At 37.3% G+C, this 72,089-nt stretch overlaps 2 protein-coding genes across 2 annotated transcripts; both read right to left on the reverse strand.

Moving 5' to 3' along the window:
* Positions 1-43,416: 43,416 nt before the first annotated feature.
* LOC124722654 lies at positions 43,417-44,689 on the reverse strand. The gene is made up of 4 exons (XM_047247799.1): positions 44,577-44,689; positions 44,218-44,306; positions 43,553-44,103; positions 43,417-43,446 (listed from the first exon to the last, which is right to left on the reverse strand). Exons 1-4 carry the CDS (start codon positions 44,687-44,689, stop codon positions 43,417-43,419), a joined length of 783 nt encoding a protein of 260 aa, XP_047103755.1.
* An 88-nt stretch (positions 44,690-44,777) lies between these two features.
* Positions 44,778-45,727, reverse strand: LOC124722655 (zinc finger MYM-type protein 1-like). The gene is made up of 2 exons (XM_047247800.1): positions 45,487-45,727; positions 44,778-45,406 (listed from the first exon to the last, which is right to left on the reverse strand). The coding sequence occupies exons 1-2, from the start codon at positions 45,725-45,727 to the stop codon at positions 44,778-44,780; spliced, it is 870 nt and encodes a 289-aa protein (XP_047103756.1).
* Between the last annotated feature and the right edge of the window lie 26,362 nt (positions 45,728-72,089).

The raw sequence follows: 72,089 nt of genomic DNA on the forward strand, positions 1-72,089 counted from the left end.
CAGAATTTTACAACTACAAAAGGGGTTACAGCATAATACTGTTGGCTTTTGTTGACGCTGATTGTAAATTCATTTATGTAGATGTGGGAACAAATGGAGGGGCTAATGATGGAAGTCTGTTTAGGCTGTCTACTCTGAAAACAGCCATTGACAAAAATAGCCTGAATTTGCCTCAGGAATACATTATTGTAGCAGATGACGCATTTCCCCTGTATACAAATTTGATGAAACCATTCTCAAGAAGAAACTTGTCCTTAGAAGAACACATATTCAACTACTGGTTATCAAGAGCACAAAGAGTTGTTGAGAATGCTTTCGGCATACTAGCAGCTAGATTTAGAATATTTCGTAAAGACAGTTGATGCAATTGTGCAAGCTGCATGTACGATTCACAAATGGTTACGTACAGTATTGCCAGGTTTGTACTTTGAAATGGGATGGGCTCATTATGAAGACACAGAAACAGGAGTGCTGCATCCAGGACTATGGCTCACACCTGGAATGGAGCTACCAACCATAAGCAGTGTTCGTACAGCAAATGCCTACTCAAAGCAAGCATCAGAAAAGAGGAATAAGATGGCTGCTTACTTCAACAAAGAAGGTCAAGCCCCTTGGCAAATGAAGGCCATCGGAATGTAAATATGGTGGAAGATGTTAAGTAACTAAAACTTCTGATTTTACCTACTTTTGTACAATGACTTAGCTCTTTTACTCTTACAAAATTAGAATTTTAATTATTTCTAATAAACAGTTCAATCTCAAGGTATAGAAGCTTGTAAATACCTTTTAGTAAATAATCAATAAAAAAATAGTTATCAAATTATTTAAAAAATTGTTTCATTTTACCGTTGAAAGTTTTTGCTTACATTGTAAAATACAATTAAACATTTCCATGTATTAACAATTCTAAAATTCTAAAAAGCCGATTTTTAGCTATTTTTATATGTAGTAATTTTCAAGCCATGTACTTAGAATAGAAGATGTTAACTTACCAAATTTGATTGAGAGTCTTGAGTTACAACGACGCTGTTTAGAAACATGTCAGCCATTTTGAACCAAGATAGCTTCAGTGTATAAACATCATTAGCCCCAGCTCCGCTTCTTTTTGACAAGGTAACTTTTAGTAACTTACTTCTATATGTTGTGTTGATAGTCTTTATTCTAGCTCTCAAAAACGCAACATCGGGAACAACTACATCCTGACTTTCAAGGTCTTCTTTCAGTTTCAAAATACTACTTTCCCTTTTTGGTTTGTTGGAGTAATCTTCATGGTAAATATTCCACAATAGTTCATAGTTTTGGAATGTTTCTAAAAATGTTTCAATATTATCAGGCCCCCACTTCACGTTCTTCTTAGTATCTCTCTTTGCTTTTGAACAAGACATATCAAGTCACTACACGACAGCACAGCACAACTGCTTGATCTAGGCTCAAAAACAACGGCACAGTTCCTCTCACGACGGCTGAATCAGCTCTACTGGCGGCCGCTACATTTAAGAACTGTCCAATAATAGTTGCCGGTAGATCACGTGACCTGCTACTGGCCGCCTCATTGGCCACTAAAATCAAACGTGTTTGACTTTACTGGCCACCACTCGCTAATGGCCGTGGAAGGCGCCAGTACCCCAATACACAAGGCCAGTAGCACCATAATTGATGGCGGCCAGTACTGGCCAGTTATAGCGGACGCCACTACTGGCCCTGTGTACAGCAGCCTTTAGAATAACATTTTATTGTGAAAGGCAGTGGTGTGAGATAGGTTCAAGCTACTGAAAATGGATTACTTGCTAGTATCATCTATTTATCAGAGGGTTGATTTACAGTGTGAAAAGCTTTCATGTATTTATAACTATTGAATTAGTACATTGTCTCTCAGTATGAATCACCACCATACGTCTAGCTTATTGTATAATTACGCAGTAATATAGATGTGCAATAACAGTCATTTTTCTTCTTGTTTTTAGTGGAGTTATTATTCCAGTTGACGAATTTTACAGGTATTTCAATGCACTGAGACCAATGTACTCCAGAACACAAGGTGGTATGCAGATAGTATATTGTGGCAGTTGGCTGCAGCCATAAAAAGATGAGAAATTAGACTGTTTGATGAGAGAGGAATGGTGTGGGGGAATAAGCCCGTCCTCCCTTCCAAAGGGCTTCCATCGTACATCTGCATTCTATGCTTCCACTAAAGCAGAACCGACATAATTATCATAGGGGTCGCTGATTACTTTTCTTGTGAGAGTCTCATTTGAATCACTTTATGCACCAGGATTAGTCCCTCCATTCATTGAAAAATAAGTAAAGAAAGCAAACAACCCACAACATGGAACACACAAAGCATTTGATAGTGGCTACAGCATAGTCGTTTCCTGCAGCTGACAGTCGTAGTTCAGGCCTGACCTCTACCAGTATCTTAAGCAACGATAGTTCAAAACGCTCCCCACCTAAAACTTCCATGATATAGTGTGAGCATAATACATATTTAACAGTGCAGGCATTAAATGGGGTTGCTGTGCACACACTGAACCAGATTTAGATGTTGTTCTCAGTTTTCCCAACAGTCCAGCCATGTTGCATTGGTATTTGTGATTTTAACATTTAGGTTATTACAATATTCTAAGCATGATACATATTCAATCCTCTGTTGGGTGTTTCGCAGCATATACAGCACTAATTTTAGTTTTGTGTGTGTCCACTGTCTGGTGATAGTAGGAGTTTTCTATGGTACCTAGTATGCTATTGTCATCATAGATGAGGAGTGTGTGACCTCATTTGAAACCACAGGTATCTATTGTTTAGTTACAACATCTTTATTAACTTCAGTTCAGTCTTTGTGGTGCGTTTGCTACTAAATGACTAATCATGTAAGTATTTTTGAACTTTATGTGCTTATTATTTGTTACACGTATTTTCTGTATTTATTCTTATTTATGGTTATGATTGGTTGTCATATAGGTACATTTATTTTGAGATACAGTGATATTTTAAGAGATCATGAAGACACCCTATGAATACTAGTGGAAATTTCAGAAGATGAGTTGATGTGTGATGATTGTGGTGATGATCTTGATATGGAAGAGGGTATTGAATCTGATAAGCATGATAGTGAATATGAACAGCCACAGGTGCCAGATGAGAGTCAGAAAACTGCCACACATGAAGTTACAGCAGGTAACTACAAATTTTATATTGCAAGAGTCAATGAAACTCTTTGGATTAGTCAGCTCCTATCTGCAGGAAAGTAAGTGCTAAAAACATTATTAGAATTTTACCAAGGCCAAAAAGGACTGTCAAAAATGCACTTAAACATTTAGATGTGATTTACTTGTCCATCAATTTGTATCTCATACTAACAGATGGATTTGAAAAAAAATATAGCAATACCAACTATTTTTCAGCTTGCAATTGTAAATAAACTACAGTAGGAGAAATTCATGCACTTTGTGTTGTGTTGTTTTTAATTGGCATAAAGAAACGATATCATGCAAATTGCTCTAAACTGTGAGCATCCAATGGCACTGGTATGACTATCTTATTATCACTTTTCAGTTACAAATGTTTCCATTTTCTTCTTGAAGCAATTAGGTTTCGCAATATAGAAACTAGGACTGAACAAAAATCTCTTCATCAGTTTCATCAAACATTTGTAAGTAACTGTATTAACGTCAGCATGTTTGATGAAATGTTGCAGGCTTTTAGAGGCCATTGTACTTAGATACACTACATTCCAAATAATGTATAAAATGCATGTTTGACCATCAGCTGTTTTTATTTTAAACCCAAATATCGACTGGTTTCAGTCATGAGCCATGGTCACAGATAAGAGTTAAAATGGCTTAAGCCACAATATTACATTTGTCATTACTTAAATAAAGTGTGCAGCATTTCCTGAATATCAATATACAACACAGGACTTTTAGATGCAAACATACTAATACCAAGTGTACACAAAGTGGTTTATTAATGTGCTGTGAACAATCTACACTGTATGTTATGCTATCAATTATGAAATATTTCCTGTGCTCCTTTATATTTTCATGAGAGATCTTATCGTTCCTCAGTTGAAGGAATCATGATGCTCAATACCGTTTTGTCTTGTTGTATACACAGAAATGCTATGCAATAAGGTTAAAAACACAGAAAAGTGACAGAGAGACAAAAAATTGTCATTCCAATTTGTATAACTTGTATTGAGGTGCACTGATATAGTAAAAGCCATGTACTGTGGTGTATAAAAGCAAAACTCCATTCAAACAGGCCTTGGAGGCCCACTGGTACCAACTGACTGCTGTGTCATCCTCAGTCTATAAATGTTACTAAAGATGAAAATGTAGGTGTAAGTGGTCAGCACGATGCTTCCCCATCAGTTATCAGGTTATGAGACTGGAGCCTGTTGGTCTCAATCAGAGCTCGACAGACTCGAGCAATCACCTATCCATCCGGTGGCCAAGGTACACGACATTAAACATTGGTGATCTGACAGGACCAGGTGTTCCCACTGTAGCAGGGCCACTGGCACACTGTGGTATGCAGTTGACTTCTTTAATGGATCTAGCCAGGAGTCTATAGCTTGGGTTTGCAAGTTAGTAGACTCTTTTGTAATCCAGTTTGGTTGTGCAATCAAGTTTTGACTACCTTTTATTTTGTTATGTTAGGACTGTAGGATAACACACCTTGTAAGGAAAATATTATTGATGCTGTGTTCAATGACAACAAGTATTTTTGTTTGTTTTCTACACTGATAAAACAAATCTTATTGCCTCAAAGACAGCAACTGAATAATTGATGTAGCTACAAGTACAATGTTAGTTGCGAATATCATGTACATGATAAGCTTGCACTGCGGAAAAGCAAGGCATAAGTTACATTTGAAAATAGTGCATTAGATGTTGTGCACTTCTCAAATACTTCACCAGGAACATTACACGAGTAATCCCAAAAGCCAGTTGTTGCCAGCTGACATGGAGCATATTACCTGATTAATTTTGAATACAAAACAATAAAAATATTATCATTATATGTTCGCATCCTGCAGAGCTTGAAAACCCTTACAGTGCATTTCTTTTTCATGGAGCAGACAACTGTGAGATTTGCAAATCACTTTAAAATACATTGGCTGTTGCAATCTGAATTATTGTTTGAGAATTGTGGAAAATGATTAGCAGTAAAACAAAGTGACTTTTTTCATCCGTTGTAAGATCTGAGTGTATAACATCCTCCTGCTACAGTAATGTTTAATATTGCATGACAGGTACTAAAAGGCTTACCGTTGCTAAGTTAAGTTTGATACACAGTTGTTATGATATGAGATTTATCTAACAAGAAGGAATAGTATGAGAATTAAATAAGTTGACTATTAAAATATAGTCTTTAAGATGCTAATTTTAATGAAGGGGAAATTTGAGAGCCACACTCACTGTGTCCTTTCTGTGTATGGTTCTGTATTTGCATAGTAATTTGTGCTTTTTGGTCATAAGACTACAGCATAATGTTAACAAGTGCATCAGTAAAGGGGTGCTGCTTATGGGATAGTACATGTACTAGGGAACATCTCTTATGTTTCCCTGATGGCACATTGATATGTGTTTACAGGTAATGACATCATTCCCAATAAATCCTACAAGTTGTAGAACAATGTGCATGCCAGGGCCTTTGTCAGAACTACCCTTTAACACAGAAGTTAATTGTTTGAAGTATGTAACCTGAGTCATGCCCAAAGGTTATATGTTTTTGCCTTATAATATGATACACAATATTTAGCAGCTGTATATAAACATTTGACGAAACAGCTGAACAATACCTCTAAGAAGTGTTTCCCAAATGTGGAAAATGACATCATACGAAAGAAGCAGGTTAACTGCAAGATCATTTTAGGAGTCCATATGTGTACATTACTTCCATAGGGAATGAATTCACTTTCATATCAGCTGAAAGTTCAAATAGTTTCTTATAGCATCCACACAAAATCATAGTGTCTTTATTCTTTGGATATGGATCTGCAAGGTTATGCCTCTGGTTGAAATTGCTGACTACCACATAATATGCTTTTAATTAACACAAATACCACAAAATTGTCTGCAATGTCTCTCTTACCTCATGCCTATGATTTCAGTTTCGTTGTTGGCAGTTACCCAAAAGGAACTCATAGTGCAACATTATTGTGGGGTTTTAACTGTTAACTTTTTAGAATAAAATTTGGATGTGAAAGTCAGTGGGGTGAGGTAGTTTCAAGCTGCTGGACATAGATTATTTGTTGGTGTCATGTTGTTGTTGTTGAGGTCTTCAGTCCTGAGACTGGTTTGATGCAGCTCTCCATGCTACTCTATCCTGTGCAAGATTCTTCATCTCCCAGTACCTACTGCAACCTACATCCTTCTGAATCTGCTTAGTGTATTCTTCTCTTGGTCTCCCTCTACGATTTTTACCCTCCACGCTGCCCTCCAATACTAAATTGGTGATCCCTTGATGCCTCAGACCATGTCCTACCAACCGATCCCTTCTTCTAGTCAGGTTCTGCCCCAAACTTCCCTTCTCCCCAATCCTATTCAGTACTTCCCCATTACTTATGTGATCTACCCATCTAATCTTCAGCATTCTTCTGTAGCACCACATTTCAAAAGCTTCTATTCTCATCTTGTCCAAACTATTTATCATCCATGTTTCACTTCCATACATGGGTACACTCCATACAAATACTTTCAAAAATGACTTCCTGACACTTAAATCTACACTCGATGTTAACAAATTTCTCTTCTACAGAAACGCATTCCTTGCCATTACCAGTCTACATTTTATATCCTCTCTACTTCGACCATCATCAGTTATTTTGCTCCCCAAATAGCAAAACTCCTTTACTACTTTAAGTGTCTCATTTCCTAATCTAATTCCCTCAGCATCACCCATCTTAATTCGACTACATTCCATTATCCTCGTTTTGCTTCTGTTAATGTTCATCTTATATCCTCCTTTCAAGACACTATCCATTCCGTTCAACTGCTCTTCCAAGTCCTTTGCTGTCTCTGACGGAATTACAATGTCATCTACCAACCTCAAAGTTTTTATTTCTTCTCCACGGATTTTAATACCTAATCCGAATTTTTCTATTGTTTCCGTCGCTGCTTGCTCAATATACAGATTGAATAACATCAGGGACAGGCTACAACCCTGTCTCACTCCCTTCCCAACCACTGCTTCTCTTTCATGCCCCTCGACTCTTATAACTGCCATCTGGTTTCTGTACAAATTGTAAATAGACTTTCACTCCCTGTATTTTACCCCTGCCACCATCAGAATTTGAAAGAGAGTATTCCAGTCAACATTGTCAAAAGCTTTCTCTAAGTCTACAAATGCTAGAAACGTAGGTTTGCCCTTCCTTAATCTAGCTTCCAAGATAAGTCGTAGGGTCAGTATTGCCTCATGTGTTCCAACATTTCTACGGAATCCAAACTGATCTCCCCCGAGGTCGGCTTCTACTGGTTTTTCCATTCGTCTGTAAAGAATTCGCATTAGTATTTTGCAGCTGTGACTTATTAAACTGATAGTTCGGTAATTTTCACATCTGTCGACACCTGCTTTCTTTGGGATTGGAATTATTATATTCTTCTTGAAGTGTGAGGGTATTTCGCCTGTCTCATACATCTTGCTCACCAGATGGTAGAGTTTTGTCAGGACTGGCTCTCCCAAGGCTGTCAGTAGTTCTAATGGAATGTTGTCTACACTCGGGGCCTTGTTTTGACTCAGGTCTTTCAGTGCTCTGTCATACTCTTCATGCAGTATTATGTCTCCCATTTCATCTTCATCTACGTCTTCCTCCATTTCCATAATATTGTCCTCAAGTACATCGCCCTTGTATAGACCCTCTATATGCTCCTTCCACCTTTCTGTTTTCCTTTCTTTGCTTGGAACTGAGTTTCCATCAAAGCTCTTGATATTCATGCAAGTGGTTTTCCTTTCTCCAAAGGTGTCTCTAATTTTCTTGTAGGCAGTATCTATCTTACCCCTCATGACATAAGCCTCTACATACTTACATTTGTCCTGTAGCCATCCCTGCTTAGCTACATTGCACTTCCGGTCGATATCATTCTTGAGACGTTTGTACTCCTTTTTGCCTGCTTCATTTACTGCATTTTTTTATTTTCTCCTTTCATCAATGAAATTCAATATTTCTTCTGTTACCCAAGGATTTCTACTAGCCCTCATCTTTTTACCTATTTGATCCTCTGCTGCCTTCACTAATTCATCCCTCAAAGCTACCCATTCATCTTCTACTGTATTTCTTTCCCCATTCCTGTCAATTGTTCCCTTATGCTCTCCCAGAAACTCTGTACAACCTCTGGTTCTTTCAGTTTATCCAGGTCCCATCTCCTTAAATTCCCACCTTTTTGCGGTTTCTTCAGTTTTAATCTACAATTCATAACCAATAGATTGTGGTCAGAGTCCACATCTGCCCCTGGAAATGTCTCACAATTTAAAACCTGGTTCCTAAATCTGTGTCTTACCATTATATAATCTATCTGATACCTTTTAGTATCTCCAGGGTTCTTCCATATATACAACCTTCTTTCATGATTCTTGAACCAAGTGTTAGCTATGATTAAGTTATGCTCTGGGCAAAATTCTACCAGGAGGCTTCCGCTTTCATTTCTTATCCCCAATCCATATTCATCTACTATGTTTCCTTCTCTCCCCTTTCCTACTCTCGAATTCCAGTCACCCATGACTATTATATTTTCATCTCCCTTCACTACCTGAATAATATCTTTTATCTCCTCATACATTTCATCAATTTCTTCGTCATCTGCAGAGGCAGTTGGCATATAAACTTGCACTACTGTAGTACGTATGGGCTTCATGTCTATCTTGGCCACAATAATGCATTCACTATGCTGTTTGTAGTAGCTTACCCATACTCCTATTTTTTTATTCATTATTAAACCTACTCCTGCATTACCCCTATTTGATTTTGTATTTATAACCCTGTATTCACCTGACCAAAAGTCTTGTGCCTCCTTCCACCGAACTTCACTAATTCCTACTATATCTAACTTTAACCTATCCATTTCCCTTTTTAAATTTTCTAACCTACCTGCCCGATTAAGGGATCTGACATTCCACGCTCTGATCCGTAGAACACCAGTTTTCTTTCTCCTGATAATGACGTCCTCTTGAGTAGTCCCCGCTCGGAGATCCGAGTGGGGGACTATTTTACCTCCGGAATATTTTACCCAAGAAGACACCATCATCATTTAATCATACAGTAAAGCTGCATGCCCTCGGGAAAAATTATGGCTGAAGTTTCCCCTTGCTTTCAGCAGTTCGCAGTACCAGAACAGCAAGGCCATTTTGGTTAGTGTTACAAGGCCAAATCAGTAAATCATCCAGACTGTTCACACTGCAACTACTGAAAAGGCTGCTGCCCCTCTTCAGGAACCACACGTTCATCTGGCCTCTCAACAGATACCCCGCTGTTGTGGTTGCACTTACAGTACGGCTATCTGTATCGTTGTGGCACGCAGGACTCCCCACAAAAGGCGAGGTCCGTAGTTCATGGGGGGATATATTTCCTGTGAATGTAATTATACATACAAACTCGTATAATATTCCCATACTCTGTAACAGTAGGACATAAAATCAATGACAAATAAAACTAGTCCATTTACAACAGACCATGTGACACTTGTACTTGCAAAAGTTCTTTTATAGCTACGCAGTGTTCTCTACAAGATTACACAGTAAATGGTGTTATTCTTGGATATGCACTACACATCTAACTAATGAATGACACCTCACTTCAGCTACACAAAGATATTTTAAAACCTATGCAAAACTTCCATCTCTTCACATCTACATTTCAAGGTATTGATTGTAACTGATCAGAAACATACAGATATATTTCTTGTAAGTGCAGTATTTTTCATCTCAAAAACTGCAATGCACTTCACAACTAACGGAAACTACTAATGTCACATGACTCTAATGACATACCTACCTCAAACAGTTGCCTTCTATAGGAACAGGTACTTTCGACGAATGACCTGGTGTGTACCTTATACTACAGATATGATGATCTATTGGGAATGACATCATTAGCTGTAAACAGAAATCAGTTTACAATTACCAAATCATATGAGAAAGTTCTTACTGCATGTCCTATCCTACAAGAAGCTCTCTTCACTCACACGCTAAATAAATTATCTTTTACTGTTATGACAGGAAAACAGAATTTACTATAGAAACAGAGATACTTACACAGCATGGACACTATAGGAATGGAACTAAAATTGCCATTTACATTAAAATGACCATCTACTGAAAGAAATCATCTTCTTTAATGGCTATTTTTTAATAAAGAACATATTTAATTCTCAATCACATCGTTTTTGCAGAAGATGCAGTCATTTATTATCTAGTAAACTGATCACATGATCTAAACAAATCCCAAAACAATATAGAAAAGATGTAATTTACACATATGAATGCCTAAAATACTGCTGCACATCATGATAGTAGGCTCATCACAGCAAATGATTGTATAAAATTAGTTCATTAGCAACAATGTGAAACTCTGGATTGATGTACAGCATACTGTGGGACACTTCTTGTTGCAAATCTTCTTTTATAGTTAGTCAGTGTTGTACATAAGAGTACAAAGCACAAGGATTAATTCCTGGAAATGTGTGAGAAATCTTACTCACATCTGACACCACATTTCAACTACAGAAAATAATTTTAAAAGCTATGGAACATACCTATCTTTTCAGCTCTACATTGCTCCAACAATGCCTCATTCTGATCGTTGGGGCTGTTGAGCACTTTTGGCAAATGGGGTGCACCTGGCCCTTGAATGTCATGTTGGTCATCTACTACACTGAAAACCATAGGCGCCAGTCTCATAACCTGAGAGAGGCTGTGAGAGCTGTGTACTGAACACATGCTCCCACATTTTCACACTTTGTGTTGCTTATGGGCTGAAGGTGATAAATAAGTCAGTACGTACCACTCGGTCCCCAAGACTCAATTGAATGTTGTTTAGCCTTTACACACAACAGGACATCACATTTATCATACAACTATGCTTCAATCCAAGCTATACATGTTAGATTGACAATTTTTTCTCTCCATGTCACTTTTTGTGTTTGTAACGTTATTGCACATCATCTCAGTGTACATGACTTTTCACTGCAAAAAGACAAATCAGTAATGAGCAACATGACTCCTCCAACTGAGCAAACATCATTTAAGATCTCTTATGAAAGGATAAGGAAGCACAAGTGACATTTTGGAATTGATAGCATAATATACACTGTGGATTGTTTACCACATTTTAATAAACCAAAAATTAACATCACAAAATTCAGGACATTGAGGCTGGACTGTTGGGAATACTGAGAACGTCTTCAAAATAACTGCACTAAAAAACAAGAATGAAAAGGCCTCCTACTCCACTTATGTAGAAGCGCATAACCTAGCACAAACTATATGTCTGCAAAAACAACTGAGTAAGCCACAAAGTATTATCTCAGTAGCTATAACAATATGAAAGCTTTACTCAATACAAATCACAGCTTTTGATAACATTTATGATACCAACAAATAATCTATATCTGGCAGCTTAAAACAACCTCACACCAATTCTAACATATCCCCAGATACAGCCCCCTGAAAATTTTTTATGTTAGTCTCTATGCACAACTACCAACAGCAAAACTTAAATCATGGACATAAGGTAACAGATACTTTCCAAACCATTTGATGGTATTTGTGTTAACTGGAAGTTTATCATGTATCAGTCACGAAGTTTAGCTAGAGGTAATACTTCACAGATCAATATATACAGAATAAAAACACCAAGATTCTGTGTGGACACTGTAAGAAACTATTTCAACTTTCAGATGAAATGAAAGTGCATTTTATTACCTATGGGAATAAAGTATAGATATGGACTCATAAAATGATCTTGCCCTTAGTAAAATTAGGCATTAAAATTTAGTTGAGCCTATGAAACTTCATTAGCAAAGATAATCCGATTGACATACATCTAGATACGTGCCGAGTAAAACTGTGAGGGACGGGAAAAACCCACCGTGGTACAACAACAAAGTTAGGAAACTACTGCAAAAGCAAAGAGAGCTCCACTCCAAGTTTAAACGCAGCCAAAACCTCTCAGACAAACAGAAGCTAAACGATGTCAAAATTAGCGTAAGGAGGGCTATGCGTGAAGCGTTCATTGAATTTGAAAGTAAAATTCTATGTACCGACTTGACAGAAAATCCTAGGAAGTTCTGGTCTTATGTTAAATCAGTAAGTGGCTCGAAACAGCATATCCAGGCACTACGGGATGATGATGGCATTGAAACAGAGGATGACACGCGTAAAGCTGAAATACTAAACACCTTTTTCCAAAGCTATTTCACAGAGGAAGACCGCACTGCAGTTCCTTCTCTAAATCCTCGCACAAACGAAAAAATGGCTGACATCGAAATAAGTGTCGAAGGAATAGAAAAGCAACTGGAATCACTCAATAGAGGAAAGTCCACTGGACCTGATGGGATACCAATTCGATTCTACACAGAGTACGCGAAAGAACTTGCCGCCCTTCTAACAGCCGTGTACCGCAAGTCTCTAGAGGAACGGAGGGTTCCAAATGATTGGAAAAGAGCACAGGTCCCAGTCTTCAAGAAGGGTCATCAAGCAGATGCGCAAAACTATAGACCTATATCTCTGACGTCGATCTCTTGTAGAATTTTAGAACATGTTTTTTGCTCGCGTATCATGTCATTTCTGGAAACCCAGAATCTACTATGTAGGAATCAACATGGATTCCGGAAACGGCGATCGTGTGAGACCCAACTCGCTTTATTTGTTCATGAGACCCAGAAAATATTAGATACAGGCTCCCAGGTAGATGCTATTTTTCTTGACTCCCGGAAGGCGTTTGATACAGTTCCGCACTGTCGCCTGATAAACAAAGTAAGAGCCTACGGAATATCAGACCAGCTGTGAGGCTGGATTGAAGACTTTTTAGCAAACAGAACACAGCATGTTGTTATCAATGGAGAGAGGTCTACAGACGTTAAAGTAACCTCTGGCGTGCCACAGGGGAGTGTTATGGGACCATTGCTTTTCACAATATATATAAATGACCTAGTAGATAGTGTCGGAAGTTCCATGCGGCTTTTCGCGGATGATGCTGTAGTATACAGAGAAGTTGCAGCATTAGAAAATTGTAGCGAAATGCAGGAAGATCTGCAGCGGATAGGCACTTGGTGCAGGGAGTGGCAACTGACCCTTAACATAGACAAATGTAATGTAATGCGAATACATAGAAAGACGGATCCTTTATTGTATGATTATATGATAGCGGAACAAACACTGGTAGCAGTTACTTCTGTAAAATATCTGGGAGTATGCGTGCGGAACGATTTGAAGTGGAATGATCATATAAAATTAATTGTTGGTAAGGCGGGTACCAGGTTGAGATTCATTGGGAGAGTGCTTAGAAAATCTAGTCCATCAACAAAGGAGGTGGCTTACAAAACACTCGTTCGACCTATACTTGAGTATTGCTCATCAGTGTGGGATCCGTACCAGATCTGTCTGACGGAGGAGATAGAGAAGATCCAAAGAAGAGCGGCGCGTTTCGTCACAGGGTTATTTGGTAACCGTGATAGCGTTACGGAGATGTTTAATAAACTCAAGTGGCAGACTCTGCAAGAGAGGCGCTCTGCATCGCGGTGTAGCTTGCTCGCCAGGTTTCGAGAGGCTGCGTTTCTGGATGAGGTATCGAATATATTGCTTCCCCCTACTTATACCTCCCGAGGAGATCACGAATGTAAAATTAGAGAGATTAGAGCGCGCACGGAGGCGTTCAGACAGTCGTTCTTCCCGCGAACCATACGCGACTGGAACAGGAAAGGGAGGTAATGGCAGTGGCACGTAAAGTGCCCTCCGCCACACACCGTTGGGTGGCTTGCGGAGTATCAATGTAGATGTAGATGTAGATGTAGATTTTAACGTGCCACACTTAATGTTACAGTGATTGAAATGATACACTTAACCTGCTTCTTTCAAATAATATCGTTTCCCACACTTCTTTGAGGTACCGTTTCACTATTTTGTCATATTTCCATATACAGCTACTAAATATTCTGTGTCACTGTTTTGTCATATTTTCATATACGGTTACTAAATTTTCTGTGTCAGATTATACTCCTGTCACATAAGCACACAACTAATCATGCAGTGTTAAGAAAAATGCCTCAACAATGTTGGTGACATTGTTGAGAAGTAGCCAGTGATGTATGTAAATTTTCCAATAAATATTTCTAGTTATGTTTTTGTTTCTTTATCTGTCATTCAAACATGCTTTCTGGATGCAACTTGTATTTACACCTTCAGGTAAAATGAATGTGAATTATATTTCATGTGAATGTAATTCACAATAATGGACACCTAAAATATTCTTGCACTCAATAACAGTAACCTCATAAAATCAAATATAAAACTAGTCCACTAGAAACCATGTGCTTGCCAGGATACGCCTACAACATATTATGTGGCACTTCTTGTTGCAAAATGTTCTTCTATAGCTTCTCACTGTTCTCTATAAGATTACAAGGCAAAAGAATTGATTCTTGGATATGCACAACACATCTTCCTAACAAATGAGACCTCATTTCAACTACACAAAGGTATTTTAAAGGATGTGGGAAATTCCTATCGTTTCAGATCTGCATTGTTCCAACACTGCTAAATTCTCAAGAGCAGTAAACAAGGTGACAATTTTAACTGTCCAAAAACCTACAGATACAACTCAAGTACTCTTCATCTCAGAAACTCCAACACACTTCACAAGTTACATAAACTACTAATACCACATGACTTGCATAAAATACCTACCTCAAACAATTGCCTGCTATGGAAAAAGCTACTTTTGACGAAGGCCCTGGTGTGTACATAGTACTACAACTATGAGGATCTATTGGGAATGACATCATTACATGAAACAGAAATGAATGTGCAATTAGCTAAACATTTGAGAAAGTTCTTACTGTATGCCCTGTCCTACAAGAAGTCTCTTCACTCACACACTTATTAAAATTATCTATTACACTCACCCCCCCCCCCCTCCCCAAGAACCATGGATCTTGCCGTTGGTGGGGTGGCTTGCGTGCCTCAGCGATCTCAGCGATACAGACAGCCGTACCGTAGGTGCAACCACAATGGAGGGGTATCTGTTTAGAGGCCAGACAAACGTGTGGTGCCTGAAGAGGGGCAGCAGCCTTTTCAGTAGTTGCAGGGCCAACAGTCTGGATGATTGACTGATTTGGCCTTGTAACACTAACCAAAATGGCCTTGCTGTTCTGGTACTGCGAACTGCTGAAAGCAAGGGGAAACTTCAGCCATAATTTTCCCCAAGGGCATGCAGCTTTACTGTATGATTAAATGATGATGGCGTCCTCTCGGGTAAAAAATTCCGGAGGTAAAATAGTCCCCCATTCGGATCTCCGGGTGGGGACTACTCAAGAGGACATAGTTATCAGGAGAAAGAAAACTAGAGTTCTACGGATCAGAGCGTGGAATGTCAGGGCTAGTAGAAATCCTTGGGTAACAGAATAAATATTGAATTTAATTGATGAAAGGAGAAAATATGAAAATGCAGTAAATGAAGCAGGCAAATAGGAGTACAAACGTCTCAAAAATGATATCGACCGGAAGTGCAATGTAGCTAAGCAGGGATGGCTACAGGACAAATGTAAGTATGTAGAGGCTTATGTCATGAGGGGTAAGATAGATACTGCCTACAAGAAAATTAGAGAGACCTTTGGAGAAAGGAAAACCACTTGCATGAATATCAAGAGCTTCGATGGAAACCCAGTTCCAAGCAAAGAAAGGAAAACAGAAAGGTGGAAGGAGCATATAGAGGGTCTATACAAGGGCGATGTACTTGAGGACAATATTATGGAAATGGAGGAAGACGTAGATGAAGATGAAATGGGAGACATAATACTGCATGAAGAGTATGACAGAGCACTGAAAGACCTGAGTCAAAACAAGGCCCCGAGTGTAGACAACATTCCATTAGAACTACTGACAGCCTTGGGAGAGCCAGTCCTGACAAAACTCTACCATCTGGTGAGCAAGATGTATGAGACAGGCGAAATACCCTCACACTTCAAGAAGAATATAATAATTCCAATCCCAAAGAAGGCAGGTGTCGACAGATGTGAAAATTACCGAACTATCAGTTTAATAAGTCACAGCTGCAAAATACTAACGCGAATTCTTTACAGACGAATGGAAAAACTAGTAGAAGCCGACCTCAGGGGAGATCAGTTTGGATTCCGTAGAAATGTTGGAACACGTGAGGCAATACTGACCCTACGACTTATCTTGGAAGCTAGATTAAGGAAGGGCAAACCTACGTTTCTAGCATTTGTAGACTTAGAGAAAGCTTTTGACATTGTTGACTGGAATACACTCTTTCAAATTCTGAAGGTGGCAGGGGTAAAATACAGGGAGTATAATGCTATTTACAATTTGTACAAAAAGCAGATGGTAGTTATAAGAGTCGAGGGACAAGAAAGGGAAGCAGTGGTTGGGAAGGGAGTGAGCCAGGTTGTAGCCTCTCCCCAATGCTATTCAATCTGTATATTGAGCAAGCAGTGACTGAAACAATAGAAAAATTCGGAGTAGGTGTTAAAATCCATGGAGAAGACATAAAAACTTTGAGGTTTGTCGATAACATTGTAATTCTGTCAGAGACAGCAAAGGCCTTGGAAGAGCAGTTGAACGGAATGGACACTGTCTTGAAAGGAGGGTATAAGATGAACATCAACAAAAGCAAAACGAGTATAATGGAATGTAGTTGAATTAAATCATTTGATGCCGAGGGAATTAGATTACGAAATAAGACACTTAAAGTAGTAAAGGAGTTTTGCTATTTGGGGAGCAAAATAATTGATGATGGTCGAAGTAGAGAGGATATAAAATGTAGACTGGCAACGGCAAGGAAAGCTTTTCTGAAGAAGTGAAATTTGTTAACATCGAGTATTGATTTAAGTATCAGGAAGTCGTTTCTGAAAGTAGAGGGAGACCAAGAGATCAATACACTAAGCAGATTCAGAAGGATGTAGGCTGCAGTAGGTACTGGGAGACAAAGATGGTTGCACAGGTTAGAGTAGCATGGAGAGCTGCATCAAACCAGTCTTAGGACTGAAGACCACAACAACAACAACAACAACGACAACGGGAATGTAATTGACATTCATTTTAGCTGATAGTGAAAATACAGTCTATTTTCGAAGATTGTCACAAACATTGATGAGGCTTTTTTCATAACACTACACAATTAGTTGTTTGGCTCATCACATAGAATTGATCTGCTAACATCCAATGCCACAAAGTGGCTTCATTTGGCAACTCAACTTCATTGTGGAAACAGTTCATGAAAAGGAAGAGATGACAGTCAGATGCACCAGGTTCGGAACCGTACGGCAGGTGGTTGAAGATATCAGATCCAAACAGATTAACTAAATTTCTTGTGGTGTTACCTGTATGGTGTCTTGCATTTTGCAACCCATGGTTGCTTCATCAGGAAAGAGGGACGGAGAGGGAAAGACGAAAGGATGTGGGTGAAAGAAACATTCAACATGGGAAAAATGTATTTAAAAAAGAGAGGCTGTGACGTACCAAATGGGAAAGCACTGGTAGATAGACACAATAAAAAACACACAAACAAACCTACAAATATCAAGGTTTTGCAACCCATGGTTGCTTCATCAGGAAAAGAAGGAAGGAGAGGGAAAGATGATAGGATGTGGGTTTTAAGGGAGAGGGTAGGGAGTCATTCCAGTCCCAGGAGCGAAAAGACTTACCTTAAGGGGAAAAAGGGACAGGTATACACTCGTGCACACACACACATATCCATCCGCACATATACAGACACAAGCATCATATGTCTGCTTGTGTCTGTATATGTGCAGATGATATATATAATAGAGAGAAACATTTCACATGGGAAAAATATATCTAAAAACAAAGATGCTGTAACTTACCAAACGAAAGCGTTGGTATGTTGACAGAGACAACAGCAAACACAAACACACACACAAATTTCAAGCTTTTGCAACCCATGGTTCCTTCATCAGGAAAGAGGGAAGGAGAGGGAAACACAAAAGGATGTGGGTTTTAAGGGAGAGGGTAAGGATTCATTCCAGTCCCGGGAGCGGAAAGTCTTTCTGCTCCCGGGACTGGAATGACTCCTTACCCTCTCCCTTAAAACCCACATCCTTTCACCTTTCCCTCTCCTTCCCTCTTTCCTGTTTTTGCTGTACAATATGGCACAGAATAATTAGTAGCTGTATATGAGCAGTTGCAAAATCAGCCAAAGAACACCTCAAGGATGTGTGAAAAACAACATTATCTGAAAGAAGCAGTTTAACTTCATCATTGCAATCACTATAAAAAAAGTGTGAGTTGTTAAGATGTAGATGTATGCTGAGTTCATTATTCTTGCTAGTGAAGATGTTTCATAAGATCGTTTGTCCTTCAGTGCATAATGTTAGAAACAACAAGATAGTTTTAAAGGTCCATATGTATATAATACTTCCATAGGGAATGAAATTCACTTTCATTTCAGCTGGAAGTTGAAATAGTTTCCAACATTGTCCCCACAGTTCTTAGTGTTCCTATTTTGTTGGTGTGGATCTGTGAAGTTTCACTTCTAATTAAAGTCCCTGACTACCACTTGATTAATTTTCGAATAACACAAATACGATCAAATTGTTTGCTAAGTCTCTTTTGCCTTATGTCCATGTTTTGAGATTCACTGTTATGTTATGAACAGTTGTGATCTGTAGTGTTAATGCTTTCATCTTGTTATACCTATTGAGTTAAAACTTTGTCTCTTACTCAGATTTATTGCCAAACATCTAGCTTGTGGTACAGTTATGCACTACTGTCTATGTGGGGTAGGAGGTTTTGTCGTTGTTGGTTTTTTGTGTAGTTATTTTCTCAGTGGCACATGATAGAAGTGTGATAATGTGCTGAGAGCAATGTACTCCAGAAGATAAGAACGTATGTATTTCACAGTGCAGACATTAAAAGGGGCAGCTGAGTACATTTTGAACCTGATTTCAAAGATGTTCTCAGTATTCCCAACAGTCCAGCCTCAATGCACTGGTTTTTGTGAAGCTAATTTTTGGTTTGATAACGTGCGATAAACAATCTACATTGTATATTATGCTATCAATTCCAAAATGTTTCCTGTGCTTCTTTACACTTTTATAAGAGATCTTAGATGATGATTGCTCAGTTGGAGGGGTCATGACGTTCAATACTGTTTTCTCATATTGCAGTGAAAAATCATACACTCTGAGCAGCGGTGCTGCAAGTTTACAATCGCAGAAAAGTGACTGGGAGACAAATATTTGTCATTCCAACTTGTATAGATTGGATTGAATAGCAATCGTATGTTAAAACAGATGTCCTATTGTGTATAAAAGCTAAACTCCATGGAAATGGTCTTTTAGGCCTGACTGATCTCTTCAGCGAATAAGCATCACAAGGTGCAAAAATGTGGCTACATGTGTTCAGCACACTGCTCTCCAAGCCGCTCTGAGGTTACAAGACTGGATCGTATATTTCACAATCTACGTGCATTTGATGGTTTGGGCATACCTGATTTTCCAAAAGGGCTCAGCTGACCACAGCGATCAGAATTCAGCATTGTTGGTGCAATGTAGTTCTGAAAAGATAGGTACGTTCCATAGTTATTAAAATACTTTTCAGTAGTTGAAATGTGGACTCATTTGTCAGTAAGGTTTGTTGTAATTATCCACGAATTAAACCTTTTCCTTTGTAATCTTGTAGAGATCACAGTGTAGCTAGAAAATAGAATTTGCATTGAGAAAAGTAGCACAGAATGCTGTGTAGATCCACCCCGAGTTGCACATTGTTGTTATTGGATTGTTTTATACAATCATTTCCTGTGATGAGCCTTCCTTTTGCAGAGTGCGGCAGTATTTTTGGAGCTGCGTGGGATTAGCTGAGCGGTCTAAGGCGCTGCAGTCATGGCCTGTGCGGCTGGTCCCAGCGGAGGTTCGAGTCCTCCCTCGGGCATGGGTGTGTGTGATTGTCCTTAGCATAATTTAGGTTAAGTAGTGTGTAAGCTTAGGGACTGATGGCCTTAGCAGTTATGTCCCATAAGATTTCTCACACATCTGAACAGTATTTTTGGCATTCACACGTATAAATTACATATTTTCGAAACTGATTTGTGATTTGTTTAGGTATTATCTGTTTAGTAGATGATAAGTAACAGCATCTTTTGCAAAAGTGATGTGATTGAAAATTTATTATGTTGACTATTATAATGTAGTCTTTAATAAAGGTCATTTTTTGGGCAGATGGTCATTGTAATGGAAGTGGGAATTTGGGGGTCATTCCTATAATGTTTGAGCAATGTATGTTTCTCTGTTTGCATAGTAAATAGTTCATTTGTTTCATGAGAGTAATATATATTTTATTAAGTGTGTGAGAGCTTCTTGTAGTATAGGAAATGGAGTAAGAACTTTCTCATATGGTTTGGTAATTGTACATTGATTTCTGTTTACTGGTTATGATGCCATTCCCAACAGATCCTCATGTTTGTACTATAATGTAGACACCAGGGCCTTTTTTCAAAAGTACCTCTTGCTATAGAAGGCAGTTATTCGAGGTAGGTATGTTATAAGAGTTGTGTGATATTAGTATTGTCTGCTACTTGTGAAGTGCACTGCAGTTTTTGTGATGATGAATACTGCACTTTCAAGAAATATATGTGCAGTTTTCTGGTCAGTTACAATTGATGTCTTGAAATGTAGATGTGAAGAGATTTTGCATAGGTTTTAAAATTTTTTTGTGTAGCTGAAATGAGGTGTCATTTGTAGTTAGAATTGCATTGCATATCCAAGAATAACACCATTTGCTGTGTAATCTTGTGGAGAACACTACATAGCTATAAAAAAACTTTTGCCAGTAGAAGTGTCACATGGTATGTTGTAAAAGGACTAGTTTTGTGTAGTCATTAATTTTATGTACCTACTGCTACAGAGTGAGGGAATATTTTAGGTGTTTGTCCATTCACAGGGAATGTAATGCACATTCATTTTAGCTGATAGTGGAAATGGAACTTGTATCAAGAAAGGTTTTTTGCATGACTGATAAAGAGGGAAAAATATAAGAGGCGTGTTTTTTAAGAAAGTAATGTTTTGAAATTAAAAAGAAAGATGTGCTAAGATATCTCAATAACTTTATTTTTGCATGAAAGCTTGTACTTTGATCTACTGTTCTACATAATTTCCATCAATATTGAGGCACTTGTCATAACTTTGTACCAGGTTTTGAATACCCTCCTCATAGAAGTCTGCCACCTAACTTGTTAACCACTGCATCACCACTGTTTTGACTTCGTCATTGTCTTGAAGACGCTGACCGCCAAGGTGTTTCTACAAGTGCAGGAACAGATGGAAGTCACAGGGTGCAATGTCGGCGTGTACAGAGAATGATCTAGAGTTTCCGATTGAAAAGATGTGATGTGATCTTTGGTCTGATTTGCCACATGCGGACGGACATTGTCTTGCAACAAAACGATGCCATTGCTCAACTTCCATGGACTGTTGCTTTGATTCTGGTGGGAGGTAGGCCACCCATGTTTCATCACCCATAACAATTTGGCTTAAGAAATCATCACTGTTGTTGTGGTACCACTCAAGGAAAGCCAATGCACTGTCTAAACCTTTTGTTTCGTGGACGTCCGTCAACAATTTCAGTACCCAACGTGCACACAATTTTCGGTAATTCAAGTGCTCGGTCACAATGCCATACAAAACACTACAAGAACATTAGGAAGCTCATCCTGCAAGGAGGAAATTGTAAAGCGTCTGTTGTCTCTCACCTTATTGCCCACTTCCTGCACCAAACTGTCATTAACTACTGAAGGACACCCACCCCGTTATTCATCATGCAGATTTGTGTGGCTATCTTTAAATGCTGTCACCCACTTTCTTACCATTCCATCAACTGCACAGATCTTACGATGAAGATCGGTCACTTTTAGGACTTTTGCACTAAGAAATCTTATAACAGCCTGTAGTTCACAGTCGGCAGGACCCACGATTATCGGAGGCATCTTAAACACTTATTACACAATGTAAACAAGGAAGAATCCATCTGTAATGTCGTCAGTGCATAGATTAATGTACAGGCTTTCATGTAAAAATAAAATTATTGAGATATCTTAGCACGTCTTTTTTAATTTCAAAATGGTACTTATTTAAAAAAAAAAATACACGCCTGATATTTAGAAATGTTTATTGGAAAATTTACATAGATTCACTGTCTATTTCCCAACATTGTCACCTACGTTGTTGAGGCTTTTTTCATAACTCTACACAATTAGTTGTCTGGCTCATGACATAGAAGTGATCTGCTAACATCCAATGCCACTAAGTGTCTTCAGCCGGCACCTCAACTTCGTTGTGGAAATGGATTGCTGCCAAAACCAGTTTATGAAATGGAAGAGATGACAGTCCGATGCACCATGTTGGGAGCTGTAGGGCCGGTGGTTAAAGATATCGGATCCAAACAGATTAAGTAAAATTTGTGTGGTGATTTTGCTTTACAATACGGCACAGAATATTTAGTAGCTGTATATGAACAATTGTAAAATCAGCTAAAGAACACCTTGAGGAAGTGTGAAAAACAACATTATCTGAAATAAGCAGTTTAACTTCATTATTGCAGTCACTATAACAAAAAGTGTGACATGTTAAGATCTAGATGTATGCTGTGTTCCTTATTGTTGCTAATACTTCAGTGCGTAATGTTAGAAAGGGCAAGATCGTTTTTAGGGTCTATATGTATACATTACTTCCATAGGGAAAGAAATTCACTTTCATTTCAGCTGTAAGTTGGAATTGTTTCCAACAGTATCCCCACAATTCTTAGTGTTCCTATTTTTTTGGTGTGAATCTGTGAAGTTTCACCTCCAATTAAAATTCCTGTCTACCACTTGATTAATTTTCGATTAACGCAAATACGATCACATTGTTTGGAAAGTCTCTCTTGCCTTATGTCCATGTTTTGAGATTCACTGTTGGAGGTTAAGCATGAAAAACTCACAGCACAAAATTTTTAGTGGGTTGTAAGTTTTGACATGTTAGAATGAAATTTAATTGTGAAAGTCTTTGGCGTGCTGCACACTAATAAAGTCACACAATCTTTGAACATTTTAAAACCAGGATCATGGTCTTCTGCTTTTGATGCCTGGCTTTTTGTTAGCAATGACCTAAAATTAAGGCCAGTCTTCTCAGTGTTATAAATTTGTTGGGGGTAATACTTTCCCTGTCTTATCATTGTTTCAAACTCGCCCAAGTATTCCTTTGTTGTGTCACTATCAGAAGAAAGTTTCTCTCCAGTAATTGTTAGCTGACGGATTCCATGACATGTTTTGAATCTGTCCAACCAACCCGTATTCGCACTAAAAGAGTCATCACCATTCATTAACATGTTCAGGTAAACAGCCTTCTCCTGAACCAGTGCTCTACTCAAAGGAATTCCCCTTTCTCTTTCCTGCATAAATGAAGGAAAAGAGCTTCATCCTCTTTACCGAACTGGGACTGTTTCAAAGTCTGCGAAATCTCTACTGTTTTTGCCGAAGACATTGCACAGGACTGTTCAAGCTTACTCGGTTCTTCTTGCAATCACAAATGGTTGCTTTACCAACATCCATTTCTGTTGCCAGTTTAGATACATTCACACCATTGTCTATCTGCATAAAACCATTCATTTTTTCTTTGAGAGTTAACGTTGTGTGTTTCCATTTACTCATGACGAAAATACTGTACACAACTACACCTGAACAAATACAATACAACTGTTAAACATGCCAGCGATTGATAACTAATGTAACCAAGCACTTTGTGAGCCAACTGGCAGTGCACTGACCTCAGGCACTACAAAGGTCTCAACAATGCACAACAACAAGGGCATGGAGTGAGAGTGAGCCATTGCTCCCACACTTGTTCCACTTTGTTACCAAGGTGTACCCACTTACTTCTTTGGTATACTTCGATCAACTTCCGGTCCCAGTTACTTTGGGTTAACGGGACTCTACTGTAATATGTATTAGGAAGATATTTCATTTTCTTATATATATTGCGTTATTACTTTGTCTCTTACTCAAATACATCTAGCTTATGATATAATTATCCACTTATGTGTGCAGTAGGGGACTTCTTTAGTCTTGGTTTTAGTGGTGTTATTTTGTCAGTTGGACATTGATACAACTGTGGGAGGCTCTGAGATCTGTGTATGCCAGAAGATCAGGAAGTACATATTCCACAGGGCAGAGATTAAATGGAGCAGCTGAGTACATTCTGAAACAGATTTTAAAGATATTCTCAGTATTCCCAATGCTGCAACCTCATTGTACTGGTTTATTGAATGTAATTTTTTTGTTTTTGAATGTCCTGAAAATCATCTCCAATGTAGTTTGTGTTACCAATTATGAAATGATTCATGTGCTTCTTTTGTATTCCCAAGAGATGTAATAATATGATTGCTCAGTTGAAGGAGTCTTGATGCTCAATACTGATTTGTCTTATTGCAGTGGGATGTCATTTTAGAACAAATACCTTCAAACTGTTAACAAATCTCTCTTACTTTATACTCACAGCTACAGTTTTGTTGTTGGTATGTACCTATAAGAAACTTACAGTTCTAAATTGAAGGGTAGTTATAAATGTTGATATGTTAGTATAAAATTTTATTGTGGTGTGAGGCACTTTCAGACAACATTTTGACATCATATATATTATCAAAAGGTGTGATTTGTATTGTGAAAAGCTTTCATGCTCTTATAACTATTGACTTAATACTTTGTGTCTTACTCAATTTAATTGTCAGACATCTAGCTTATGGTATAATTATGCATTTCTGCATATGAGCAGTAGCAAGTTTTTTTTATTCTTGTTATTTAGTGGAGCTACTTTGTCAGTTGGCAAGTTATGCAACCCTGTGAATACACTGAGGGCAATGTAATTTTCTTCAAATGCTTAGCTTCTCCATTTAATGTCTGTGCAGTGAAGTATGTACTGCCTTAAAATTTGGATGGGGTAATGTGCTCCGAATTTTAAGGAAGTACATACTTCACAGTGCAGACATTAAATGGAGAAGCTAAGCATATTTTGAAGGAAATATCAAAGACGTTTTCAGCATTGGTGTATATATGATGATTGCTCAGTTGGAGGAGTCATGGTACTCATACTGATTTGTCTTGTTGTCTTATAGAGTCACATACAATTAGTTGCTATGCAGTAAGGTTAAAAACAAATTTATGAGGCTGTGAGAAAAAATTATCAATCCAATTTCGATAGCTTTTAATGGCGTGCAATGTTGAAACAAAAATGATATGTGGTAATGTATGAAAATCTAAGTCCATTGAAACAGGCCTTGGAGGACCACTGGTACCAACTGACTGCTGTATCATCCTCAGATTACAAGCTTCACTAAAGGTGAAGTAAATGTGGAAGTGGTGAGCAAACTGTTCCCCCAACAGCTATCACGTTATGAGACCAGAGCCTATAGTTCTCAATGATGCAACTCCCTTCTTGCATCTCAATGTCTGGGTGCACCCAATCTGCCAACAGTGCTGAAGGGATGTGGGCAGTCACCCATCCAGCTAGTGGCCAAGGTCTGCAATGCTACACATTGGTGACCTGGCAAAAACTGGTGCACCCAATGTGGGAAAGCCATTGGTATGCAGTTGAAACCCTTAACACATCTAGCCAGGAGTGAATTACTTGGTTTTCCAAGTTAGTGGACTGTTGTGTAATCCGGTACGTACCTGAAATCAGGAATCAGTACCTTTTATTTTATTATGTTTGGACTGCAGGATAATACACCATGTAAAGGAAATACTATTGATTGTTATTTCAGTAGCAGCAAGTACTTTTATTAGTTTTTATATTGATAAAAGAAATTTTACTTCCTTAAAGACTGCAACTGAATAAATGGCATACCTACAAGTACAACGTTACTTCTGAATCTCGTGTATATGTTGCGCTTGCATTATGGAAAAGCAAGGCATAAGTTACATTTGAAAATAGTGCATTAGATCTTGTGCACTCCTCAGGTACTTCATCAACAAATTTGTCACCTCAAAGGCTAATTGTTGGCAGCAGATGTGGATCATTTTACACGATGAATTTTAAATACAGAGCTTGAAAACCCTAACATTGGACAACTTTCTCAGGGAATAGAAAACTGTGAGATTCACAAATCCCTTATGATCATTTTAAAATGTATTTCCAGCTTCAATCGGAGTTATTGTTTGAGATTGTGGAGAATAAGCAGCACTAAAAGAAAGTGACGTTGTTATCCCTTTGTAAGTCCTGAGATCATAACATTCTTCACTTATACTAATACTGAACAAAGCATGGTAGGTGTATGAGACTTACTGTTCTTAAGTTATGCTTAATACCTGGTTATTATTTGAGATTGATGTATTAAAAATGAATGAGATGTGAATTAAATAAGTTAACTATTTAAACCTAGTAATGAGGATGCTAATCTTTTGGGTGGATTGTCATTTTGGTGGAGCGCAATTTCAGAGGCACTCTTATATAGTCTGTTTTTGTATTTGCATAATAATGTGAGCTTTTTTGTCATGAAAGTAATGCAAATGTTAATGAGTGTGTGGGTGAAGGGTTCTGCTTATGGGATAGTACATGTACTAAGAAACGTCTCATATGTTTCACTAAAGGCGCATTGGCTTGTATTTACAGGTAATGACATCATTCCCAATAGATCGTCTGAGTTGTAGTAGTAGGTGCAAACATGGTATTTGTCAGAGGTACCTTTTCCCACAGACAACAGTTGTTTGAGGTAGGTCTGTTGTATGATATTAGTATTAGTAATTCCTGTAACTTGTGCAATGCATTGCATTTTATGGACATGAGGGGTATTTGCACTCATCAGTGCTATATCTGTCTATTTCTGGTTAGGCACAACTGTTGCATCTGATACTCCTCTTGAGAAGTTGACTCTGTTTGAGCAATGTAGATCTGAAAAGATAGTAATTCTCCATAGCTTTTAAAATTCTTATGTGTAGTCAAAAATAGATCTCAATTGTCAGGAAGATGTGTTGCGCATATCCAAGAATAAATTCTTTTGGTTTGTAATCTTATAGAGAACAGTGAGTATCTATATAAGAACATTTCTTGACAAGAAGTGTCACATGATATTTTGTGTATGTAGCATGGCTTGCACATTGTTGCTAATTGACTATATTTATACTGTCATTTAATTTTCTGAACCTACTGTACTGAGTACAGGAATATTTTAGGTGTTCATACGGATAAATTACATCCACAAGGAACGTAATACACTTTCAATTCAGCTGATAGTGTAAATATAAGTTGCAACAAGAAAGCTAGTTTTGCTGACCAAAAAAGAAAGGAAAAATGTATTTAGAAATATTTATTGCAATATTTATATTGATTGACTGGCTATTTCATAACGTAGTCTCCAACATTGTTGAGGCATTTTTGAAACAGTGCACCTTCAGTTGCATGCGTATCTCATAGGAGTCAGCAGCCAACATCCAGCACCACAAAGTCCCTTCGGTTGGCACTTCAGCTTCACTGTCGAAATGCACTGATACCAAAAAAAGAATTAATGAGATGAAAAAGATGACGGTCACTTGGGCCAAGATTGCAGCTGTAGGGCTGGTGGCTGAAGATCTCCCATTGAAACTGATTCAGAAAATTTTGTGTGGCGTTGGCTGTATTATGGTGTCTTGCAGTGCCCTGTGTGCAAGATAAGAATTTTCATAGCTTTTAAACTGGCTTTGCACAGTTAAGTAGTGGAATCATTAACTGCTTCATTTCAACCACTACAATATGAAGTGTGACATGTTAACAAGGTAGATGCACCCTGAGTTGCATATTGCTGGTAATGAGCTAGTTTTAAACCATTATTTGTGTTTAGTGCCTAAAGTTATTGAGTACAAGGTTAGTATATGATTCAATGTGTATAAATTACTTCCATAGTGGATGAAATTCACTTACACTTCAGTTGAAATTAGAAATACATTTTTACAATATCTACACAGGGTCTGGGCCTTCTTATTCTTTGTGTATGTATCTGTGAAGTTTTGCCTGTAGTTAACCTTTCTGACTATGACATGATACACTTTCTATCATTACAAACTGTTTGCAAAGTCTCTCTTACTTTATACTCACAGGTTCATTTTTTTGTTGGCAGTTGCCTATAAGAAACTGACAGTTCTAAATAGGAAGGAGGTTATAACTGTTGATATGTTAGAATAATATTTTATTGTGAAAGTCTGTGGAGTGAGGTACTTTCAAGCTACTGTAAATAGATTACTTGTTGGTATGATATATGTTACCACAAGGTGTGCGTTGTATTGTGGAAAGCTTTCATGTTGTTATAGCTATTGTGTTAACACTTTGTGTCTTACTCAACACTATTGCCAGACATCTAGCTTATGGTATAATTATGCACTACTGCTTATATGCACTAGGAGGTTTCTTTGTTATATAGTGGATTAATTTTGTCCGTTGTTCAGTTATACAACTATGTGAAAGCACTGAGGGTAATGTACTCTGAATTTTGAGGAAGTACATACTACACAGTGCAGACATTAAATGGGGCAGCTGAGTACATTTTGAAACAGATTTCAAATATGTTTTCAGTGTTCCCAACAGTTCTGCCACATTTCACGGTTTTTTGTGACTTTAGTTGTTGGTTTATAAACATACTGTAGACAACATCGTATGTTGTATTAGTTGAGATATTATATGATGATTGCTTAGTTGATACTCAGTACTAATTTGTATTGTTTTGGTGTAGAGTTGTATACATTTAGTTGCTAAGCAATAGTGTTAAAAACACAGAAATGTGACTGTGATAAAGAAATGATCATTCCAGTTTCTATAATGTTTATTGATGTGCACTGTTGTAAAAAAAATGATATGTGGTAATGCATAAAAACAAACTCCACTGAAACAGGCATTGGAGAACCACTGGTAGTAACTAACTGCTGTATGATTCTTCATTTGTAAGAGTCACTAGACGTTAAATATAGGTGTAAGTAGTGAGGAAACTGCTCCCATAGAGCTACCAAGTTATGAGACCAGAGCCAGTAGTTCTAGGTGAAATATCTCCCTTCTTGTATCTAAGCGCTAGGTGCACCCCATTTGCCAACAGCGCTGAACAGACATGTTCGATCATCCATCCAGCTAGTAGCCAAGGACTACAATGCTAAACATTGGTGACCTGGCATGAACTAGTGTTGCCAATGTGGGAAGGCGATTGGCCCACTGTGGTATGCAGTTGAATTCTTTAATGCATCTAGTTAGGAGTGAATTCCTTGGTTTTGCAAGTTAGTGGACTGTTGTGTAATCTAGTTTGGCTCTTCAATCACGAATGAGTACCTTTCATTTTATTATGTTAGGACTGCAGGATAATACACCATGTAAAGAAAATACTATTGATGGTGATTTCAATGGCAGGAAGTATTTTTGCTTTTTTTTATATTGATGAAAGAGATGTTATTACCTTAAGGATTGCAAGTGAATAATTTTCAATCCTACAAGTGCAATGTGAGTACTGAATCTCATGTACACTCCCTGCTTGCACTGCGGAAAAGCAAGTCGTAAGTTACATATTAAACTATTGCATCATATCTTGTGCATATCTCAGTGGATCTATTTACCCCATGAATTTTAAACACAGAGCGTTAAAGCACTAACAATGACCAACACTTTCAAGAAATAGAAAACTGTGATATTCGTAAATCGCTTATGATCATTTTAAAATGTATTGCTTGTTTCAATCAAAATTATTGTTTGAGAGTTTTGGAAAATCAGTAGCACTAATGGACATTGTCTTTGTTATCCCTTTGTAAGTCCTGAGAACGTAACATTCTTCTCTCACACTAATGTTGAATAAGGCATGTTAGGTATGTGACTTACTGTTCTTAAGTTAAGTTTAATACATGGTGTTATTTGTGATTGATGTAGCAAGAAGAAATTATATGAGAATTAAATGAGTTTACTATTGAAATTTAGTAATGAGGATGCTTACCTTTTGGGGTATATTGTCATTTTGATGTAGGGTAATTTCAGTGCCACTCTTATATAGTCCGTTGTGTTTATGTTTCATATTTGCAAAGTAATTTGTGCTTTTCTGTCATAAAAGTGATGCAGATGCTAACGAGTGTGTGAGTGAATTGTGCTGCTTTTGGTATATTGCATGTACTAAGAAAAATCTCACATGTTTCGCTAATGACACATTGATTAGTATTTACAGGTACTGACTTCATTCCCAGTGGATCGTCAGAGTTGTAGCACTAGATGTACACCATGTCCTTTGTCAGAAGTACCTTTTCCCACAGATGTCAATTGCTTGAGGGGGTATGCTGTGTGATATTAGTATTTGTAGTTCCTATAACTTGTGCAATGCATTGCAATTTATGATGTGTGGGCTATTTGCACTCATCAGTGTTATATTGGTATAATTCTGGTTAGGCACAATTGTTGCATTTGATACTCCTGTTAACAAGTTGGCATTGTTGGAGTAATGTAGATGTGAAATGATAGGAATGTTCCATGACTTTTAAAATTCCTATGTACAGTCAAAAAGAGGTCTCATTTGTCAGTAAATATTGTGGTTTGTAATCTTATAGAGGACGTTGAGTATCTATATAAGAACATTTCTCAGCAAGAGGTATAACATGGTATGTTGTGGATGTATCGTGGGTTGCACATTGCTGCTAATTGACTATATTTATATTGTCATTCGATTTCCTGAGCCTACTATTACAGAGTGCAGGAATATTTTAGGTGTTCATATGTGTAATTTAAATCCACAGGGAATGTAATTCACTTTCATTTCAGGTGATAATGTAAATACAAGTTGCAACCAGATGATCAATAATGAAAGGAAAAATGTATTTAGAAATATTTATTGGAATATTTACATTGATTCACTGGCTACTTCACAACATAGTCACCGACATAGTTGAGGCATTTTTGAAACAGTGCAGCTTCAGTTGCATGCACATCTCATAGGAGTCAACTACCAACATCTAGCACCACAAAGTCCCTTCAGATGGCAACTCATGTTCATTTTTGAAATGTATTGCTGCTTTGGTGTGGAGATCTATTGCAGCAAAAAAGAATTCAAGAGATGGAACAGATGGCACTCACTTGGGCCAAGTTCGCATCTGTAGGGCTGATGGTCTGAGATTTCTGATCCAAACTGATTCAGTAAATTTTGAGTGGTGTTTTCTGTATGGCGTCTTACATTATAGTGTGTGTACAATAGGAAATTTCATAGCTTTTAATTGAGGCTTTGCTCCCATAAGTCCAACCCCTCGTCCAAGTCGTGGGAGATGGGCAACGGCACAAAGTAGGGGACTGCCTATAGGGGCGATGTACAGCGGGGACTTCGTGTGCCCCAGGACCGCTACGGTAGCTGGGAAGGCCTTATGGGAACCCTGAAACGTGACGGGTAACGGGGCTCTGGTGAAGCTGTGATAGGCCTAGCAAGCCAGTAGTGGATAAATCAACAGCTTTCAAAAAGGGAACATGCCTCGGATCACGGAACGGATTTAAAGGAAACCGACCTTGCAATGGAAAAGGATTACGAGATGATTTACGACTGGGCACCTTAAACGTAAGGACTCTAACTGGGAAGTTAGAAGAAATTGTAGAAATGATGGAAAGGAGGAAATTGAACATCTTGGGACTTGCTGAGACTAGGTGGAGAGGAGTTGGTGAAAAACCACTAAGTAAAGGATGTAAACTGTACTGGATAGGGAATGAGAGGGGAAGAAATGGAGTGGCAATAGTGGTCAGAGATGGTCTGCAGGAGGAGGTGGAAGGTATCAATGATCGAATGATAAAAGCCAGAGTACGAGTGAAAGGAAAAAGCATTGAAATCATCCAAGCATATGCCCCACAGGTGGGGTGTACAAAAAAGGAGAAGGAGGAATTTGAAGATGACATGCAAAAGCAGCTAAATGGAGGTAATCAGATTATAATAGGGGACCTCAATGCACATGTTGGCACAGACAGGAAAGGATTCGAGGAGATAATGGGACCAGAGGGCTGGGGGAACCGAAATAGAGAAGGAAAATTGTTGCTGGAATTCTGCAAGAGGAATGGGCTGGCGATCGCAAATTCCTGGTACAAGAAGAGAAGTAGCCACAAAATAACTTGGTACAGTGGAGACTGGTCCCAAACTTCAGTAGTAGACTATGTACTAGTGGATAGGCAGATGATGAGCAGCCTCACAGATGTTAAGGTCATTCCATCTGAGGCCTTAGACAGTGACCATCGGCTGTTGGTAGCCACCCCGAGAGAGAAAAAAGATAGGACGGCAACAGACATACAGGAGAAAAGGTTGAAGACATGGATGCTGAAAGAGGATGAACGGAGGACCCAGTACCAGACACTGATCAGGAAGAAGCTGCCAAAGGAAGATCAGAGAATGGTGGAAGAAGAATGGGGAGATTTTAAGAGGGCTCTAGTTGAGGCAGCTGAGATTGTGTGCGGAAGAACTAGCACAAAGAGGAGAAGTAAGGAAACCCCATGGTGGAACAACATATGTAAAGAGGCAGTACTTCGAAAGAACAAAGCCTTCAGAGAATGGTTCCAGACCCGAACAGAGGAAGCTAGGGTAAAATATAAGGGAAGCAAGAAAGCGGCACAGACCATAGTAAGGGCAGAGAAGAAGAAGTGGATGGAAAAATGGACAAGAATGTTAGAAGAGGACAGTGAAGGGAACAAAAAAGTACTTTACACCATGGTAAGAAATAAGAGGAATGACAGAAGCGAGTGCCTGAGGATCATGGATAATAATGGAAGAGTTGTAGAGGAAATGCATGAGCTCAAAAAGATTTGGAAGGAGTACTTTGAAGATCTGTTGAATGCCGTCAAGCGGGTAACTAACAGCGATGGAGAGCCTAAGGCAGCAGACGATTATAATAGTGGGGAAATTGATGATCTAACTTGGAATGAAGTGGAAGAAGCCATAAAGAGGATGAAAGGGGGCAAGGCACCAGGTTGGGACGAAGTAACAGTGGATATGATACGAGCAGCAGGAGAAGTAGGAACCCAGTGGCTATACAGAGTGCTGAGGGTGGTGTGGAAGGAGAACAGAATTCCTGAGGATTGGAAGAAAGGAATTATAGTCCCGATCTTCAAGAAAGGGGATAAAAGGAGATGTGAGAACTACACAGGAATCACCCTGCTATGCCACTGTGGAACAATCTATGAAAAGATCCTGGAGAAGAGAATAAGAAGCAGTATTGAAAGTAGACTGCAAGAGGAGCAGTATGGGTTCAGACCGGGAAGATCAACAACGGACCTCATACTTGCGGTAAGGCAACTGCAGGAAAGGCACTATGAGTACGGGAAGGACTTAATCATGGCCTTTTTAGATATTGAGAAGGCGTATGACAGTATCTATAGGGACAAGCTCTGGGATGTGCTGAACGCAAAAGGGATAGATGAAGAGATAACACAAAAAGTCAGAAAAATGTATGAGGGAAGTGAGAGTTGTGTGAAAGTGGGGAGGGAACGTACTGCATGGTTCAAGCTGGAAAATAGGCTGCGACAGGGAAGTGCACTTTCGCCTTTATTGTTTATTATTGTTATGGATGAAATCCTACAGCAAGTATCAGATGCAATTGGAGATCATAAAATGAAAGCAGTACTTTTTGCCGATGACCTGATGTTATGGGGAAGTTGCGAGAAGGAGGTGCAAGAGCAGTTAGATGTATGGGAGGCAACGGCAGCACAATATGGAATGCATTTCTCTGCAAAGAAAAGTGAAATAATTGTCACAACAAGGAAGAAGAATAGGCCAAATGTGGATATATCTTGTGGAGGGGAAAAACTACAAGTGGTAGAGAACTTCAAGTACCTGGGAAGCATGATTGAAAGTAAGGGGGGAAACGCAATGGAAATAAATGAAAGGTGCAGAAAAGCAGGGCAGTTCTTCAAATGCATTAGGGGGCTTATTTGGAGCAAGGAGGTGCCACAGAAGTCCAAGGGAATTATATACCGAACCTACTTTGTCCCCATATTGGCATACGGAAGTGAGACATGGGTAATGCACAAAAGCGACAAAAGTAGAATACAAGCTAGTGAAATGATGTTCCAGAGGAGCAGGTTGAGTGTGACAAGACGAGACAGATTGCGAAATGTGTATGTGAGGGAAAGACTAAAGGAGGAACCAGTACAGGACAGGATAGAAAAATCAAGACTGCAGTGGTATGGACACATGAAGAGAATGGATGAGGGAAGAATTCCAAAGAGGATGTTTGATCTGCAACTGGAGGGGAAGAGGCCCAGGGGAAGACCAAGAGATAGATGGGTGAAGGGAGTGAAGGAATGTGTGACGAGAAGAGGAGAGAACTGGACGAAGGTGGAAGAGGGGGAATGGTGGAAAGACAGAACACGATAGAGAGGCTTGTGTTCCCGACAGACCCAGCCAGTGGCTGGAAACTGTCCAAGATGATGATGATTAACTGCCTCATTTCAATCACTACAATAGGAAGTGTGACATGTTACAAGGTAGACGCACCCCGAGTTGCATATTGCTGGTAATGAACTAGTTTTAAACCATTACTTGTGTTTAGTGCATAAAGTTAGTGAGGGCAAGATTGGTTTATGATTCAATGTGTATAAATTACTTCCGTTGGGGATGAAATTCAGTATCACTTCAGCTGAAATTTGAAATGCTTTTTTACAATGTCTGCACAGAGTCTTGGCCTTCATATTCTTTGTGTATGTATTTGTGAAATTTTGCCTGTAGTTACCCTTCCTGGCTATCACATGATACACTTTCTATCACCACAAATACCTGCAAATTGTTTGCGAAGTCTCTTACTTTATACTCACAGTTTCAGTTTTGTTGTTGGTAGCTGCCAATAAGAAATTCACAGTTCTGAATTGAATGAATGTTGTAAGTGTTGATATGTTAGAATAACATTTTATTGTGAAAGTCTATGGTGTGAGCTACTTCCAAGCTACTGTAAATAAATTACTTGTTGTTGTAATATATGTTTCTAATTTAAATACTTCTATATTGCGAAAAGCTTTCATGTTCTTATAACTATTGACATAACAATTTGTGTCTTACTCAATGTTATTGCCAGACATCTAGCTCTTTTGCACTACTGCATATATGGACTAGTAGGTATCTTTGTTCTTGTTATATAGTGGATTAATTTTATTAGTTGGTCAGTTATATAACTCTGTGAATGCACTGAGGGTAATGTACTCTGCATTTTGAGTAAGTACATACTGCACAGTGCAGACATTAAATGGGTCAGCTGAGAACATTTCGAAAGAGATTTCAAATATGTTTTTAGTATTCCCAACATTTGTGCCACATTGCACTGGTTTTTGTGACTTTAGTTGTTGTTTTATGAACATAGTGTAGACAATCAACATCATATGGTATGTTATCAATTGTTTCCTGTGTTTCTTTATGTTTTAGTTGAGATCTTATATGATGTTTGTCAGTTGGAGGAGGCATGATACTCAGTACTAATTTATATTGTCTTAGTGTAGTGTCAGATATATTTAGTTGGTAAGTAATTATGTTAAAAACACAGAACTGTGACTCTGAGAAAGAAATTGTCATTGCAGTTTCTATAGCGTTTATTGATGTGCACTGTTGTAACAAAAATGATATGCGGTAATGTATAAAAAAACAAACTCCATTGAAACAGGCATTGCAGAACCACTAGTAGCACCTAACTTTTGTATCATTCTCAGTCTGTAAGCATCACTAAACGTTAAATGTAGGTGAAAGTGGTGAGCAAAGTGCTCCTCCAGCAGGTATCAAGTTATGGGACCAGAGCCTGTAGTTCTCAATGAAGTAGTTCCCTTTTTTCATCTCAATGACTGGGTTCACACCATTTACTAACACCACTGAACAGATGTGGGCAGTCACCCATCCAGCTAGTGGCCCAGGTACACAATGCTAAACATTGGATACCTGGCAAGAACTATTGTTCCCAGTGTGGGGAGGCCATTGGCACACTGAGGTATGCAGTTGAATTCTATAATGCATCTAGCCTTGGGTTTGCAAATGAGTGGACTGTTGGGGAATCTAATTTTGCTGTGCAACCAGAAATGAGTATCCTTTATTTTATTATTTTAGGACTGCAGAATAAGAAACCATGTAAAGAAAATACTGTTGATAGTGATTTCAATGGCAGGAAATATTTTTGTTTGTTTTTTATATTGATGTTACTGCCTTAAGGACTGCAGCTGAATAATCGGCATTCCTACGAGTACAATGCCAGTATGGAATGTCATCTACGCTCTCTGCATGCACTGGATAGGGGAGGCACGCATAACATGTAAAACCAGTGCATCAGATCTCGTGCACATCTCAAATACATCATCAGCAAAATTATATGTGTAATGCCAAAGGCCAATTGCTGACAGCAGATTTGAAGCATTTTACCCCATGAATTTTAAATACAGGGCTTGAAAACACACTGCACAACTTTTTCAAGGAATAGAAAACTATGAGATTCACAAATCACTTATGATCATTTTAAAATGCATTGCCTGCATCAATCGGAATTATTGTTTGAGCGTTGTGGAAAATGTGGAGTGCTAAAAGAAAGTGACTTTGTCATCCCTTTGTAAGTCCTGAGATCATAACATCTTTATCTTACACTAACATTGAATAAGGCATGGTAGGAATATGAGACTTACTTTTCTTAAGTTAAGTTTAATGCACGGTTGTTATTTGAGATTGATGTAGGAAGTTAAATGATTTGGGAATTAAATAAGCTTACTATTTAAATTTAGTAATCAGGATACTAATCTTTTGGGGTAGATTGTCATTTTGATTGAGGATAATTACAGAGTCCCTCTTACATAGTCTGTTGTGTTTATGTTTCTGTATTTGCATAGTAATTGGTGCTTTTCTGTCATGTACGTAATGCAGTTGTTAATGAGTGTGTGAATGAAGGGTGCTGCTTATGGAATAGTACATGTACTACAAAATTTTGCATATGTTTTGCTAATGGCACATTGATTTGCATTTACAGTTGATGACATCATTGCCAGTGGATCGCCAGAGTTCTGGTACTATGTGGACACCATGGACTTTGTCAGCAGTACCTTTTCCCACAAACATCAATTCCTTGTGGTAGGTACATTGTGTGATATTAGTATTGGTAGTTACTGTAACTTGTGCAATGCGTTGCATTTTTGATGTTAGGGGTATTGGCACTCGTCAGTGTTATATCTGTATATTTCTGGTTAGGCAAGATACTCCTGTTGAGAAGTTGGTAGTGTTGGAGTAATGTAAATGTAAAAAAATAGGAATATCCAAGGCTTTTAAAATTCCTGGGTGTAGTCAAAAAGTGGTCTCATTTGTCATTTTAATTTGTAATCTTATAGAGAACAGTGAGTATCTATACGGGAACATTTCTCCACAAAAAGTTTTATGTGGTATGTTGTGGATGTATAGTGGATTGCACATTGTTGCTAATGGGCTCTATTTGTACTGTCATTTTATTTTATGAGCCTACTGTTACAGAGTTCAAACATTTTTTAGGTGTTCATATGTGTAAATTATATCCATGGGAGATGTAATCCACTTTCATTTCTGCTTATAGTGTAAATTCAAATTGCAACCAGAAAGTTTTTATGACCTATAAAGAAAGGAAAAATGTATTTAGTAATATTTATTGGAATATTTACATTGACTGAGTGGCTACTTCACAACCTAGTCTCTGACATTGTTGAGGCATTTTTGAAACTATGCAGCTTCAATTTCATGCACACCTCATAGGAGTCAACCACCAATATACAGCACTACCAAGTCCCATCAGTTGGCACCTCTGCTTTACTGTGGAAATGTATTGCCACATAAAAAGTATTCATGAGATGGCACAGATGACAGCCACTTGGGCCAAGTTTGCAGCTGTTGGGTAGGTGGTGGAAGACCTCCCATCGAAAATGATTCAGTGTATTTCGTGTGGTGCTGGCTGTACGGTTTCTTACAATATTAAGTGTGTAAGATAAGAATTTTCATAGCTTTCAATTGAGCCTCTGCATAGTTAACTAGTGGACTCATTAGCTGCTCTAATTCAATCACTACAATACGAAGTGTGAAACGTGGATAACTTTGTTACAATAACATTTTATTGTGAAACTGTATGGTGTGAGGTACTTTTGAGCTACTGGAAATAGATTTGTTGTTGGTATCATAAATGGTACCAAAAGGTGTGTGTTGTATTGTGAAAGCTTTCATGTTCTTATAGTAATTAAGTTAACACTTTGTATTTTAGTCAACTTTATTGCCAGGCATCTAGCCTATGGTATAATTATGCACTACTGCACTATGGACTAGTAGGTTTCTTTGTTCTTGTTATATAGTGGATTAACTTTGTCCATTGTTCAGTTATACAACTATGTAAATGCACTGAGGGTAATGTACTCTGAATTTTGAGGAAGTACATACTAGACAGTGCAGACATTAAATGGGGCAGCTGAGTACATTTTGAAACAGATTTCAAATATGTTTTCAGTATTCGCAACATTTCTGCCACATTGCACTGGTTTTTGTTACTTTAGATGTTGGTTTATTAACATACTGTAGACAATCAACACTGTATGTTATGTTATCAATTACAAAATGTTTTCTGTGCTTCTTTACGTTTTCTTTGAGATCTTTTATGATAATTCCTCAGTTGGGGGAGTCATGATACTCAGTACCAATTTGTCTTGCTTTAGTGTGGATTCATATACAATTAGTTGCTAAGCAATAAGGTTAATAACACAGAAACGTGACTGTGAGAAAGAAATTGTCATTCCAGTTTATATAGCTTTTATTGATGTGCACTGTTGTAACAAAAATTATATGTGGTAATGTATAAAAACAAACTGGATTGAAGCAGGCATTGGAGTACCACTGGTAGCAACTGAATTTTTTTAATTTTATATTTTATTACCTCCTGCTGTTACACCCTCAGTTTATAAGCATCACTAAATGTTAAACGAATGTTAATGTGGTGAGCAAACTGCTCCAATTGCAACTATCAAGTTAGGAAACTACAGCTTTTAGTTCTCAATGAAGTAGCTCCCTTCTGGCCTCTCAATGATTGATTGATACCCATTTGCCAACAGTGCTGAACAGATGTGGGCAATCACCAACCCATCTTGTGGCCAAGAACCACAATGATAAACACTGGTAACCTGGCAAGAACTGGTGTTCCCATTGCAGGAAGGGCATTGGCACACTGTGGTATGCTGTTGTATTCTATAATGCATATAGCCAGGAGTGAATTCCTTGGGTTTGCAAGTTATTGGACTGTGTTGTAAAGCAGTTTCGCTCTGCAATCAGGAATGAGTACCCCTAACTCTATTATGTTAGGACTGTAGAATAATAAACCATTTAAAGAAAATACTATTGATGGTGATTTCAATGGCAGCAAGTATTTTTGTGTGTTTTTTATATTGATAAATGTTACTGCCTTAAGGAATGCAGCTGAGTAATTGGCATTCCTGCAAGTACAATGTCAGTGCTGAATCTTATGTACACTCTGTGTGTGCACTGTGCAAAGGCAAGGCATAAGTTACATGTGAAACCTGTGCATCAGATCTTGTGCACATGTCACGTACATCATCAGCAAAATTATAAGTGTAATTTCAAAAGCCAATTGTTGGCACCAGATTTGGTGAACCTTACCCCATCAGTTTTAAATACAGAGCTTGGAAACCCTAATAATGCACAGGGTTCTCAAGAAATAGAAAACTGTGAGATTCATAAACCATTTATGCTTCAATCGGAATAATTGTTTGAGATTTGTGGAAAATGAGCAGCACTAAAAGAAGGTGGCTTTGTTATCCCTTTGTAAGTCCTGAGATCATAACACCCTTCTCTTACAATAATGTTGAATAAGGCATATTTGGTAATGGGGACTTACAGTTATTTAAGTTAAGTTTGATACACAGTTGTTGTTTGAGAGTGATGTGGCAAAAACAAATGATATGAAAATTAAATAAGTTTACTATTTAAATATAGTAATGGAGATGCTACTATTTTGGGGTAGATTTTCATTTTGATGGTGGGTAATTTCAGAGCCATGGTCATGTAGTCTTTACATTTCTGTATTTGATTAGTAATCTGTGCTTTTTTGTTATGAATTTGTGCACATGTTAATTAGTGTGTGTGTGAAGGGTGCTGTTTATAGGATAGTACATGTACTAAGAAACTTCTCATATGTTTTGTTAATGGCTCATTGATTTGTATTTACAGGTAATAACATCATTCCCAGTTAATCGTCAGAGTTGAAGTACCGGGAGTACACTATGGTCTTTGTCAGAAGAACCTTTTCCCATGGATGACCATAGTTTGAGGTAGGTATGTTGTGTGTTATTAGTATTATTAGTTCCTGCAACGTGTGCAATGTATAGCATTTTATGATGTGAGTGGTATTTCCACTCATCAGTGTTATATATGTATATTTCTGGTTAGGCACAATTGTTGCCTTTGATACTCCTTTTGCGAAGTTGGTATCGTTGTAGCAATGTAGATGTGAAAAGATAGTAATGTTCCATAGCTTTTAAAAGTCCTATGAGTAGTCAAAAAGTGGTGAGCAAACTGCTCCCATTGCAGCTACCTTGTTATGAGACTAGAGCCTGTAGTTCTCAATAAAGTAGCTCTCTTCTTGCACCTCAGTGGCTGATGGCAACCCATTGGCCAACAGTGCTGAACAGATGCGGGCAGTCACCAATCCAGCTAGTGGCCAAGGCTCACAATGCTAACCATTGGTGACCTGGCAAGAATTGGTGTTGCCAATGTAGGAAGGCCATTGACACACTGTGGTATGGTGTTGAATTCTTACAATATCTAGCTAGAAGTGAATTCCTTGGGTTTGCAAGTTAGAGGACTGTTGTGTAATCGAGTTTGGCTCTGCAATCAAGAATGAGTAATTTCTATTTTATTATGTTAGTGCTGGAGAATATAACACCACTTAAAGAAAATGCAGTTGATGGTGATTTCAATGGCAGCAAGTATTTTTGTTTGTTTTGTATATTGATAAATGTTATTGCTGTAACTACTGCAACTGAATAATTGGCATTCCCACAAGTACAAAGTCAGTTGTGAATGTCATGTACACTGTCTGCTTGTACTGTGGAAATGCAATGCATTAGTTACATATGAAACCAGTGCATCTGATCTTGTGCTCATCTCATATACTTTAACAGCAATATTATATGTGTAATACCAAAGGCCAATTGTTGACAGCAGTTTTTAAGCATTTTACCCAATGATGTTTAAATACAGATCTTGAAAAATCACCAACAATGCACCACATTTTCAAGAAATCAAAAACTTTGAGATTGATAAATCACTTCTGATGAATTCAAAATGTATTGCCTCCTTCAATCGGAATTATTGTTTTAGAGTAGTGGAAAATGAGCAGTGCTTAAATAAAGTGACTTTGTTATCCCTTTGTAAGTCCTGAGATCATAACATCCTTCTCTTATACTAATGTTGAATAATGCATGGTAGGTATAAGTGACTTACTGTGCGTAAGTTAAGTTGAATTCATGGTTGTTATTTGAGATTCTCCTTGCTATATCAATCTTAATTAACAACCTTGTAATACACTTAACTTAATAACAGTCAGTCCCATATTCCTGCCATGCTTTATTCAACATTAGTGTAAGAGAAGGATATTATGATCTCAGGAGTTACAAAGGTATAAGAAAGTCACTTCCTTTTAGTGCTGCTCATTTTCCACAACTTGGAAACAATAATTTCGATTGAAGCACATGGCCAAGTGGCTATAGGCACTTCAGACTGGAACCGTGCGACTGCCTCAGTCGCTGTTTTGAATCCTACCTTGGGCATGGATGTGTGTGATGTCCTTAGGTTAGTTAGGTTTAGGTAGTTCTACATTCTGGGGGGCTGATGACCTCAGATGTTAAGTCACATAGTGCTCAGAGGCATTTGAACAATTTGTTTGATTGAAGCAGACAATACAATATAAAATGATCATAAGTGATTTGTGAATCTCACAGTTTTCTATTCCATGAAAAAGTTGTGCAATCTTAGGACGTACAAGATTTGTTTGTAAAATTCATTGGGTAACATACTTCAATACTACAATACACACCTTTTGGTAACATTTATGATGCCAACAAGAAATCTATTTCCAGTAGCTCAAATGTACCTCACACCACACACATTCACAATAAAATGTTATTCTAACATATCAACAATTTAGAACTGTGAGTTCCTTACGGCAGCCAACAACATCAGAACTGAAGCTGTGAGTACAAAGTAACAGAGACTTTGCAACAGTTTCAAGGTATTTGTATTAATTGAAAGTGTATCATGTGATAGTCAGAAAGGTTACCTGCAGGCAATACTTAACAGATACATACCCAAAAATAAGAAGGCCCATACTCTGTGTAGACACAATAAAAATGTATTTCAAATTTCTGCTGAAGTTAATGTGAATTACAATGCCCTATGGGAGTAACATCTACACATCGACTCATAAACTAACCTTGTCCTCAGTAACTTTAGGCACTGAACAAAAATAATGGTTTAAAACTAGTTCATTACCAGCAATATGCAACTCAGGATGCAGCTATACTGTAACGTGTCACACTTAATGTTGTACAACTTTGTGAATGCACTGAAGGTAATGTGCTCCGAATCTTAAGGAAGTGCATGAAACACAGTGCAGACATTAAATGGGACAACTGAGTACATTTTGAAGCATATTTCAAATATGTTATCAGTATTCCCGACAGTTCTACCATATTGCACTGGATTCTGTGACTTTAGTTGTTGGTTTATGAACATGCTGTAAACAGTCTATGTTGTATGTTATGTTATCAATTATAAAACATTTCCTGTGCTTCTTTGTGTTTTCATTGAGATCTTAAATGATGATTGCTTAGTTGCAGAAGTCATGATTTTCACTACTAATTTTTCTTCTTTTATTGTTGAGCCATATACAATTAGCTGCTAAGCAATAAGGTAAAAGCATAGAAATCTGACTGTGAGAAAGAAATTGTCATTCAAAATTCTATAGTTTTTGATGATGTGAACTGTTCTAATAAATATTATGCAATAATGTATAAAAACCAAACTCCATTGAAACAGTCCTTGGATGATCACTGGTAGCAACTGACTGCTGTTTCATCCTCAGGTTATAAGCATCACTAAAGGTGAAATTGTACGAGTAAGTGGTGAGCAAACTGCTGCCCCACCAGTGCCTTAGACCGCTCTGCTAATCTTGTGTGGCTTGAACTTACAGTTAATGTAAATAAACATTTTTCAATGGTTATGAACATATAATGCATTCAACTGAAAACAAAATATATTTACAATTTAATGATAATTTGGTTTGAACAATAATATTTACAATAACTATTTAATGTTGAACAAAATAATAAACAACACAGTAAATAACCAAGACACTGATCATAACACAAAAATTTAAAAAAATACTAGACAAATCGAACTTCCTAGCTTTTGCTTCTGCAAACTCTTTCACATGATCTGTGTAATGTAAGTCCTCCACAAGCTCATTCTCAATTGATATTGTTGCAAGATCATTCAAATGAATTTTGTTCATGGTTGATCGGAGGTATGTCTTTATCAATTTCAGTTTTGAGAAACTCCTCTTTCGACTCGCAACTGTCACTGAGAGTGTTAGGGGAATTCTCAGAGCAGTGTTAACATTCGGGCAAAAATTATGTCTTCCCATAAACTTCAGAATCTCTTTTGGACCTATTCCAGGTTTCAACAATGTTGAAAGCACTTTTAGGTTATCTCTCAACTCCAATGCATCAATGTCGCTTGACTCATGATCTTGTAAATTCGATGTGAGGTTTCTACACTTTGTGTCCAGGCTGTCAGGAGCTGTATTCTTCAGCTCGTCAATGTCGTAGAGAAAATCAAAATAATCAAAATGAGCTTTCAGTTGACTGAATCTCTCATCCAAAGATGTGGTTACTGTATCTTAAAGATAATAGTAGATTTCAATCTTATTTCGTTTTGTTGGGTCATCTATTGTCTCATCCCTTCCTTCATAGGTAAAGTGTATTGGCTTCTTACTTCATCACCGAGAAACACTTATCCATGGTAATGTCAGATCTTCTAGCTGTAATTCTTTAGCCAAATCCGTAGAATCCATCAAGAAAGACACAAACTTTTCTTCTGTTCTGCAGGTCTCATTTTATGCTTTTGTATTTCAAGCATTTCCACGGTCTCAGAAACATTTATGTCAGTGGTCTGGATGGTCTTACTGACTGCACTGATGTGAAGCACAATGTCATATCAGATTACCAGAGAAGTGAGAAAGGTGTAATTTTTTATTTGATGCACAAGTGACGTTATTTCGTGAGCGGTCATGCCATTGAATTTTTCTGATATCTGAACCAGTGCATCAAAAATGTCTCCAATTTGAAACCTCAGCGATGGTACTTTCTCACCCAGTATCGTTCAGTGGCTTCAGCGACAGGTTAAGCAGATACTTCTTCAAGACATCCCAATGTCGAACGGAGGATGAGAAGAAGACATACAAGCTTTTCACTGTCGAAAACATGGATACAGCACATTTAGAGGACTAGCGGCATCATTTACATCAGGATTCAATGAGTGGCTCCTACATGGTACATAAAATGATCTCTTGTTCATATCTGAAATTCATTTCTGGAGATCAAACTTCTTTCTTGCCCTCTCATATTACACAATAGGATTTTTTTATCTTCCAAGAACTTGAGTACGACTTGCATCAAAGTGGAGCATAAAGAATCAGGCACTGGAAGAAATCCCAGGAAATGCTCACAAATTTGGACATCATATACCCCGTGGAGTCTTGTCTCCTGGACGAAACGTACCACAACTGTCATCTGCTCAACTTTTGAAATATCTTGTGTGCAGTCCGGAATTATACTGTAATACTTTGCAGATTTCATCATTAATAGAACGTTGTTGGTTATAGATGATCCAATAAGATGAATTATTTGATTCTTTGTTTCTTTTCCAAGATAATGATGACCCTTGTTCTCACCTTGCTTTGTTCTGTGCAGGTGCTCCATCATCACAGTGTCGAACTTTCTGAATAATTCAACAAGTTTCAAGAAGTTTCTGTTGTCAGGCTGAAAGAGTGTATCTGTACTTCCTCTCAAAGGCAGACAGTGCTGACCCAGGAAATGAATTACTGCTATTAAGTGCTCAAGAATATTTTTCCAATGTTCGCTTTCAGTATTCAGAAGCCTTTGATGATGGGCTTCGGCAGTCTCTCGGAAAACACGATCCACTTTTTATGTGAATTCAAATGCTCGGTAGACTTCCTTTGACTTTCGCGATATGATGTAAGGTTCCACCAGTAGCATATACCGTTCTTTGCAATTTTTACTGTAGATGACGAAATAAGCTTGCAACAAAAAAGCTTGCTCTTTGAGTACACCAACCAATGTCTATCTGCTTCTTCTAAATTCTTCAAAGAATAGCTGTAGTGCACAGGGCTGAAACTCCAGTTGTCCACGTTTTTAGGACATTCTTCAGTTCCCCTAATGCACTTGGGGGACCTCGCATGACCAAAGTCGTTCGAATGCAGTCGGTAATAATTTCCAGCCATCTTCCGGGATATGAGTCAATTGTGTCTTTCAGTTTAGGCTCGCCTTAAATCCCTTTTCCTGTGGTGAGTACCTTGGCTGATGTTCGTCAGGTATTTTCTGAATTGGGTTGCCTAATTTCTGTTCTGCCTAATGTTTCAATCGTGAAGCTTTCATCACGAAGCAGATCTTGAGTCCAGACAAGGTCTGTTGAACATGTTGTGGATGGCCCACCGTCAGCATTGCTACTGTATGCAGTGGTCGCAGTACTGTGTTCGTCAACTTTCTGGTCATGTCTGGAAGATAAAGATGTAGCTGCAGTACCTCCACTAGGATCTGTAATTTCAGGATCTATTTTTCCACCCTCACTGCTGTTGGGTCGTTCTCTCTTTGGCTTGAAATATCGTTGTAGTGCATCCTGTTGCTTCTTATCGTCATCTTCCTTCATCACCCGTCTTTTCCTACATTCACTGCGAGGCAGTCTTATTCTACTGTCGGACATGTTTCGATCCAGCCTGCAAAGAATGATTACATGAAACTGACTGTTGCTGTCCGTGTACTAACTTTGTTTGCAACACACTTCACAGACAATTTCCATGATATACCACTGCACATAAATGGAAAATTATATTACTGTTCAGGAGATGAAGTCATAGGAATTGAGCCGTGTGAAATTTAATTTCGTGACAAATTTCACTACAGACGCAGGTGAAACAGTCAAAGAGTGGGACCGAAGACAATGGAGAGAGGAAGAATAAGTAGATGGAGTAGCATAATAATGTCATAAATACACAGCCAACCAGTGACGGGTTCTAATGCTAGTCAAAATATATTAATTCACAGGACTGCGGTTGTTCTGTTCAAAGAACTGACACTCAACATCTGTCATAATTTCCATGTACCACTTCTTTCGTGTCTGATTATGGAATATGGGGTAACAAATTAGTCATTGCCGTATCACTTCACTTTTCTTCGATTTATATTTATTCTAGCTATTGGGACAATGCATGCTTATTTGCCAAGTTGCCAATTTTTGAAGTAACAGATCATAAGAAAAATAAATTTTCCTATTCTGCAATCTTGAAGGAGAAAAATTCTAACTTATGAGTAATGAGCATGTGCAGTTCTAATTGTATGTTATACAAAAAGTACTTACATATTACATCTCAAGTTGCAAGAATTTCGAACGTATCAATTCTTCTGTTCTTACAAAATGCAATGAAGGAGCTTCTGACCAATCGACTCTCTCGGCCATCTACTGAAACGAATTCTGTAGTTTTAGTTGTAGAGAATGCAACAATACCTATTTCCTGGAAAGGTGAAGTGGTGACTCGGCAGTGCCAGGAAGTAGGACACGTGACGAGGTACAGCGAGGCTACGGTTAAACTAGCGCCTAAGAAGAAGAAGCAAGAAGCTCACAGTAGGTATTGACAGATGGTATGGATAAATGTGTTATCAGTTTTTCATGGCTCAAAAACCAAAACGTCTATCACTCAGAAATGGATACCAAAAATTTCTAAAAATACTTCAAAACCCAACTTATCCCAGGCTTATTAGCAATGTCTTTATCCCTTGTAATTACTTGGAGAGTATTTACCCATTCGGAATACTTCTAGCCGTTGTACGTGTTGGACATGTTTTACTGTAGTAATGTTCAACCATTTTCTCCATAATGCAGGAAGAATAAGACACTCAGAAACTGCCATTTTAGGGCTTAACAAAATTGCTTCAGACATGTAACCACAGTATCGAACATTGTATTCAAATTTCCAAATTAGATTTCGTCTTCTGCAAAATTAGTTGTGAGCAAACGCACAGCACATAACAGGCTGGCAGCACTCCACTCATAAGGTTACTGGCTTGTACGTCAGACTGCTTTCCCCTCTCTGTTCCTCCAGCGAAAACATGACGGTGCTGCCACAGTGGCAAGGAAGAAATTAGCCCTCCTCCCTCCCCTTGTTCAACAGGGGCAGCTGGCAGGTAGTCAAGGCGCCATACTACAGTTCCCACCGAGGTTTGGTTTCGAATCCCATGTTGGGCATGAATGTTGAGTTTTTCCTTTAAGAAAAAGGGGGGTGGGTGGGTGGCATATTTGTTGCCATTCTGAAAGTGCCGCCCTGTGGGTCGCACTTTTCGCGCATGCCTTGTGCCGGCCCTGGCTGTGCAATCCAAGAATAAGTCTTTTTGCTTTGCAATTTTATAGAGAACAGTGAGTGTCTATACAAGAACATTGGAAACAAGACATGGCATATCATATGTTGAAGATGTATCGTGGGTTGCACATTGATGCTAATGTACTATATTTGTACTGTTGAGCCTAGTGTTACTGAGTGCAGAAATAGTTTAGATGTTCATATGAGTAAATTACATCAACTGGGAATGTAATTCACTTTCATTTCAGTTGATAGTGTAAATACAAGTTGCAACCAGAAAGCAAGTTTTGACAACTGATAAAGAACGAATACATGTATTTAGAAATATTTATTGGAATATTTACATTTTTTGACTGGCTACTTCCCAACATAATCACCGACATTGTTGAGGCATTTTTGAAACAGTCTACCTTCAGTTGCATGAACATCTCATAGGAGTCAGCCACCAACATCCTGGACACAAACTTCCTTCAGTTGGTCCCTCAGCTTCGTGTGCAAATGCGTTGCTGCCAAAAAAGAAATCATGAGATGGAATAGGTGGCAGTGACTTTGGCCAAGTTCGCAGCTGTAGGGCTGGTAGTTTGAGTTCTCCCTTCTAAACTAATTCAGTAAGTTTCATTTCGCATTGACTGTATGGGGTCTTGCAGTATCCTGTGAGTAAGATAAGAATTTTTGTAGCTTTTAATTGTGGCTTTACCCGGTTAACTAGTGGACTCATTAATTGCTTCATTTCAATCATTACAACATGAAGTGTGACATGTTACAATTTAGATGCACCCTCAGTTGCATATTACTGGTAATGAACTAGTTTTAAACCATTACCATAAGGGATGAAATTCACATTGACTTCAGCTGAAAATTGAAATTCTTTTATACAGTGTCTACACAGAGTCTGGGTTTTCTTATTCTTTGAGTATGTATCTGTGAAGTATTGCCTGTAGTCAACCTTTCTGATGATCACACAATACACTTTCAATTAATACAAATACCTTCAAACTATTTGCAAGGTCTCTCTTACTTCATATGCACCGCTTCAGTTTTGTTGTTGGTTATTGCCCATAAGAAACTCGCAAATCTAAATAACTGTTGATATGCTAGAATAACATTTTATTGTGAAAGTCTGTGGTGTGAGATACTTTGAAGATGCTAGAAGTAGATTACTTGTTGGCATCATATATGTTACCAAAAGGTGTGTTGCATTGTGAAAAGCTTTCATGTTCCTATAGCTCTTGACTTAACACTTTGGGTCTTACTCAACTTATTGCAAGATATCTAGCTTATGTTGCATTACTGCATATATGGACTAGGAGGTTTCTTTGTTCTTGCTATATAGTGGATTGATTTTGTCAGTTGGTCAGTTATACAACTCTGTGAATGCACCGAGTGTAATGTAATCCTAATTTTACCGAAGTACATACTACACGGTGCAGACATCAAATGGGGCAGCTGAGTACATTTTGAAGCAAATGTCAAAAATCTTTTCAATATTTCCAACAGAACTGCCACATTGCACTGGTTTTTGTGACTTTAGTTGTTGGTTTATGAACAAACTGTAAATAATCTACATTGTTTGTTGTGTTATCAGTTAAGTAATTTTTCCTGTGCTACTTATGTTTTTGTTGAGATCTTATATGATGATTTCTCAGTTGGGGGAGTCATGATACACAGATCTTATTTGTCTTGTTTTAGTGTATAATCATATACAATTAGTTGCTATGGAATAAGTTTAAAAACACAGAAATGTGACTGTGGGAAAAAAATCGTCATTCCAATTTCTATGGCTTTTATTGCTGTGCACTAATGTGTCATAAGTGGTATGCTGTGTTCCAAAAAAAAAAACCAAACTCCACTGAAACAGGCCTTGGAAGGCCACTGGTACCAACTGACTTCTGCAGCATCCTAAGTTTATAAGCATCATGACAGATGAAACATAGCTGTAGGTGGTGAGAAAACTGCTTCGAAAGTAGCTATCAAGTTATGAGACCAGAACCTTTAGTTCCCAATGAAGTAGCCCCCTTCTTGCATTTTTGTTTGTTTTTTTTATTGATAAAAGAAATGTTACTGCCTTAAAGACTGCATCTGAGTAATTGGCATTCCTACAAGTACAATGTTAGTTTTGAATCTCATGTACACTATCTTCTTGCACTGCGAAAATTAATGACACAAGTTACATTTGATACTAGTGCATCAGATCTTGTGCACGTCTCAAGTACTTCATCTGTAAAATTACATGTGTAATGCCAAAGGCCAACTGTTGGCAGCAGACTTGGAGCATTTTACCCAATGCATTGTAAATAGAGAGCTTGAAAACCCTAACAACGTACAACTTTGCGTGGAATAGAAAACTGTGAGATTGACAAATCACTTATGATCATTTTAATCTGTGTTGCCTGCTTCAGTGGGAATTATTGTTTGAGAGTTATGGAAAATTGGCAGCACTAAATAAATGTGACTTTGTTATGCCTTTGTAAGTCTTGAGATCATAACATCCTTCTCTTACAGTAAAGTTGAATAAGGCATGGTAGGTATATGAAACTAACCATTCTTAAGTTTGATACACAGTTGTTATTTGAGACTGATTTAGGAAAAAGAAGTGATATGAGAATTAAATAAGTTAACTATTTAAGTCTAGTAGTGAGGATTCTAATCTTTTGTGGTAGATTGTCATTTTGATGGATGGTAATTTTAGAGCCACTCTTATGTAGTGTGCTCTGTGTATGTAGAAACATACAACATATTTGTATATTTATTTTTTGTTTTTCTGCCAATAAAGTGTTGCATAAAGTTAATAAGTGCATCATGGAAGGTGCTGGTTATGCAATAGTACATGTACGAAGAACATTCTGTTATGTTCCACTATGGCACATTGATCTGTATTTACAGGTAATGACATCATTCCAAGCAGAACATCAGATTTGTAGTACTAGGAGCTGACCATGGTCTTTGTTAGAAGTACCTTTTCCCACAGATGTCAGTTGTTTGAGGTAGGAATGTTGTGTGATAGCAGCACTAGTAGTTCTGCAACGTGTGCAATGCATTGCATTTTATGCCATGAAGGGTATTTGCATTTACCAGAGTTATATCTATATTTTTCTCCTCAGTATATTGTTGTCTTTGACACTGCCCTTCAGAAGTTGGCATTATTGCACCAATGTAGATCTGAAAAGATAGGAATTTTCCATAGCTTTTAAAATTCCTATGTGTAACTAAAAAGGCATCTCATTTGTCAGGAAGATGTGTTGTTGATATCCAGGAGTAAATAGTTTCGCTTTGTAATCTTATAGAGAAGAGTGAGTAGCTAAGTAAAAACACTTGCAATAATATGTGTCACATGGTGTGTTTTAAATGTTGCAATTGTTGCACATTGTTTCTAATGGACTAGTTTAATACTGTCTTTTAATTTTCCGAGCCTACTGTTACTGAGTGCAGGAACATTTTTGGTGTTCCTATGTGTAAATTGCATCCACAGCGAATGTAAGTCACTTTCATTTCAGCTGCTAGTGTAAATATAAGTTGCAACCAGAAAGCAACTTTTGATGACTGATAAAGAAAGGAAAAATATATTTAGATATATTTATGGGAATATTTACATTGATACACTGGCTACTTCACAACATAGTCACAAACATTAATGAGGCATTATTGAAACAGTGCACCTTCAGTTGAATGCACGTCTCATAGGAGTCAGCCGCCAACATCCAGCACCCTTCAGTTGGCACCTCAGCTTCATTGTGGAAATGTATTGCTGCCAACAAAGGAATATAGAGGATGGAACAGATGACAGTCACTTGGGCCAAGTTCACAACTGTAGGGCTGATAGTTGTAGTTCTTCTATTGAAACTGATTCAGTAAATTTCATGTGGCATTGGTTGTACGTTGTCTTACAGTATCATGTGAGTAAGATAAGAATTTTCATAGATATTAATTGTGGCTTTGCACACATAACTAGTGGAATCATTAACTGCTTCATTTCAATCACTGCAACATGAAATTTGAAATATTGCAATCTAGATTTGTACTTGGTTTCATATTGCTAGTAGTGAATGAGTTTTAATCTATTATTTGTGGTAAGTGCCTAAAGATGTTTACTTTATCAGTCCATGTGTATCAATTACTTCAGTAGGGGATTAAATTAAATTTCACTTCAACGGAAAGTTGAAACATTTCTTTATAGTGTGTACAGATTGTGGGCCTTCTTATTGTTTGGGTAATATCTGTTTACAGGAACGATGTCTTCATAATTCATCGTAACTGTTGTGGTACTAAGTGCATAAGATATGCATTGTGAAGAGTTATTTTCTGCATAGAAGTAATAGCTTGAGATAGGTATATTGTGTGAATCAGGTGGTTTTAACAGATAGTATAACATGTGAAATAACTTGAATTTTATATCATGAATATTATGTGTACAGATCAATGATACCCAAACAGAATTCCCATTGGTCCATATTAAAGCCTTGTACAGTGGTCATGAAAAGCAGTCTTCTTGGACTATAGTGTGATTGAAAAAGTACATTATTTTTATACTGAGGTAAGTGATTTATTGTTCGTGGTTTTGAATCCAATGATTGATGCTCTGGGTTGTGTGTTATACATTTCAGGAGTTCAAGTGTAGCACTGTTAGCAATGCAGTAATGAAAATAATAATAAATCATAAGTGCTGTATTTGAGTGTCTGACTGTCAAGAATAGTACATGCATTACACATTTGCACACAATGTGAATGAGATGGGGATATGTCATAGATTTCATCATGGCTCTGTATAGTTGGAATGTGGACTCTTTGGTCAGGAAGAGGTGTCTTAATATTATCCATTACAAATTTCTACTCTGTGCACTCTCCCCAATTCTTATTCAAGTGATGAGGGTAAGGATATATGGTAATACCAGTTAATACGCTTCTGTTTTAACAAAGGAAATGCCATGTGACAATGCTTTGACAGCTTTGTTATCTGCTACTCTGATTCTGATACTACATTTGCTGCTTGATTATGATTACTTTTTATGCTTTCTGTATTGCACTTCTTAAATTAGGAACATAGTTGAAGTAGAGGCTTCTTCTTGCATTCTTAAGAAAGCCGAAACTGTTTCCATTTGTCTTCATTTCTCTTTGTGGGTGCTGAAACTGATGCAGTGATTTGTTGATTTTTCATTCTTGATGAGTAATTAAATGTATCCTCTCTTTTATAATGTATCGAGTGTCAGACGATGGTGGTTTTCCTCTGTCCTCAGAATCTGTATTTCTCGCCTGACTGGATAGCTGTCTATATAGGTTTTTTGTGAAGGAAATGTGAGTCTGCAGTTGTTCTCAACATTCATTTTTGTTTATTGAGTAGAGAATTTAATTCTTCATTATAGCAACTTCAATGAGCCATAGGAATAAATTTTGCACCACTTGTAGTGCTTTCTTGTAAACCATGGCAACCACAGTAGCAATCAGCCCTGTCCACTCCACCGATCAACTCCAGGTGTTCCAAAACAACAGTGTTTTTAGTAACTGCACAGGCTCTTTGTTACCTTCGGCAGTGATGAAATGAGTCTGATGATGAAAAAGTATCCAATATAGTCAGCAACCATTTGTGAAGGAAAGAAAGACACACAATTAGCATCTCAGTTTGATAGGTTCAATACTCATATTCATCAAGTTTTGTCTAGTTCAAATAACATGGATAATCCTTTTGTAAAAGTCACAGCTGTACCTATTAGATGAAATTCCATTTTGGGCAATACCCAAGCTAGTTGAGGGCTGGCGTAGAAGCTGACAGTAGAAATGTGGTAACCAAGACCATCTGTACAAACAAGCAGTTGCTGTGCCAAAAGAACAACTGATGGGATGCTAAAGGTAAATCAGGATGAATAAGAATTTCTGTAGGTGTCTTTTCATAGCATGGATTGTGAGGTGAAACATAATCGTCTTATGATTTGCATTCTTAAGCACCCCTGTCTGCTCTTTTGGATTGTAGCACTTGAACAGATTTCTTCCTTGGATAATACTGTGCTCTGATCTGCTACCACATTTATTTTTATGGTGTAAAGTTCTTTGCTTCTACTGTAAGTATACTCAGTAAAGTTCATCACCTTGCTCTGTTCGATATGCTGAAGACTCTGAGGTATTGTAGATGTAACTAAATGCTGCATGAAGCATCGTAGAAAAGAGAGATGAGATGAAATATCCTTGGAAAATGCACTTGACTCTAGCTAGTCTTGTGTAAAATATTTTTCTAACTCCGCCTTCAAATCATTTTCAATATTGCTGTCAAGAAAAGCCTTCAGTTCTTCTAATGCGACATCTCTCCGCAAGTGAGACATTATGTGTTTTGCATGTGTTGTTCCTTCCTGTATCTTTTCTTTTCTATATAGATGTGTTATATTCACAAATTGTCAAACAAAATTGTCAGTGAAGAACAGTTGAAAATATACAAAAAAGGCTTTTGGCAGAACAGGCTGAGGAAAGATAAAATCTTTTATAGGACAGAAAAAGGAATCTTCCACTGATTACAATGGCCATATTGATAAACTTCACATTTATTTGCCAGAGAGTATGTCTTTTCATTCCTGTCCACTCCACCACTAGATTCTGATCCACTGGAACTTATTCAGTGCACACAGGACATGTTTCTTCTCAGTCACTTTCATCACTAAATTTTCCTTCATCCTCAATGCCTTTGCAAAGCCACCTGGCCAAATCTTCTGCTGTTTTCTCCATACATGAAATTGACAAGGCAAAAGCACCACAGGCACAAGGATGCAAGCTGGTGCCACTGCCATAGACTCACTACATGTAGATACTTTTACAGTGTGACGAGCAGTGCTGGGGATGAAGGTATCAACTGCACCTCAGCAAATTGCCGGCTGTGTACAGTCCAGCAGTTAATGGACAATAATGGACAGAAGGCCACTTCAAAGATAGAAGAGCGGCCTTTACACTTGGTTAAAGATCGTTGTCCAGGCCTGACTCTGTCAAGGAATGACATTTAGTGAACTGTTAGAAGTGTACAGACAGTTGCTGCAGGTTGTGACTGGTATGTACTTTGAAGATATTTACGATTATTTGCACTCATTAAGGGACTTTTTTGGAATTTTTTGATTTATATTACAAATGGTGTGGCAGGCATCAGTACTCAACTAGTCACAAGGATAAATAACACTTTAACACATTTGTGTGACTTTGTTCCTAATTTGTTGGAGTGTTGTAGAGCCTTATGTATCCTATCCTGTTACCTGACCCTGGTACATAGCTGTTCAGGAGTGGCAGAGAAAAATTGTCTTAGCCATGTACTGTACCAGAAGCTGTTTGACAAACCCACAAGCTGGGACTACCATACCATCAGTGGGTACTCGGGCTATAAACATATGAGCACAATATTTTCATACTAAGTGCCGCCATGCACCACACGAATTCCATTAGTGGTGCGGATTGGAAGCATTGTATTGGAAAAATGTCAGACATTTTCTGACATGAGAGCCATAGTGGAAAATTGTAATGTCAGACATTGTTCAACAGTGCATCAGAAAGGATCAAAGGTATCAGGATAACATCTTCTGTCTTCATGAAGTTGTGAGGGACACTGAGTTGCTGTAAAAGTGGATTTGATGAAACAACTAAAGAGTGATCAAAAGTAGTGTGGCACAAATTTCAAACATGATGTGATAAGAAAGCAGATGGTAAAATGTATAGTTTTATTTAAATTTATAGTTTGTGATATAGGTATGTCTTGAGATGCAAAGTCTTGCTAATTCAGTAGTTCATTCATCCATTTGACTGTATAAACACAAAACACCTGGGTACTGAAATATTTTGGATAGTAATAGATTTAAATTGCAGGCACCGGGAGTGAAATTCAGTTTCATATGAGTTGAAAGTTGTGGAAGAGCAGGGTTTCTTAGTCTTGTTCCTAAAATAACTATTGTTTAAATAGGCCAATGATGTCAGTGTTTAACTGCGCTGACACCGGTGTAATCCAGATGATATGGACATACATTCATACCAGCGCACATATTAAAGGGAGCTGCTGTGTGCACATTGAAACATATTTTGATGTTGTCCTCAGCATTCCCAACAGTCCAGCCATAATGCATAGGTGTTTGTAAATTTAGTTTTTTAACTACTACTATCCTGTATTTTGCAAGTACTGTATGGATGTGAGCAATTATGAAATGTGTCCAGTGTTTTTTATATGTTGTAAGAGGTCTTACACACTTTTAGATCAATATCAGTCACATGTACTAGGATTGGTTTGTTGTGCTGTGATGGAAAATAAGACCTCTATAGATTGAGATACTGTGCAGTAAGGTTTCAAACACAAAAACATGAATGAAATATCAAATACTCAGATTTCACTTCGTAGAACTAGTATCTGGATGCATTTGTGTAAAAACTGTAATGGACTGTGGTGTACAATTGATGACTTTAATGCGTGTGGACTGTAGTTTATAATTTGAGTTTGCAGCTTACAGCTTGGCTTTGCAATCAAGTGTGGCAGTCTTATGTTGACTATGTTAGGAGTTCCACATCACATACCATGCAAAGAATAAGTGGTTGCATCTTAGGTCAGTGAGAGTAATTATTTTTGGGGGTTGTTTTTGACTTGTGTGATACTGAAATTGACAATTACAAGCATGTGATTCTCTATTTGATGTTTCTACTTATCGAAAGTTAGTTGTCTACATGATGTGCATGTTCTGCTTATATAGAGGAAAGGCAAGGTATGAGTTACACCAATAAACTTTGGTTTAGACTGCATGCAATTCTCAAATACTTTCTCAGCAAACCTACATGTGTAATTACAGAGGCCAATTTTTGCCTTATTATTACAAGGTTTGCTTGTGGTGTCAGTTGAATACCGAGCTATTAATTGATTGAGAGACGTGCATGTGAGGTGCCATCTATATACACACAGTGTGTTGGATATTCAACATCCTGTGTTATATTACCAGGTAATAGTGAATTTGAAAAATTTGTGATTTAGTGTTGTTGTATTAAACTATGATACATAGCTATAATTTGACGTCTATGTAACAAAAAAAAAGGTACAAGACTTACAATTGCTTGTTAATATTGTATAGTTTTTCCTGCAGATGCCATAGTTTGCCTAATGTTCTCCATTGACCAAACTCTCATAAAAACTATTCCCTTTATATCTGACAGAGATATATCAATGATGTAGTCATTCTAAGACAGAGAGTACTCCATTATAGAACTATATTTAACATTGAGCTCATATGTGTATATATTTGGAAGAGGTCTTTTTATGCAGTAATAGATAAATATATGGAAATAATATTACTGCAAATGCGTTTAAACCACTTAGCTTAGGCTTCTTCTGCTTACTTTTGTTTCAGCTTCATGATGCCAGTTGAGGGGTTACTTAACTTTGGTAGCTACAGCACAGTTAATAGTCAGTCTAAGAGGAAAAGAAATGTATGTTACAGAAGAGTACTATGATATTGTGTAAGTGTTTCGTTCTGTCACTATTACAGGTTTACATAAAGAGCTATTGAACTTGGTAATTGTGGATGTGTATATGAACTGACAAAACCGTATGTGAGGAAATGGAAACACTTTGTGTTTGTTCTAAGAAATAGTCGCTCATTCTGACCAAAATATGTGACACAAAACATGAATTGTCTCAAGGAATAAGGTTATGATCCCTTGTCTTCTAAGTACATGTGAATGATAGAAAGTACCGTTCACATAATGATGAAATCTGTGTATAATGTTTGCAGATGGTATGTGAACTGTCTGGAGATGCTGGACAACATATACGTACAAGTCTTTTTTATTGCGGCAGTCAGGAAGTCAGCATGTGAGCTTTATGGTGAGTAGCAATTCATCTTTTTCGTGATGTTGATATTCCAACCTGTACTTTCAGTCGTATCATATGTTGCTGGTATGAGTTATGCGAAGATGAACTATTTAAAGTTTGATATCAGCCTTCAGTCAGTAAAATATCATTATTATTGTACAGATTTTTGGGAAGCCTGTATATATTACTTGTGGTGTAATGGGAAAAGCTTATGCACTATTCCAGGTACGATGGTTTGAGATGTAATACTTAAGCTGGAGTTTCACGTCTTCTAACAAGTGCAAGAAAAGCAAGTGGAAATAGGTTATGCCACTAATTAAGGTATAGAATGAAATAGCTAAGTGAGTCCAGTATAAGAATGCAAAAAACAGAGTAGATGTTATGTTACAATGGCATAAATAATGTTGTGCTATAGCTGTTACATATTTCTAATGTTTATTGCCATTTGCATAGTTCAGGAATGATTTTTAATGTACTTTTTGGTGCTGGAAAGAAAGGCACCAAAATTTTCTAGTGGAAAAGTTTTGTGTCACATTTAAAATACAGTTAGGAATATATGATGTTCTCTGTCCAGTATTTCATTCTAGTGAATCAGTTTATCATCACATGAAGGACCACATGGGGGAGCTGTCCGTAAGCTCTTTCTCGTGTATTCTACTGAATTGTTTTTGTGAGGCTAGAGATTGATATGTGGAGCATTTGTAAATGTTACAAGCTGTACACATTTATGGTCTGTTAGTATATTAAAGCTATTTTAATTTATTGCTGTTGTTCAGTGAAAGAGTTTTGTGGTAAGCAATATTCTGTATTTTTTAAAACAAACTGCCTAACATGTGCATAGTTAACCCACACTTTGTGTTGCAGATCACCTTGTCCTGTAGAGCAGAATGTTCATTTAGCTTGGAATCCTTGATATTTGTCAGTTACTTAAGTTTCTTTATTGTCCTTACAAGTTTCTCCACTCCAAATTGGAAGTCAATTTTTGTTTCCTATAGCTTGTGTTTCAAATTTTTCAACATCTATCTGGTTTGTAATAATACTTCTCCTTAATTTGGTGAAGTTCCTTGTTAATTGTATGTAGTAAAGTGCTAATGTAACACAGAAAATATTACATGCAGTATAATAAGATTTTACCAATTGAAATATATCTCAGTGTAATTAGAATATATGTTGATAGGTACATGACCATGTTTTAACTCAAAACAGTTTTTCACATTTGGAAAAATCTCACATATGCGAAGGAATTTTGTGATTGCAGAAAAATAGTGCAGCACGTGCAAATTGTATGCTAGTATTATGAAATGGAATGAGAGAATATAATGAACCTGTTTTATAGGGCTGGCATGAGGTGCAAGTGTGAAAAGTGCTCCAAGCTGCAACTCTCTCCCCACATATAATTTTATCAAATGTTCTCCATTGCATGAAAAGAAAATAATGAATTTATATGTTTGCATAGAGAGTGGTGTTTCAGGTCACTGAGAAAGATGATGAAACAGATACCCGTATTTTCTGTTGAACGTTGTCATTGTGCAGCTGTAGATCAGAGCAGATGTAACAATATATGTGAAGGAGTTACACTGTTCTGGCTTCCACTTGCCTGGTGACACACCAACACATCAGAAGTAACAACAATTACATTGACAGACAGGGAACTGTTGACTGTGGAACCAACTGTGGGTGGGATCATCAGTGTTCGATGTTGTAAGTACTTACTGTAGCAGACTTGTCTAAGGAAAGGACCTGTGTGAAAATGTTAAGCATCAATGAGTGATCTGAGCGCAGCCCTTCCTAGTGTTACACTTGTCAAAATCTCGGAAATGCTAGTAATTTTGCAAATTATATAATACCATGAATGGACTCTTTCTGAAGCTATTTATTAATTGAATAGGAGTAACATCAATGATAATACTGATTGAAGAATAGCATTTCTGTACGTCATAAACACCCTTACTCTTCATATGAGTGCATAAAGATATTCTTTCATGCAGATGCCATAGTATGCCTAATGTTCTCCATTAACCAACCTCTCCTAAAAACTCTTCCCTTTATATCTGACAGAGATATATCAATGATGCAGTCATTGTAAGACAGAGAATACTCCATTATAGAACTGTGTTTAACATTGAGCTCATATGTGCATATTTTTGTAAGAGTCCTTTTCATCCAGTAATAGATAAAAACATGGAAAAAATACTACAGCAGATGTGATTAAACCTCTTAGCTTAGTCTTCTTCTGCTTACTTTTGTTTCAGCTTCATCATTCCAGTTGAGGAGCTACTTAAATTTGGTAGCTACAGCACAGTTAATAGTCAGTATAGTGAGTGGAATAGAAAATGTGCAGTAGGTTACTGGAGTGTCCTTTGATGTAGAGTAAGTGTTTCGTTCTGTCACTATCACCGGTTTATGAGCAGAACTTTGGAACCTGGTAACTGTGGATGTGTATATGAAATGATAAAAGTGTATGTGAGGAACAGGAAACATTTTGTGTTGCTCATAACAAATGGTGGCTCATTCAGATAAAAAATATGTGACGCTAAACATGAAGTGCCTCAAGGAATCAGGTTGCGATCCCTTGTCTTCTAAGTTTTTGTGAATGATAAAAAGCATGAATCACATAATTCTAAAATGACATCAGGTGGTATGTGAACTGTGTGCAGTGACAAAGCTTGTCTGCCTGGAAGTGTTTGACAACAAATGTGTGCAAGTCTTTTCGTTGTGGCAGTCAAGAAGTCAGCATGTCTTCATTATGGTGAGTAGCAATTCATTTTTTTCATGATGTTGTCGATATTCCAACCTGTACTTTCCATTATAGAATATGCTTTTATTATGAGTAATGAGTATATGAAGTACTTAAAGTTTGATATCAACCACCAGTCAGTAAAATATCATCAATATTGTACATATTGTCTTAGCCATGTACTGTACCAGAAGCTGTTTGACAAACCCACAAGCTCGGACTACCATACCAACGGTGGCTACTCGGCATCCACATCAGTGACAACAAGGGCTTTTGAAAACGAGTGATGAGGCTATTACAAAATGTTCATCACGCATCTGTTTTCCACCGGTCGATACTGTGCTATAAACATATGAGCACAATATTTTCATACTAAGTGCTTCCATGCACCACACAAATTCCATTAATGGTGTGGATTGGAAGCATCATATTGGAAGAATGTCAGATATTTTCTGACATGGCAGCCATAGTGGAAAATTGTAATGTCAGACATAGTTTGACAGTGGATCAGAAAGGATCAAAGGTATCAGGATACTATCTTCCATCTTCATGAAGTTGTGGGGGACACTGAGTTGCTGTAAAAGTGAATTTGATTAAACAACTAAATAGTGATCAAAAGTAGTGTGGCACAAATTTCAAAAGTGATGTGATATGAAACCAGATAGTAAAATATATAGTTTTATTCAGATTTACAGTTTGTGATCTACTTATGTCTTGAGATGCAAAGTCTTACTAATTCGGTAGTTTCACTCTTCCATTTGACTGTATGAACACAAAACACCTGGGTACTGAAATATTTTGGATGGTAATAGATTTAAATTGCAGGCACTGGGAGCGAAATTCACTTTCCTACGAGCTGAAAGTGGTTGTGCATTAGTGTAGAGTCTGCATGGACTCTAGTTAATGTTTCTGTCTATAGCAGCATAACCCTCGCATTTATCACAAATATTGTAGAATTGTGCTACTGGACATTGGATACATTTTCTTAAAATACATGATATGTATAGTGCAAGGCTTATATCAGGGTAGATGTGCTGTGGTAATACATAGAATCTTGTTTTATTGATTGTCAGACCTCTTGTTGATGGTAACATTATGTACTATGGCAGTTGTACAAGAGCAGGGTTTTTTGGTCTTGTTTCTAAAATACCTATTGTTTAAATAGGCCAATGATGTAAGTGTTTAACTGCGCTGACACCGGTGTAGTCCAGAAGATATGGACATACATTCATACCAGAGAACATATTAAAGGGGGCTGCTGTGTGCACATTGAAAGATATTTTGATGTTGTCCTCAGCATTCCCAACAGTCCAGCCATATTGCATTGGTGTTTGTGAATATAGTCTATTAACTACTACTATTCTGTATTTATCAAATACTGTATGGATGTGAACAATTATGAAACATGTCCAGTGTTTTTTATATGTTTTAAGAGGTCTTGGACACTTTTAGATCAATATCAGTCACATGTACTAGGATTGGTTTGTTGTGCTGTGGTGGAAAATAAGACCTCTATAGATTGAGATACTGTGCAGTAAGGTTTCAAACACAAAAACGTGAATGAAGTATCAAATACTCAGAATTCACTTTGTAGAACTAGAATCTGGATGCATTTGTGCAAAAACTGTAATGGACTGTGGTGTACAATTGATGACATTAATGCATGTAGACTGCAGTTTATCATTTGAGTTTCCAGATTACAACTTGGCTTTGCAATCAAGTGTGGCAGTCTTATGTTGACTATGTTAGAAGCTCAACATCACATACGTTGCAAAGAACCAGTAGTTGAATTTTAGGTCAATGAGAGTAATTATTTTTTTGGTTGTCTTTGACTTGTGTGGGACTGAAATTGACAATTACAAGCAATGTGATTCTCTAATTGATGTTTCTACTTATCGAAAGTTAGTTGTCTACATGATGTGCATGTTCTGCTGATACAGAGGAAAGGCAAGGTGTGAGTTACACCTTTAAACTTTGGTTTAGACTGTGTGCAATTCACAATTACTTTATCAGAAAACCTGCATGTGTAATTACAGAGGACAATTGTTGCCTTATTATTACAAGGTTTGCTTGTGGTGTCAGTTAAATACCGAGCTATTAATTGATTGAGAGATGTGCATCTGAGGTGCTATCTATATACACACAGTGTGTTGGATATTCAACATCCTGTGTTATATTACCAGGTAATAGTGAATTTAAAAAATTTGTGATTTAGTGTTGTTGTATTAAACTATGATACATAGCTATAATTTGACATCTATGTAACAAAAAAGAAAGGTATAAGAGTTACATTTGCTTATTATTATTATATAGTTTTTCCTACAGATGCCATAGTTTGCTTAAAGTTCTCCATTAACCAAGCTCTCATAAAAACTATTACCTTTATATCTGACAGAGATATATGAATGATGCAGTCATTGTAAGACAGGGAATACTCCATTATAGAACTATGTTTAACATTGAGCTCATATGTGCATATTTTTGTAAGAGGTCTTTTTACGCAGTAATAGATAAGTATATGGAAATAATATTATTGCAAATTTGTTTAACTCACTTAGCTTAGGCTTCTTCTGCTTACTTTCGTTTCAACTTCATCATGCCAGTTGAGGAGCTACTTAACTTTGGTAGCTACAGCACAGATAATAGTCAGTCTAAGTGGAAAAGAAATGTATGTTACAGATGAGTCCTATGATATTGTGTAAGTGTTTCGTTCTGTCACTATTACAGGTTTACATAAAGAGCTATGGAACCTGGTGATTATGGATGTGTATATGAACTGATAAAATCGTTTGTGAGGAACAGGAAACACTTTGTGTTTGTTCTAAGAAACAGTGGCTCATTTTGACCAAAATATGTGATGAAAAACATGAATTGTCTCAAGGAATAAGGTTGGGATACCTTGTCTTCTAAGTTCATGTGAATGATAAAAAGTACCGTTCACATAATGATAAAATGAAATCTGTGTATAATGTTTGCAGATGGTATGTGAACTGTCTGGAGATGCTGGACAACAAATATGTACAAGTCCTTTTTATTGTGGGAGTCAGGAAGTCAGCATGTGATCTTTATGGTGAGTAGCAATTCATCTTTTTCATGATGTTGATATTCCAACCTGTACTTTCAGTCGTATAATATGTTGTTGTTATGAGTTATAAGTATATGGACTATTTAAAGTTTGATATCAGACTTCAGTCAGTAAAATATCCTTATTATTGTACAGATTTTTGAGATGAAATTTCACCAATATTGAGAGTAGATTACTCTTAAAATATGCTATGTTTTGTATATAGTCTGCAGAGAAAAGTAAAGAGGACAACCGGTCCAGGCCCCTTAAAATTAGTGCATATGCCTGTATGTATTACTTGTGGTGTAATGGGAAAAGCTTATGCACTATTCCAGGTACAATAGTTTGAGATGTAATACTTAAGCGGGGGTTTCACATCTTAATATTTTTGTAAGAGTCATTTTTATGCAGTAATAGATAAATATATCGAACAAATATTACTCCAAATGCGTTTAGACCACTTAGCTTACTCATCTTCTGCTTACTTTTGTTTCAGCTTCATCATTCCCGTTGAGGAGCTACTTAAATTTGGTAGCTACAGCACAGTTAATTGTCAGTATAGTAAGTGGAATAGAAAACATGTGGTATGTTACTGGAGCGTCCTTTGCTCTTGAGTAAGTGTTTTGTTCTGTCACTATCACCGGTTTATGAGCAGAACTTTGGAACCTGGTAATTATGGATGTGTATATGAACAGATAAAACTGTATGTGAGGAACAGGAAACACTTTGTGTTGGTCATAACAAATGGTGGCTCATTCAGATAAAAAATATGTGACGCAGAACATGAAGTGCCTCAAGGCATCAGGTTTGGATCCCTTGTCTTCTAAGTTTATGTGAATGATAAAAAGCACCACTTACATAATTGTAAAATGAAATCTGTGTATACCGTTTGCAGATGGTATGTGAACTGTGTGCAGTGACAAAGCTCGTCTGCCTGGAGGTGCATGACAACAAATGTGGGCTAGTCTTTTCGTTGTGGCGGTCAGGAAGTCAGCATGTCATATTTATGGTGAGTAGTAATTCATCTTTTTCATGATGTTGTTGATATTCCAACCTGTATTTTCCACCGTATAATATGCTTTTGTTATGAGTTATGAGTGTATGAAGTACTTAAAGCTTGATATCAGCCACCAGTCAGTAAAATGTCATCATTATTCTACAGATTTTGGAGATGAAATTTCATCAATATTGAAAGTAGATCACTCTTAAACTATGCTATTTTTTGTATGTAGTCTGCAGAGAACAGTAAAGAGCACAACTGGACCAGGCACAAATAAGTTAGTGCATAAGTCTGAATATATAAATTTGTTTGTAATGGGAATAGCTTATGCACTAGCCAAGTATAAATGGCTTGAGATGTAATACCTAAGCTGGAGTTTCACATCTTCAAACAGGTGAAAGTAAAGCAAGTGGAGATAGGTTATGCCACTAATTAAAGTATAGAATGAAATAGCTAAGCAAGCCCAGTGTAAGAGTGCAATAACAGTGTAGATACTATGTTACAATGGTATAAATAATGTTGTGATATAGCTACTAGGTATTTCTAACGTTTTTTCCCTTTGTATAGCTCCGGACTGATTTTTTAATGTACTTCTTGGTGCTGGAATGAAAGGCACCAAAATTCTTTAATAGTTTTCTAGTGGAAAAGTGTTGTGTCACATGTTAAAATACAGTAAGGATTATATGATGTTCCCTGTCCAGTATTTCATTCTAGTGAATCAGTTTATCATCACATGAAGGACAGCATGGAGGAGCTGTCCATAAGCAGTGTCTTGTGTTTTCTACTGAATTGTTTTTGTGAGGCAAGAGATTGATATGTGGAGCATTTGTAAATGTTACAAGCCATACACATTTATGGTCTGTTAGTATATTAAAGCTGTTTTAATTTATTGCTGTTGTTCAGTGAAAGAGTTTTGTGTTGAGCAATATTCTATATTTTTTAAAACAAACAACCTAACATGTGCATAGTTAACCCATACTTTGTATTGCGGATCACCTTGTCCTATGGAGCAGAAGGTCCATTTAGCTTGGAATTCTTGATAGTTGTCAGTTACTTGAGTTTCTTTATTCTCCTTACAAGTTTCTCCACTCCAAATTGGAAGTCAATTTTCGTTTCCTATAGCTTGTGTTTGAAATTTTTCAACATCTATCTGGTTTCTAATAATACTTCTCCTTAATTTGGTGAAGTTCCTTGTTATTAGTATGTAGTAAAGTGGTAATGTAATGCAGAAAATATTACATGCAGTATAATAAGCTTTTAGCAATTGATACATTTCTCAGTGTAAATAGAATATATGTTTATAGGTACATGACCACGTTGTACCTCAAAACTGTTTTTCACAGTTGGAAAAATCTTACATAGGTGAAGGAAGTTTGTGATTTCAGAAAAAGAAAGCAGCACATGCAAAGTGTATGCTAGTATTATGAAATGGAATGAGAGAATATAATGAACATGTTTTATACGGCTGGCATGAGGTGCAAGTGTGAAAAGTGCTCCAAGCTGCAACTCTCTTTCCCACAGATAATTTAATCAAATGTTCTCCATTGCATGAAAAGAAAATAATGATTCTATATGTTTGCAGAGTGCTTTTTCAGGTCACTGAGAAAGATGATGAAACAGATACTTGTATTTTCTGTTGAACATTGTCATTGTGCAGCTGGAGATCAGAGCAGATATAACAATGTATCTGATTGAGTTATACTGTTCTGATTTCCACTTGCCTGGTGGCAACCCAACACATCTGAAGTAACAACAATTACATTGATAGACAAGGAACTGTTGACTGTGGAACAAAATTTGGGTGGCATCATCAGTGTTTGATGTTGTAAGTACTTACTGTAGCAAACTTGACTAAGAAAAGGACTTGTGTGAAAATGTTAAGCATCAATGAGTGATCTGTGCACAGTCCTTTCTAGTGTTATTTATTAATAGAATAGCAGTTACAGCAATGATAATACTGATTGAAGAATAGCATTTTTGTATGTCATAAACACCGTTACTTTTCATATGAGTGCATAATGATATTCTATCACGCAGATGTCATAGTTTGCCTAATATTCTCCATTAACCAACCTCTCATAGAAACTTCTCCCTTTATATCTGACAAAGATGTCAATGATGCAGTCATTGTAAGACAGGGAATACTCCATTATAGAACTATGTTTAACATTGAGCTCAGATGTGCATATTTTTGTAAGAGTTCTTTTTATGCAGCAATAGATAAATATATGGAAGATATATTACTGCAAAAGTGTCTAAACCACTTAGCTTAATCTTCTTCTGCTTACTTTTGTTTGAGCTTCGTCATTCCAGCTGAGTAGCTACTTAAATTTGGTGGCTACAGCACAGTTAATAGTCAGAATAGTAGGTGGAATAGAAAACGTGCAGTATGTTACTGGAGCGTCCTTTGATCCTCAGTAAGTGTATTGTTCTGTCACTATCACCGGTTTATGTGCAGAGCTTAGGAACCTTTTAGTTATGGATGGTTATATGAATTGATAAAACTGTGTGTGAAGAACAGGAAACACTTTGTGTTGGTCATAACAAATGGTGGCTCATTCAGATAAAAAATGTGTGACGCTGAACATGACGGGCCTCAACTATTCAGGCTGGGATCCCTTGTCTTCTAAGTTTACATGAATGATAAAAAGCACCATTCACGTAATTCTAAAACAAATTCTGTGTATACTGTTTGCAGATGGTATGTCAACTGTGTGCAGAGACAAAGCCTGTCTGCCTGGAGGTGCTCGACAACAAATGTGTGCATGTCTTTATGTTGTTGCAGTCAGGAAATCAGCATGTCATCTTTATGGTGAGTAGCAATTCATCTTTTTCATGATGTTGTTGATATTCCAACCTGTACTTTCCACCGTATAATATGCTTTTGTTATGAGTTATGAGTATATGAAGTACTTAAAGCTTGGTATCAGCCACCAGTCAGTAAAATGTCATCGTTATTCTACAGATTTTGGACATGAAATTTCATCAATATTGAGAGTAGATTACCCTTAAACTATGCTATGTTTTGTATGTAGTCTGCAGAGAAATGTAAAGAGCACAACTGGACCAGGCACTAATAAGTTAGTGCGTAAGTCTGAATATATTAATTTGTTTGTAATGGGAATAGCGTATGCACCAGCCAAGTATAATGGCTTGAGATGTAATACCTAATCTGGAGTTTCACATCTTCAAACAGGTGAAAGTAAAGCAAGTGGAGATAGGTTATGTCACTAATTAAAGTATAGAATGAAATAGCTAAGCAAGCCCAGTGTAAGAATGCAGTAACAGTGTAGATACTAGGTTACAATGGTATAAATAATGTTGTGATATAGCTATTAGGTATTTCTAATGTTTTTTCCCTTTGTATAGCTCCGGACTGATTTTTTAATGTACTTCTTGGTGCTGGAATGAAAGGCACCAAAATCCTTTAATAGGTTTGTAGTGGGAAAGTGTTGTGTCACATGTTAAAATACAGTAAGGAATATATGATGTTCCCTGTACAGTATTTCATTCTAGTGAATCAGTTTATCATCACATGAAGGACGACATGGAGGAGCTGTCCATATGCAGTTTCCTGTGTTTTCTACTGAATTGTGTTTGTGAGGCAAGAGATTGATTTGTGGAGCGTTTGTAAATGGTACGAGCTGTACACATATACGGTCTGTTAGTATACTAAAGCTATTGTAATTTATTGCTGTTGTTCAGTGAAAGAGTTTTGTGTTGAGGAATATTCTGTATTTTTTAAAACAAACTGCCTAGCATGTTCATAGTTAACCCACACTTTGTGTTGTGGATCACCTTGTCCTATGGAGCAGAAGGTCCATTTAACTTGGAATCCTTCATATTTATCAGTTATTAAATGAAACAACAAGTTCACTGTACCAGTCACCGTTTCATTTATTTCCACAACGCGTTTCATAGGTTTAAACCTCCATCATGGGATGGATTTACATTAGTTAGTATTACATTTGTGTGTGTGTTGTGTTACGATTTTTGGGGGAACTTGTGGCACTGCCTCTAGTGGTAACAGTTTCGTTTTGCTTCCGTAACACATTACATGCATACGTGTTGACACTTGACAACATCTCACTAATGCTAGTAATTTTGCAAATTGTATAATACCATGAATGGACTCATTCTGAAGTTAATTATTAATAGAATTTGGTACATATAAATATATCTTCATCAGACACAAAAATACACCTGGGCAGGATGACACCTTCATTAGCAAAAGACCTGAGATAAAAGGAAAGAAAATAACACTTATAGCTTTGAGTAACCATGAAAATTACCAAAGTAATACAAGCGCAAAAACTTTTAGTCACTTACTAAAATCACATCCGGCAGTGGAGATGCATAACACAATCATGCCAAAGGCGGCATCAGTAGTTAAAATTAAAATATCACCTCCATCTGTTCAACATAATTATAAAGAGGCGGTCGATGCTAACACAGCATACTATCACTAATTAGCCTGTGAACTATCGTGAAGAGGGTGTGGAAGCACTAGGGCAGACAATTTCACCGTGAGAGGGCACTTGTTGTAAGCACGCTTCACTCGCGAGTTAAAACTCCGGGATATATCCTCATGCACATCAAAATTTTAATGGTTGTGCTAACTTAAACCTTCAGTCATTATAAATGAAAATATCAGAACCATTTAAAATACCGGAATACAATAGAAACAATGAACAACAATTTGCCTGTGTCCTAGGACATAACAGGGCTATAAAGAGTGAGGGAAATAACTTTATTTCTATTCCATTTTTGGGGAACGTTTCTTGCAAGATAAGGAGACTTATACAGAAGCAGTATGGGTACAGAGTTGCCTTTTCCGTAAACAATATTTTAAAACAAAGAGTGATTCATACTATTGGGGCACGGGAAGAACTCGACATTAAATCTGGAGTTTACAAAATTACTTGTAATGACTGCCCCAACAATTACTTTGGACAGAGAGGTAGACCCATTAAAGTAAGATATGAAGAACACATACTAGGTAAAAATGGGGAAAACGTGTACAATTCCATGTTTGATGAATGTCTATTACTCTTACAATATACGCCATGATAACTGGATGACATAGAATTGCTACACGGAGTAAGGGTTGCAAAGTGGACCTGTTCCAGAAATTGCAAATTTTCAAACATCTATCTCAAAAAGATGGATTTATTCTTAATGAACAGGTGCAGCTTAGAAACAAAATTTTTTTGCGTAGTTTCAAACCCCTTCTTGCTCTGACTTAATTCAGTCTAGCAGACTAGAAGCTAGTTTTCTTGTCTGTTGATGCTGGTGAGATGCTCCTTTCCTGTCTTGTTGGGATTTTACGTATTTTAGATGATAGTTGTTCGTGGTTTTCGATGTGTATGTGTGGTTTAAATGATTCTGTTATGTTTCTTATTCATGACGACAAATGGTTTCAATTTACAACATTTTGTTCGTTTTCGCTAGTATGTATCCTAGATTTTAACTTGCGCGAGATTTTCGTGCATACCACAAGTGCCCTCCTTTGGTGAAATCGTCTGCCCTAGTGCTTCCACACCCTCTTCATACTAGTTCACAGGCTAAGTACTGATAGTATGCCGTGTTCGCATCGATCATCTCTTTATAATGATGCTGCACAGATGGAGGTGAAATTTTAATTTTAACTACTGATGCCGCCTTTGGCACAATTGTTTTATGCAGCTCCACTGCAGGATGTGATTTTAGTAAGTGACTTAAAGTTTCTGTGCTTGTAACACTTTGGTAATTTTCATGGTTACTTAAAGCTATAAGTGTTTTTTTCCTTCTATCTCAGTTATATTGCTAAGATTTTTGCTAATTAACGTGTCTTCCTGTTCAGGTGTATTTTTGCTTCTGATGAAGGTATATTTAGATTTACCAAAACTGTGGTCAAGGATTTCAATAAATCTTTATTCTGCAACTGTTTAGCTGTTATCATTTACTGTGAAGACAAAAAATTCATATATGACACAATATGTAACAATACTGCAATTAACTGATGGGATGTGTGATTTCACATTTAAGCAGTTGTGTTAGAAATAAATTTCTACTTGCTCTTCACATCGGATGATGAACAATCATTACACAACACTGTTTCTGACATATTCTCTACAGACAAACTTGTGACACTCACCACACTGTTCATTCACCTTCCTGTCCTTTGACCTTAGGCAGGAATCACACCATTTTCGTTTCAGACTTGGAACATTGTCTCTAACTGAGGTCTAAGATGTCATAACATTTAATAGATGCAGTTTCATACATTACATTCCTTTAAACCTGCTTGTGCACATCAGTCAATTCTATGTCATATGTTATCTGTCCACTTCAAGGTATAAGAGTAGGTAGAGTAGGTAAACTAGTTTCCTGAAAACCATTATCATCTTTTTCACAATCACTCACATCCACTACCTCTCTGACCTATATATCTCTCTCTGTTATACCTACATCAGCATCACTCTCTTCCTCATTTCCAAAAAATGATTCATTATAATTGACACTCTTCTGTATATCTGCAAAAGCCTACTTGAGACTGTAGTCCCTTTCAAAATATTTATCACCGAGCATGATGAATAAAATATAGTACCACATATTACTACAACAAAATGCAATTCCTAACTGTGAATTTGTCAGAATAAGGCCTATGTATATATTTTCAATGAACTGTTTACAACAATGGACATATAAATGTTCGTTTAGAAGGTGCACTGTTGCTAATGTTTTATTTTTGTAGCAAAGATGAAATATAACATTGAAAAACACATATTGGATAGCACGGGTATTTTCTGACTACATTTCAAAAATTTCGAATTATTGTATTACCATGATATAACCATAAATATTTCACTGAGTTATAATAAAAGCCCATAAATAGCACATCTGGTGGATGAAAAGTCTGCATCCACATTAAGAGTGTTTCTTTGTAGTTGAACGAGCCTTGGGGATCTAAAAAGACACCAGACACCATATGAGGGTTAAGTAACATTTACATTTGCAGAAGCTTCAACTTGATGTGGAATTGAAATGACTGTAAAATAAAATTAAGCCCTTTTTGCAAGTATGCAGAACACTATAAATCTTCACCAATTTATCAGCTCTTTTCTCATCTAATTTATTTATTAATTTTGATCAAACAAGCCCTTAGGTAATAAAGAAATAAGGCTTTTCACAAAAGTAATAAATCCTTTTTTGTAAGTTTTCTTTGTTCTTGGCTGTTTTCAGCTCCATAATCTTCTACCATTTGTTTTAATGAAACTGTGTTACAACTGCATCATAAAACACAGTGGCAGGAAAATAATCAGAATCAGCAATCCTAAAAGACATAACATTTCCAATCCATTCTGGATGCATCTCTATCAGCCAGATTGCTACACTTTCTTCATGTTGAACAGTTTCCACTCTCTGTCTCAATCTTAGTTTTAACGTACTAGCAAGATAGTTAAAAGGTTATAGTGCTTGCTTCTTTCATTCTTCATTACATTCTCATAGAGTTCCGTATTAGGATTTTCTGAAATATCCATCGATAGTTCGACAACTGGCATAATGTTTGTGCTGCCTGTTTTCCACTAATAAAGTAGTTGTAAGAATGGCTTAGTTTTTTGCACAAATTAATTTCAAAAATTT

This window comes from Schistocerca piceifrons, chromosome X (genome assembly GCF_021461385.2).
Source record: "Schistocerca piceifrons isolate TAMUIC-IGC-003096 chromosome X, iqSchPice1.1, whole genome shotgun sequence".
Classification (NCBI taxonomy): Eukaryota; Metazoa; Arthropoda; class Insecta; order Orthoptera; family Acrididae; genus Schistocerca; species Schistocerca piceifrons.

Excerpts from the sequence above, each read along its gene's own strand:
- LOC124722654 (XM_047247799.1), bottom strand. The coding sequence starts at position 44,689 with ATGTTTTCGACAGTGAAAAGCTTGTATGTCTTCTTCTCATCCTCCGTT. Across the intron at positions 44,104-44,217 it reads TCTGACATTACCATGGATAA|ATACAGTAACCACATCTTTG; the intron begins GTGTTTCTCGGT and ends ATTATCTTTAAG. Across the intron at positions 43,447-43,552 it reads GTGTTATGATCAGTGTCTTG|TTGAATGCATTATATGTTCA; the intron begins GTTATTTACTGT and ends TTTTGTTTTCAG.
- LOC124722655 (XM_047247800.1), bottom strand. The coding sequence starts at position 45,727 with ATGGCTGGAAATTATTACCGACTGCATTCGAACGACTTTGGTCATGCG. Across the intron at positions 45,407-45,486 it reads AGTAAAAATTGCAAAGAACG|TGGATCGTGTTTTCCGAGAG; the intron begins GTATATGCTACT and ends TCACATAAAAAG.